The following is a 72,089-nucleotide window of genomic DNA, read 5'->3' as shown; positions in this document are numbered from 1 at the left end:
ACCGGAGGGGGAAATTTGCGTGTTTGCTATGCTAGGGATGTGTGGCGGACGAACGGGCTGCGTTCCCGGATTCGTCTCGTCGTTCTGAGCAACTTTCATGTACAAAGTATTTTCATCTGAGCTACAGATTATTTTATATTAATTTTCAAAGTTTTATTCATTTTTTGAATTTAATTTCATTCGAAGTAAATGTGAATTGCTAGGTGCACCCAGCTCTGGGTACACATAAGTGTACCAAAGGGGCTGACATGTGGGTCCAAGGGGTCCAAGTTGACCAGTCAAACTTTGACTGGTCAACAAGGGGTGGGGCCCCCTTGTCATACATTGTTTTACTAACCTAACAGATTAAATAGACTAATTAGGTTATTAGATTAACTAACACTAGTTCATTAAGTTAATTAACTCTTTAATTAAGTAATTAATTTTCTATTATATATTTTTTAACGTTCTCAGGGGCGTGGGCCCCGGCTGTCAATAGCCGAGGGCCTTAACGGGGCGCGGTTACGGGCTTCGGGGATCCGGGCGTCGCCCGTTTGGCGAAGCTGTGTGGGGCAGGGAGTCAGGGTGCGGCAGCAAGGTGCTAGCGGTAGCGGGCGGCGAGAGGCACGGCACCGGGAGCGGGACGAAGTAGCGCGGGGCATGCAGCGGCGGCGGGACGGAGTAGCGCGGGGGCGTGCGGCAGCGCGAGGGGCGAGGCACGGGCGGAGAGGTGGGGCGTTGGCCATGGCGAGTGGATGCGGGCGCAACCAACGAGGTCAGGGGCGAACACGGCGAGCGGCCAGCGTGGGCTCAGCGGCGGGTGCGCACGCCAGAGCCAGGTGGAGCAGCGGTGGCGCGGGCAGGCGCGGCCAGGAGCAGGGGAACCGGGGCGCGGCGGCGGCAGCGCATCAGCGGGGCACCGTGGGGTGCAGTCAGCGCGAGCACGCGCGCGGTGGCACGGGACGCGGCTGGTGCGTGCGGTGGAGGGCAGCACCGGCATGGCGAGCGCGTCACGGGTGCAGAGGCCATGAGGCGCGGACGTGCCGGCGAATGCGAGCGGCCAGAGCGGACGGCGAGTGCGGGGAGAGGAGGAGAGGTCGGGGCTCACAAGGGCAGCGGGGCGTGGGGAGGGCGACGGGGACGACGGCGTCGGAGACGGGGAGGCAGTGCGGCGAGGAGGCGTGCTCGAGGCGGCATGAGGAGGAGACGAGGAGGCGGCGGATCCGGCGACGAAGCTCGGCGGCGGGCCGCGGGATCCACGGGCGGCAACGGCGATGTCGGCGGGGCGCGATCAGGGTTGAGCCCCGATCCAGATCAGGGGGCGAGAGGGACGAGAGACTGGGGTGGGATCGTGCAGGGGCGGGTGGGTGCACTGGGGGTTAGGGTTTCGGGGTAGTGGGGATATGGGCGCGGCTGGTGGGCTGGCCTGGCGGCCTGGTGGCCTGCTGGGCCATGGCCCAGTAGGGGGAGGCCTTTTCTCTTTTCTATTACTTTCTTCTTCTTTTTTGTTCTATTCTTGTTTATTATACTTTTAATGTTTTTATTTTATTTCCCAATTTATTTTTGTGTGTAAAATATATAATTAACACCCAAATTCGCATTACTGAATATTCCTCTGCCACAATAACTTTGGCACCTAAAACAAATTAGTTTGTAATTGATTATTATTCTAAAAGCATTTAAATAATTGTTCTTGCTATGTTTTATTCATTTTATAATATTTAATTATTTTATAAAAGTTTGGTTCCTCCACCATAATTACCTATGCATTATTTGGCACAACCCGAACATTTTAGTTTTAATATTTGAAAACTTTTATTGTTTGTCTTTAATTTGAAGTTGAATTCCGAATCGGTTTTGAACTAACGTGAGATTATCAACACTAACCGAGGTGACGTGGCATCATTTCCAGAGGGTTACTGTACCTTAATTACCCAGGCGTCACAGCCCCTCAGAGCAACCCAATCTCTTTTTAAAGGCTTCCCACAAGATGCCAGCTTTACCTTCATGGTCTGTTATTTCAATGTGATCATCATTGAGTAGCATGGCTATTTTATTATGCCAATGGTATATGGAAGCTCTTGTGTGAAAAAACTTTGTATTCTCATCTCCAAATTTAACTGCTTTGATCTTTCCTCTCTGTTTCCAATAGATTTTTTGGTTTTTTAAAATAACCAATAACTGCTCAATAAGTAACTTTCTACAGTTCCATTCCAATGTGTCTAGTGTTCTAAATTCCTCAAAGAAATCCAGTAGGAAAATGCATTCATTTATGTCAACAATTTGTTTGTTCAGACATGTTAAGCTGTTTGCCCATATTTTCAAGCTCCTCCTTAGATTCTTGAATTTTGCATTGATCATTTTTGCAGGATCTGTAAAACCAACAGGAATGTCCCAAGCTGCATTGACCACATCCTTAAAAGAGCTATGTTTCAACCAGAAATTTTCACACCTAAAGACTTTTGATTTAGGTATTGAGGTGCCCACTTTAATCAAGCAAGGTAAATGATCAAAAATAGGCCTTGCAAGTGGAAGAGCCAAAGTGTCAGGATATGAAGTCATCCAGGAAGCAGAAGTTAAAAACCAGTCTAGTTTTTCCAACAAAGGATTTTCCTGCATATTGCTCCAACTAAAAAGTCTCCCTTTTAATGGCAATTCTAACAAACCCAGGTTAATGATTGCTTCATTGAAAAGTAGCATTTGATTCACATCTCCCCCTAGCTTATTTCTATCACTTGGAGATCTAATGAAGTTGAAATCACCCATAACTATCCAATCCACTTCATGGGGCATTTCAATGTTGCTGAACCAATCTATAAAATCTGCCTTATCTTCCTGATTACTAGGTCCATAAATATTGGTCAATATCCAGGATTGATTAGAAGTGTTGCAAGTGAGTTTCACTGAAAGAGAAAATTTGTTTTGAAACATTACTTCTCCTTGAAACAGAGAACCAATCCAAGCAATTAGTATCCCTCCAGAGGCCCCCACTGATGGCAAAAAACTCAAATTTATTAAATCTATGAGGGCAGAAATTATGTAGATAAGCCAAATCAAACACCTCTCTTTTGGTCTCTTGTAAACAGACTATCCTAGCTGCACTTTCCTCAATTTTCTGCTTTAGAGCTAAGCACTTTGCTTCTGCATTAATGCCCCTGATATTCCAGTTTAAAATGTTCCAAGTTCTGTTTCTATTCATATTGGAAAATCATATTATTTTTATTTGTATCAAGGCCCATCCCTTGACCTCCCAAATCTTGCCAAACAGAATGCTTAAAACCATACAACTTGACACACAACACATGTGCATACTCAAAATGCCCAATCCCCTTCCCACAAGTCTCCCAGCCATAGAACTGATAACAACAAAAGCAACATTGTCTGCATACATAAGTGCCATCCAGATACATAACATAGTGCAACTGACAGTGTTCATAACCAACAGTATGGAATACTAACTGAGTAACATTTCTTCTCAGGCTTGCAGCCTTACAACCAAAATATAGTAGGTTGCAACTAATCATTAGGCACTATTGTGGGGGGTGTTGTTATCTTTGGCCTTGGAATTCATGGCCTCCTCCTCAGACTCCTTGTTTTTTGCCCTCTTGGCCAGCTCCACTTGTAGCTCCTCCTCAACCACCTTGCAAAAAGATGTAGTGAGGTTTTTAACCACTTTACTATGTAAAACAGGAGGAGCAGCATTACAAGGAAGACAGACATTTCCAGAGCAGGAATTTCTTTTAAAAGCCATATTTTCTTCTCTAATCCTGCCACTTCTTCTTACCTGAGTCTCAACTAAAGGACCTTTTCCCCTCCTTTTCCTTGAAATGGCCTCACCAGCAGGCAACAGAATGATATTTCCAGGAGAGACCAATTTGAGAGGGCTGCCAGCTTCAGATGAGGAATGTGCTGTTGGGCTAAGATCATCATTCTCTTTATTAAAGCCAACAGGTGACTAAAGCCTACAGACAGGGGCCTGAGAAACAAAGCATTTATCAGGTATGCAGAATGTCATGGTTTCCACTACTTTACAGTTTTCAGTTAGAATTTGCCAGAGTGATGATTTTAGCGAATGCAGTGTCCACTTAAACTTGTCTGTGAGGAGCAGATGCATTATGAAATTAAACCAACTAACAGGAATTTCAGTTGCAAAGGAGCTAGCCACTTGAGTAGGAGAAGGTGCAAAATGTTTCCCCCAGAGCTCTATACCTTCCTCAGACATAAGATGAGAGCCATCAATAACAGAGTATGCATGTTGTGTGGCCAAATTATAGATATCTTGAGTACTAATATGATCATTACTAGAATTATCCAAAAAAATAGAGTCAATACCTGTAGATGAACAAGCATGTCCCTTGCGAGACCAGCAAGTATCTCCCCTTGGGCCTGAGCTACTGTTGACCCCTGTTGGATCATCCCTTGAGGTACAGACACAGATAAATCAGTTGCAACAACCTCCTCTACAACTACAGCAGCCATAGCCTAAGATATTGCAACATGAGCATCAGGAGCTTCCTCTTGCAAATTGGGATTTAGCTCTTGCTCATTCCCCTCTGCCAAATTCTGCTCTGGAACTATATCTAGATGAGCAATCTAGTCAGCAACACCCATCTGCTGATCCATAGGTGCAATATATTCTCCTTCTTCTATATCATGTTCATCAGAGGGGTATGCTAGTGCAATATTGTGCAAACCAACACCTAAAGGAACCTCCAAATGTCCCAAAGCAATTTGATTAACTTCCTGGTTCTGAATATTGACCCCAGCATTGTTGTGGGAAGACAAGCCTTCTGATAAAGACACTGTAGTGGTGATACTGCTATTTGGCAAGGCCTCATTACCATCAACCTGTATTTCTTCCTATTGGATCACTGCCATAGGCTGAGCTGCTGGCTGTGGGAAAGCCGAGTGCCCATTTTCCTCCCAATCTTCCCACTCATCATTGCCTACAGGAGCATTGTTGATCTGCAAATTACGGAAACCTGGGAAATCATTAGCATTTTGAGGTACTAGGTGAGGATCAACTCCAGGTGGGGGAAATGGATCTTCATCAGCTGGTCCACCCCCCTGTATTTCTTCTAGTAATATCTCCACTGAACTAGTGAGAGAACCCTCCTCAAAATTCTCTCCTTGTGACCACCTAAAGCTCTTAGGAACCTTTATTAAGTTTGTGATTCTAGCTTTAACCAGAATCTTCCCCTTCAGTGCATCTTCCTTTTCCCAGTTGATTATTCTGCCAAATTTTGCAATTGCCATAGCTATGTCTTCAGTATTGCAGTGATCAAAAGGGACCCCCGCAATAAGCAACCATGAAACTCTATTAAACTGAACCCTCCTCCAGTTCCTCCCCTCATTGTGTTTGGTGAAAGTAATGAAAACATCTCCAAATGCATGAAGGCTGTCTCTAACCATTCTATATCTGTCTCTGATATGCCTAAACTGAACATATGCCTCTCCGAATGGGCAGGGCTGTATCTCGAGAAAACCAACTTGTGCATTTGGATCATTTTGCAGAAAATCTTCGAGAACTTCATGCATGTTGGGAAAATGTACCTCATCCGGAAGCGGCTGGATGGCGGCGATGGCCCAATCCTCATGTCGATGAGGTCGAGGCGAAAGAACCACTCTGGTCACTCCAGTTCTTCCTTCCACTTGCAGAATCTGAAACCCATGGGGAACAAAAGGTTGTGGTTCAATAGGAATATTGGCCATTATTGCCTCTGATGTGGTGTGAAGCTCTGAGTCTGACAGCAATGGCAGAGAGCTCGATGGAACAGGCACAGAAGGGGAAGCAGGAGTGGAATGCGAGGTGTCTGTGTGTGGTCTCGGTTGGAAATTTTGGAAATATCCCGAAACCAGCTCCCTAAATGAGGCAACGTATCATGGAAATTTTGGAAATATCCTGAAACCAGCTCCCTAAATGAACCAATCCTCGACCACTCCATCAGCCCAAGCGCTGGCCGGTGGGCAACTGAATGTGGCAAGCGGAATGTACGGCCAAAGCCCGGTCAGTCTGGGCCTTGAGCAGAAACGTGCAATGTGGCCTAGTTCACCACATGAAAAGCATGCACCTTCAAAGGTACGTGGACTACTATTAAATTCCTACAAATGCTCCTGCCCCTCCATAACAGACTCATTAACAGCATTTTGAATATTCCCATTAACTTGCTGACTCAAATCACGTACCGCATCAACTGCACGTGAAAGACGCTGAAAGACCGACCTATTTGCTCTCGCCGGAGAAAGATTCCGGCGATCAATGGAGACAGGAACTATGGCCTTACCCTTCCGTCCAACCACAGTCCATTCAGCATCTGATTCTTTGTAAAAAAAAGAGCTTCCTCACGACGCCAATTAGGCCCTCCATTCCCCCAAAGACTAAAACTCATCTCAAAAGCCAACTCAACCACTTTGCCAACATTGTAAATGTGAAAACCCAGAGATTTTGAGGCAACTGGAAATTTAAACGAGCAATTCTTGAGAAAAGATACTCAAAAACCTTGCGGATAACCTTCAAAAGTGGCATGAAGAGCAACACTCACCGTGTGAATATCCAACTTGAATGTAGCACGATAGAATGAGACCACCAAAGTGAATTCCTTTTGGCGAAAGCCCGGAGAGAAGACCACTGGATGACCAAACTTACTCCTCATACTTGCTTGAAACATCTTGCCCCTCTCGAACTTGAGTGAAAAAGGTTCCATGACTCCTAAAGAACTAGACCAAGGTGGTGAAGAATTGGCTGCCAGGGCCAAGGTGGCCGCCAGCAGAAGGAGGGAAGTGGCCGCCGAGGCCGGAGTGGCCACCGGCAGAGAAGTGAAGGTTGAAAAATTGGGGGAGAATTTCACTTCCCCGGCCTCTGCCGGTCATGCATACTAATGATTGAAGACACCTATAGCTAGAAAGTTTTGAACCGATCCAAGTTAATACAGCCTAATATATGGATCTCCTAATCAATTTGAGAGGAAAACTATGCTTACCCAGGTGGAATCCATGAATTATCCGCCACTGATTCGACCCAATCATCTCCACGGTCGATGGGCCGGACGGGGTGCTCCCCCGACATCGCTTCCTAATCCTAGATGGGGAGAGAGGGTAGATGCGGCAGAGGCGGCACGACGGCGGCGGAGGCGGCACGACAGCGGCAGCGGTGGCGGCGCGGAAGCGACTCGATCTGATTCAGGTTACAGTGAGTGTCAGTTTCGCGGCCCCACTCGTTAGCACATAATGGTCAAATGTGGACTCGGCCCTACGCGGCCCCACTCGTCAGAGTTAACGGTCAAGCCATTGACCCACCGGCAACGTCCGCTATGACTAGTTCTGAGGGTTTCGGGCAAGGGAGTGGCGAAAAGTGAGGAAAAGTTAAGAGCGTCGGGATGAATGAGTAGAACTAAGGAACCAGGGGCACAGAAATAAAAATCCCATATTTTAAATAGGGGCAGATGTGTAACTTCCCTCAGACGTGACACAACCGCCCTACCTGTCAGCCCCGTTCATACACCATGGGCGCCAAAACACCCTCTCCTCGCCCGAAATCGCTACCGGCAAATATTGGGGAGATGCGAGATTACCGTCCTATCCCCGACCGACGTGATGTCCCAAATTTTAAACGGGGGATAAGTTTGTGACTTTCCCACATTTCAGACAAGCGTGTCCCAAAGTTTGAGATCCCCCCTCCCCCTCCATTTGCCCATTCATACACCGTTGACGCCACAACAACCTCCCCACTGCGGCCAGCCTCCTCCGTCCGCCACCCCATCCTCCACCTTGCCGGAGCTGCTACCCCTACCCCGTTGTCCACTGCAAGAGATGGACGTCTCTCATCCATGGTGCCGGACCAGGATCCTTTCATCGCGTCCTCTCGCTTCATCAGCGTCGTCGTCCACCTTGCCGTTGCCGCTCCTATGACCGCCTCGTCTATGGCAACAGGACCTATCCCCCGACCCGTCTGTCTGCCGTCTAAAGTCTTCTTCCGTGCCGCCGACAGCCATCGCACCCGCAGCACCCTCAACGTATCAGCAGGGGCCTACACAGCGTCGCAAGAGAGGTGGTACACTTTCATATCTGCTTAAGTTATTGATCTCACCCGGAAAATAGATCTAACTTGTATACTGTACTTTTCTTGTCCGTACCAAATCGTAGTGGCTAGTTGAAAGCAAACATTGGTTGCGAAGTAGCCTTTGTCCGGTTTGCACCTTTAGATCCGCCATGGCACGATCACTATACTCGTAAAGCTTATGGTTTTCCCCCTTTATATTCATTACCATCATCGTAGGTGCTTTGTGTCGTGCTAACACTGCTCCTCAAGACCTCAACCCATCAAGCGAAACAACATATGCCACTCATAATTCCAAAAAATACGAATGTGATATGATGCTCATATTACTAAAACAGAGAACGTTTAATTGGTCACTAATGTTCCTATATTCGTTTCGAAAAGCATGTGCGCCACACACCAGCGGACCTACAGTTAAAATATTGGGCGGGCCAGATGGCTTAGGCTACAGGGGATCCCAAAATTTGGTACAAATTTACCTTCACTCCTTTGTATATTAGACTAGGGCTGGGCGGGCCATTGCATTGTTTTGTTCTTATGTAGCTCTTTCTTGCCGTACCGGCAATACAAGCCCATATGGTCCAGCTAGTTCCACTTTCCTGATTTTACACTTGATGCTTAGGGTTTTCCCCTTTTATCTACTCTACTGTGATCTGCGTGCTTTCTGTCGTACTAGCAGTACTCCACCCTTCAAGCTAAACAACACAACACTCATAATTCCAAAGCTTAGTTGTTCGAATATGATTGTGATATGATACTGATATAGTTAACAGACACATTTAATTGGTTAGCTAAAGGTCCCACTTGAGTTTCCACATGCATGTCGCAACATATAGAGAGACAACAGAATTGCATTTCTTTGTCACTTATTGACTGTACTTTCTTGTCCATACCAAATCTTAGTTGTTATTTCAAAGCAAACATCGGTTGCTAACTACCCATTGCGCAGTTTGTAGCTTCAGATCTGCCATCCCACTGCCATGGTCAACACTATACTCATTATGCTTACGGTTTCCCCATTTTATGATGACCATGATCAGCCTACGTGGTTCGTGTCATAATAGCACTGCTCCACCCATCGAGCTAAACGAGCTTAGTTGTACAAATTCAAATCTGATATTATGCTGATATTAGTAAAACTGAGACATGTTTAATTAGTCAACTAAATATTCCTACTTTAGTTTCGAAATGCATGTGAGCCACATGCGGAGAGACCGGAAGGAATAGTATTTCTCTGTGCGCTCCGGTTCATCATGGGTGGGCAACAGACATTGTATAGAAAGACTTGTAATATCTTCAATCTGCTTACTCTTCTACCTTCTTTAACATGATCCTCTTCTCTTCTTTAATAAGTATGTTCCTTGTTGGGAAGAGTAGCAGAGACATTTGCGGTCGACTGGTTAGGTCGAGTTGTTCTCCCTTAGTATATTTTGAATCTGTCAGGTCAGGTCGACTTGTTCTTCTTTACTATATGTTGAAGTTGTTGTCTGCGAAGTATCATCACTTCTAGAGCTCTCATATTTTCAGTAGTAGGCCATATTATATTAATGCACACACCAAATTACAGCTTGCATGGCATCTCTCAGAAGAATTGCAGAGATAGCACAAAGGGGTTTACAGGGAGGCAGTATTGGATTAGAATCACTTCTGCATTACAAAGATAATCTCACTTGTTTTTATGTTTTCATGCATGTCAGGTATTGAACATGATCAAAATGAATATGAGAATGGGCGCACAAGAGGAATATTGCGGAACAATCCACTGGCTAACAAACTTGGCATGGTGGAGAATGGCCTATCTTATTCAAACTTGGCAAGGTTGTATTGGTCGCACATATTTTGCATATGACCTCTTGCATTATTTCTACTTGTTACACCACCATCTGCTTAGTTTAAGCATCATATATGAGTATATGCCATACCTATCCATTTTCTGTACCTATTCCATGTGTCATCATACTATGTTTTTCAGTCAAATGTTATTCTTTCGTAATAGATGTCCAAAAGGAAGAGGCTGACTGCAGATCCTCAAGGAGTACAAACTTGGTATTTGGAAAAGGTAGTGATACCTGTTAAATCAGATAGATCAGCAGCCACAGAAAACACAGGCCCAACTGTACCACACTTTACCCCTACTCCACTTGCCAAACCCCTATTAGAACTGCAGAGAGCCCAGCGTCAGGTACTATCTATGATATCAATTCAAAAATTGAACTCCTAAATTTCTGCATGTGCCTTACCTTCTCTCTTGTATGAAAACTAATTTCAGATGAATCTCCTTTCTCAAAGGATCATAGGATCTCACAACAATACTAGGCACTGCATTGCTCTTGTCTGTACCTCTTGCCCTTTGTCAGCATACTTACACTCATTGCTGTTTGATTATGTAGCATCACTGTAAATGTTCACTTCTTTATTCTCCCTTTGCTCGAAATTATAAGATCTATATTTACTCTTAGATAGATGTAGAATTAACACAATGGTTATGAAGTTTTGGATTGCTCATGTATGTACCTATTGTCATGTACTCCCTCTGTATCGAATTAACTGTTGATAAATTGGATGTATTTAGAACTTAATAGTGCTAGATACATCCATTTGAGCGACAAGTAATAACGGACGGTGGTGGTATTACTATACTTGCATCACGAGATAGTTAATTGTCTAGCATTACTCTGCATCTTATCTGCCCTGCCCTCCACTTTCTCCAAATTATCAGATCTACATTTACTCTTACCAAAATGTTGAATAAATCCAATGCCACTGCACACGTTGATGTCTGCATTCCTCTTGCCAGTACCTTTTGCCTTGTAACGTTGTACTTAATTAATTGATATTTTATTATGTATCATCAGTCTGCACCTGAGCTTCATTATCCTTTATTTCTTCCAATATTATTTGATCTATATTTACTCTTTGCAAAATGTAGAATAATGTCAACGCTTATAAAGAAGTTTCTTTGGGGAATTTATTGAATTATCCTTCCATCGACATGGAGAAGGGCTTTGTCCAACCCGTGTTAACATGTAATGTAAGTTCATCCTTCTCAAGCCTTCAAACTTTGTTCTAGTATAGATTTGGATAGGCATCATTTCCTCCACTGCTATTTACTTTGCTGTTTACATCTGATTGGATGTTTGCAACAACTACCAGTTTTAAATTGTAGTTGTAAAAACATGTTCCTTATGCAGAACAGATCCATTTATTTTCTTATATAATTGTGAAACCTGTTACGTGTCTCCTTGTTTCTCTTTCAGAGTCGTATCTCTTATGCCAGGCAGAACTTTAGGGAAGATAGTGAGCCAAACCATCTTGAAGAGAGCGAGATGACCCCAAGGTCCTGTCTTGATGAAGACAGTGAGTTGAAGCTACTCGCCAGCAGCAGTGAGACAACCTCTGTGCAGTCGCTGCCTCAATCAGTTCGACTTCTTCAGTCTCAACTTAAAGCGGAAAGGCTTGCTTCAGCTCAGCTCCGACTTGATGTCAATGATGCAATGAAGATCTCAGAGGACTGCCTTGCGCGTTTTGGTGCTATACAGCTAGGTATGGAGCATCTATCGTTGACACAACTGAGGTCTCATCAGCTTGTTCGGCTTCTTGCGGTGCCCATCCTAGCCAGGCCTAATGCCTTCTGAAGTGCTCTTAGTTTTGTATATTCTTTTGTCGGCGCGTTTATATGCACAGGTGGCGACCTTTGATGCCCAGTGTATGTAATTCGCGGTCATGTTGCGCTTTATTATCACCGGTGACAAACTTTGATTCCCAGTGGATGTAATATGCCGTAATTTCTTTATTGTATATTCTAGGTTTATTCTTGGTCGGTATGCTGTAATTTAGGCCGGAAGGTTCAATGGATCTCAATGTTGTCGGTCTTCAGGCCGGCCCGTTACTCATATGGGCCAAAACGTGGGCCTATAATCATCATGGGCCATTAGCAGGTCTAAACGTATAGTAGGTTTCCGCCTTTAACAGGCCGAGTAAAGTTCTGGCCAGCTCGGTCAAAGAATACCATGGGCTTTTAACAGGCTAAAAACTAGATTGGGCAAGCATTGAGCCGAAAAATTCACGGGCCAATACAGGCTGAAACTTCCTAAGGCCCATGTTTGGCCCAAATAGGATGAGCCGTTAACAGGCCAAAATATATCTCGGGCCTTGTTTGGCCCAATAAAATTATGGGCTTTAAGCAGGCCGGTATCAACGTGGGCCGTAGGCCAACAGTGTCACGTGCCATTATCAGATGGGCTGTAAGCAGGCCGGATTCAACGCGGGTTGTAATTAGGCCCACCTATTACACGGGCCATTAACAGGCCGATAGGCCAGTTGGGCTGAAATTTATCCACGAAGACTACGGGCCGTTAAGAGGCCTAAAGTTACTTCGGACAAGAAATAGCCCAGTTTCTGCATGGGCCGTTAAATGGCCTAAAGTTAAACCGGGCCGACAACATCCCAGATGCACCACGGGCCGCTAACAGGCCGAAACTATTATCGGGCCAAACTGGTAAACGGGCATTTAACAGGCTGAAATACAAACCTGGCTTAGAATGGGCCCAAAAGAATAGTGGCCTGTTAACGGGCCTGATTTGATATGGGCCGTAATTTGGCCCAAAACACGGCAGGCTCTGAACGGGCCTGATCTGATAAGGGCCTCAATTTGACCCAAAACATGGCAGGCTGTTAACAGGCCAGCCCACTAGTGTTTGAAAAAATATGGTGGGCCTTTAGCTGGGCTGGCCTTTTTACCTTAAATGGGCCACTGTTGGGCCGTGCCACGTTTCGACATATCATAGGCGTCTTACATCCATTGTAGGGATGACATCTGTCCCAACGATGAGCTGACACGTGTATTATCCGGCGAATGAGAATTTACACGTGGAAAATCCCCATTGGTCGGGGCTGTTAACGGGTTATCGGATCCGAACCGGAACCCGATAGCTTAACGGTGACCCGTTACGGTGGATGCCACATGTCGGTCACCCTTGACGAAAGCACTTCTATGACGCGCGATTTATCGTCATGGAAGTGGACACTTCCATGATGATAATTTTGGTAATGTCATGGAATACTTCTATGACAGCACAGGTATGACTATCTTGATTCTGTCATAAAATCGTCATGGATGTACATGCATGACAGAAAACGTGACCTACTGTGACAAACACGTATCATCACGGAAGTGTATTTTTTTGTAGTGGCAGCCTCGACCTTTTCCCCTTCCGTCGCCGATGGCCATCCGCGGGCGCCCAGCCAGCCCAGCCGGCCGAACGGCCGGATCTCGTGCCCTTAGCCTCTCCTCTTCCCGATCTACTCCCTCCCTGCGTGGCTCCTCTCGGAGTTCGCCCATCCATCCCCTACCTCGCTCCTCTGACCCGGAGCGTCACCATGGTGGTCGGGCGCGAAGGAGGCGGCCGGCACTTCAAGAGGACGTCCAAGGGCCCCTCTTGTGGTACTCAATCTGCGTCCCTTCTCTATTTTCCATTTATCTGTAGTCATTTGTCCATCTAGGGTTCGTATTCATCCCGTGGCTATGTACTGTCCATGTGCGCAGACGCACGTCGTCATGCCTCAACGGACTCCGAGGACTCTACTCGTCCTCTCAAGAAGGTGCAAGGCCGTGCTCATCCTTCCTATGCGGGGCAGGAGGACCCTGACTATGAGGCCGAACTCCATGAGGAGGAATTAGTGCATGTTTGTTCCACGACCAAACCAAAGAAGAAGAAGGCGTCCACTACGTTGAGCTCTCAGGCTACCTCAACTACTGGCCTGGTTCTATCCATGGCCAACCCCACCAACCGTGGCCGCCGTTTTGTTGACTATCAACACATCGAGCCAACTGAATATGCTACATTAAGGAGGGATGTCAATCAATTTGTTGCTCCTGCAAATGCAACCGATCCTCCTTTTCGCACATTGGTATAGCAGGACATCTATCAGTCAGTGATTGCACACCTCGGTTTCTCTCCTCAACATCATGTGAACTTGGCCTACATCGAGGCTAACCCTACCAAGTTTGAAGGTGTTTTGAAGAAAAATGATGGCATGGGGTTGCGTCATGCTATGACTCTTCATTGTGACTGAAATGAGGCTGCCATCCGGCAATTCTATGCCACTTGTTTCTTTCATCCTGATCGCTCCACCACTTGGATGCTTCACCATTCTCGGTTTACTGTCACCTTTGAGGAGTTTGTTGTTGCCTTGGGCATGCCTGGCCCTAAAGCTAGTCTCTATAGGACCCATGAGGTGAATCCAAAGTTTGAAGCCATGCCCATTGGCGCATGTGGTTGTCTTGCCATGCCCACCTCACAGCTGACCACAGAGCAGAAAGGGAAGGAGCTAAATGATATCTCTATCTTTCGTCCCAAATACCGGTGGCTTTTCTAGTGTGTCCTTAACTCCATTGCTCCTAAGAAAGGAGATCATGGGATGGTTCGGGCCTACAACATTGACTTGATCTACTATTCTCGGAAGGCTCCCACCCGTCCCATTGACATGGTTGACTTTCTGTGGCACGAGATTCGCATGGCTTGCTTTCATAAGCTTCGGACCCTTCCCTATGCTCCCTTCATTCAGGCGGCCGTTGACTCTGTCTACCCATGTCCCATCGCCAAGACGTCCACTCACTCCATGTGGACTCCGTGCGATGACTCTTCCAGGGGGTAGGCTCCTATTCCTCCGTGTGCCAAGAGCTCTTCGAGCCACACTAAACCATTCATGAAGCCCTTTGACCGCCTGGCTCGCTTTATTAGGAAGTTCCATAAAGCAATCTTTGACACCTGCCGCTACACCGCTACTCACATTGCTACCGAGGAGGTTCATCTTATCTCTGAGGCGAACGCCCTTAGGGCTCGCCTTCGTGCACGCCCTGGGAGTCCTGTGGAGCCTGATGAGCCTCTTCCTGAGCGGCTTCCTCTTCCGGATGTCGACTTTCCTTCCGCCACAGATTTCCCCGAGTTCCTCCTAGACACTGCTGATCAGAGTGATGGTGATGGTGATGAGGATGTTGTGTGATCCACTTGGTGCTCAGGTTGTTTCCCTTTTCGGTACTTGCTGCCAAGGGGAAGATGTATATCTTAGGATTGTGTTGTTATGTTATGATGTTCAGAGTGCTCTTGTCTTGGTATACCTTAATATTTGATGTTGGTCGAGCACTAGTTATATGTCTTATTGATGTAATGAACATATGGTCATGTCATATGTTACTTTGAAAGGGTTTATGATTATGCTACTTTGTAAGGGCTTAAGTATGAAACTTTTGTCACTCCAGTCGATGTTTATAATTTGCTTATGTCACTTCATTGGTGTTATGACTGATACAACATCTGCCATTACAACATATTTGCAATTGAGCGAATCCACTCTATGTGTTCATCGTTTCCGTATCACTCTATTCTTTTTGCACACATTGAGGGGAAGCTCTCCCTCAACTCATACCGAATCACTCTCAAAATATAAAACATATATCTTTTGTTGAGAGCAATATGTATTTTGTCATAAACTACAAAAAAGGGGGAGATTGAAAGTGCGATCTTGCCTTTAATTATATTTTGATGTTGATGACAAACTACATATAGGGGACTAATTATGTTTGCTGAGTATATACACATGTCATTAGTTCCCTTGGCATAACTATGTGGATCATGGACACATCAAATGAGATATTGCTCAAATAGATGACCAACGAGAAAAGAAGCGTTTGTTTCTTTTATACATTTCTTGAGTACTAGGGATCCCGCACTATTAAGAGGGGATCTGAGGGTTATGTTAAAGTTTTGCTCGAGTATCATCATTTGGTCACTATCTCCTGGCACATAGGTTATTTCATGAGATGTTTCATAAAGACCAAATATCCCTAGGAAAACTACTTAGCCAAAACCTACTCCTCATACTCTCCACATACGGGTTCCTAGCTGGATCATCTGGACCGGGTCCCGAATCGTCCGGGCGAAGCCCGAATCGTCCTGACCTAGTCCCGGATCATCCGGCTAGGCGCTCTCCTAGCACTAGCAACCCTCTCGCTGAAGCCGGATCATCCAGACTGGGTTTTGGATCATCCAAGCAGAGCCCAGATTGTCTGAACCTTGGCACGGATCATCCGGACCTCGTCCTGGATCATCCGGGTAATTGGTCACTTGGCCACAGCAGGCCTCTAGGTGAAGCCGGATCATCCGGACGGTCTTCCAGAGCATCCGGGCTTTGCCCAGATCATCCAGACGTTCTCCCGAATCGTCCGGCCACCTCGCAGCACTTTTCCCACGACCGTCGTCCGGACTCTTATCCAGATCATCCGGTTGGCGATCCGAATCATCCGGGCAGGTCAACTTCTGATCTAAACGGCTGCAATCTGTTGGTGGTATATGTAGTTCCTTACCCATTCAGGATAAGGCTGACCACTACACTCAAAGACACCCGAAGAACACAAGTGCTCCCTCTCTCTTGCTCCCCACAAAATCCTAGATCCCAAGCTGATCTTTTTGTGTCCGAGAGAGTTGTTCCAATCAAAAGAAAGATCCACTCCCTCTCCTTCTTGTCACCGAAGCAAATCGTGATTTGAGCAAGTCTTTAGTTTTTTACCCTTGGATCTTATTACTCTTGGAGGTTGGAGACTCCTAGGCAGTAGGAGTACTGCGACAAGGAATCGTTCATTGTGATTACCCCCGGAAAGTTTGTGATGGTTTGAAGACCACCGTCTACCACTAGTGGTTGAGAATCGCCTTCGTGGTGAAATCTCAAAGAGGGAATAGGGTGAGCCTTCGTGGTAACATCCACCTCTCTAAACGGTGACGTAGCTTCCCTCCAAGGAAGTGAATATTGGCATACATCCTCGTATCTCGAAGTTGTGGTTATTCCTAACCCTAGCTCCCTACTTGTGGTTACTTGTCTCTTAGTCTTTACATGTCTTGTATTGTGCTTGCTTATTAATATACTTATAGTACTTGGTCACCCTGCTTAGCTCATTGTATCATTTTTGCAAATTATTGCCTAAAAAATGCTAAGAAAAAATGAAAATTTGTATGTACCTATTCACCCCCCCTGTAGGTCCATCTCGATCATTTTCAGTCACGCCGACTTCCAGCCAGACCGACCTCTCAGATCGCATCGACCGAGCCAACGAACTCACTACCCTTGAAACACCAGGTCACCACCCATGCCATGCAAAGCCACGTCCCCACCCCATTGGGCCGCAACTGCATTATCGTCCGAGGCCGCACCTCGACGTACATCCATCGTCCAGAGTCACCGCTCCGGCATCCACCACCTCAGCATCCCATATGTTAAGAATCAAACGACGTGTCCCTACTGAACCGTCATAGCGAGCCGTCATTAGGATTAGCGTAAATACAGTTATTAGTGTCCAAAGCGTCGTACGGACGCGATCGTCCGTACGGACGCCTTCTCGATGCTGGACAGGCACCTCCTGTAACAGATGCCTCAAATTGAGGCGCTAATCCTTGTATATAAAGGGCTTTACCCAACTATCATTGACACAAGTTTTCTCTCGAATTCTTACACGTTATCAGCCACGCTAGCCTCAAGCAACAGAGCACGAACAGGACGAGACGAGAAGGTGAGATGGCAGGGATGAACCTGCATAGAATCGCCTCTGCCCTTGTTCGATTCATTGGATGGGAGATTCGTCGATCTGCCAGACGCCACAATGCTGGTGTTCCTCGCCATTGGGGCCCAGGCAACGGCCGCCGTGGTCGCCGTGGTCGTCAGGATCACCCTGGCCCCGCTGCCGCAGAGCAGGCAGGACCAAGCAACCCATCTGCCGCCGTCCAACACGCCTACCAGGAACCCCCGATGCCGGCCTTCGTCGCTCCACCAATGGACTGGGCTCCTGCCGAGGCTGCAGCGCTGTTCCTAGGCGAGGAGGAGTTCTTCGACGCCGCCTAGGCCCCACCACTGCCGGGGATCTTCTTCAGCAATGGCATGGACGCAGGCGTGGCCTTCTGTCCGGTGCACGGATATGACCCTTGCCCTGCCCGCGATTTCTGCCCCGTGCACGGGTATGGGTCGTGCCCTCCACAGCCGGCCACTCCACCACCGAAACCGGAGGTCATCGACGAGCCGCTCGCCTACCCAGACCTCCCAATGCCGATGCCCGCCGACGAAGACGAGGAGCACTTCGCCCCTCCAGGCTATGGCCATGTGCCCGCCATGATGGAGTGGGAGGCGACGCCGAACAAAGAGGAGGAGCAGTGGCTCAACTCCGTTGTGAAGCAGGAGCCAACCACACCGGCGGAGACCAATGAACCCGGCGCCACCGTCCCCGACCTCAACAGTGCCACCAGCGTGAAGATCGAGGATGAGGCATTGTCTTCCACGGCCCCCGCATCTCCGCCGCCTCCGCCCCCGGCAAGCCCACGAACGCCACCACTGGCGGCTCATCGGATCCTTCGCCGTTTCGCGGCGGCGCTGGAGCAGCACCGCCCCGGCCTCCGCTCCGGCTCCTGGGCCCCTGCAGGCCTCCACCTCCCCGGCTACACTACGGGGGGCGTCCTCCTCCTGAAGATCGCCGGTGATGGGCGCCATCGGCGGCGGCCGGCGGGATCCCGTGGAGGTGGCGGAGGAATGGGGGGAATTGACCCTAATCGCCCCACCTCCCAGTCCCCCTTATCCGCTCATACAGTGGCGACGCCATGGGCCTGGGCCGAAAGGCCTCGTGGGCTGTGGCCCATGTTGCAACGACCAGCAAGAAGAAGAAGAAAAATCAGCGGGTGATAGGCTAGATTGCAGAAAAATCCTCATATTATCGGAATTTCGTGCATTAGTCCAACTACTAGTACTAATTTAGTGCTTGTCATGTTTTAGCCCCGTAAATTTTGGAATTCGCAGATAGGTTCAACTATTAGTGCTGTAATTAAGTACTTGTCATGTTTTAGACCTTGTATCTCGGTGTGATTAGTACTCAATTAAATTGTGTATTGATGTTTAGACCATATCATGTCTATAAATCATTATATGTTCAATGTGTTTGCAATTCGCAATCCCTATAACATGTACAAATGGTATAATAATAATATTTTGCAATTGAAAATCATGTATTTTTGCAACTCAAATATTAATTTGCCATCAATTAAGTCCAAAAAATGCCTATGTAGCACAAAGTAGACTTAATTCGAATAGAATTAATATGCAAAAAAATATAAACTAAATAAAGTTCAATAAAATGTGTGTGTTCTATATATCCAATAAAGTGTTTTTCATTAAACCGAAAATTCCACATTTTAATATATAGATTTCTATGGGAGTCAATCCAATGGAGGAGGAAATGTGCCTTGTGGACAGTGGCATCACAAACTCTATACTTAGGGAAATAAAGTATTTCCAAACTCTTACAAAATTGAATGGAGATATTTTAACAATCGCTGGACGCGATGCGGTAATTGTTGGCAAAGGACGTGCCATATTTACCCTCCCTATGGGTACACAAATTGTAATTGAGGATGCTTTATTGTATCCCGATTCAACTCGTACCCTCATAGGTTATAGAGATATCCGCAAAAATGGTTTCCACGTTGAAACTTATGAAGATAACAAAGAGGAATATCTCCTCTTTACCAAAGACAACGGATATGGCAAACATATATTTGAGAAAATTCCCTCTTTATCATCAGGATTGTACTACATGTACATAAAACTCGTAGAGCACGTTGCGTATAAGGTAATTTTTCATAATGTAAATGCATTCCAAACTTGGCATGATCGCCTTGGTCATCCTGGTATAGGGATGATGAGGAAAATTGTCTGCAATTCCAATGGTCATGACTTAAATGAAGCTAAATTCCCACAATCTTCAGATTTTATGTGCACTGCATGTGCTACTGGGAAACTCATTTTAAGACCCTCATATCTTAAAATTCAAGCAGAACCACTATAATTCCTTGAACGAATTCAAGGCGATATCTTAAAACTCATTTTATGTGGACTGCATGTCTGGACCTTTTAGGCATTGCATGGTTCTAATAGATGCATCTACACGATGGTCTCACGTGTGTTTACTATCTACACAAAACCATGCATTTTCCAGAATAATGAGACAAGTTATCAAATTGCAAGCTCATTATCCTGAGAATCGAATTAAATCAATTCGAATGGACAACGCTACTGAATTCTCTTCACATGCTTTCAATGATTATTGCATGGCATTAGGCATTGAAGTTCAGCACTCTTTCTCATATGTCCACACTCAAAATGGATTGGCCGAATCTCTAATTAAGAGAATTAAGCTCATTGCACGACCCTTACTAATGAATTGCAATTTACCAACTTTTGTTGGGGTCACGCAGTTTTACACGTTGCTGACGTAATCCAATTGCGACCAACTGCATATCACAGCACTTCCCCTCTGCAATTAGTACGTGGAAACCTACAAAATATTTCCCATCTGCGTAAATTCGGATGCGCCACATATGTGCCAATCTCACCACCGCAGCGTACATCCATGGGCGCACACAGAAAATCGGGGGTCTATGTGGGGTACAAATCACCGTCGATAATCAAGTACCTTGAACCCCTCACGGGGGATCTGTTCACAGCCCGTCACGCTGACTACATCTTCAATGAGGACCATTTCCCGAAGCAAACCAAAAATACCGGTTTTACGAGGAGAATGGCCACCCACCCACCCACCCGCCTGCCGCCACCCTTAAACCCTAGCCCACTCACCGCTGGTGATCTCCACGTCTGACCGTGGGATAACTCATCGAATCCGGCCATCGTGTTCGGCGTCGTCTGCTCCCTCTTTTGGTTGTCATCTCAATGGCGGTACATGCTTCCATCTCCCTAGGTTTGGATTTCTCTGCGGGGATGAGCATGGTGCATGAGATCGGCCGCTGGTTTCACCGCACGGTCCATCCTACGGATCGATCTGGCCACTTTGTCCTGGTGGCTTCATTTGCACGGCACTCTTTCCGTTTGGACGAGGACAATGTGGGCTTGGCACTTGAATCAGCCATTGGTGGATATTGTTCTGCTCTCAAGGTATCTCAACTGCATGATCGTGTTTTCTCTTTCAATGTTTCGTGCAAAGAAGTTGGGTTTTTTATCTTGCATCAAAGGAGTTTTGTCTGCCCGCAATTCAAATGTTACTTTCATCTTTGGGGTCATGGTGGCCCAGATTGGGAAAAAGAATTTAGGTTATGGCAATCTGAATGTGATCAGGAGTGGACTTTGATTAGTCCCTCTAAGAGGAGAGCTAGGTTAGGATTGGAAGCCATGCAACATGCCCCAAGGAAATCTTCTCTCCGTACTCAATCAGCTAGATCTAAGCATTCCAAGCATATTCAATTTCCCACGTTCATGCAATACCCGGCTAGAAAAGGTTATAATTATGGGCCTACGTCTGATGAGGTCACAACTGTCCGGGAGGCAGGCTATGTGGTCTCTGGGCATGAAGCTGCTTCTTCTACGTCGTCGGCATCTTCGCCGGTAGCTGTTTCTTCTTCGTCATCGGCATCTTCGCCGCCGGCGTGCCCAGTCATTCAGTTTGGAACGTTGCCGCCATCCCCACAGGGTTTATCCCATGCATGCGACAAGTCCGGATTTTCGGGCGGTCTATTGTTACCTGCCACGGCAAGTTTAGACTCGCCCGTATTGCCTTCTGTTGCATCTTTGGACCTTGTCACGGTCCTGGGCTCTAGTGCCCAGCCCATCTGCCTATCGGATGATGAAGTTGAAAGCCCATCTTCACCGGCGATTCAGTTTCCCTCTCCAAAAGATATTGTTGATGATCTGCAAAGTTTTGATGAGATGATTGAGGATTTAGCTGCAAGCTATTGGGACTGCTAGAATTGTTTGGGCATGCGCCACACGTTAGAGACCTGCACAAACCCGATACGGTGCAGAAATTGTTTTCGTTCTGGTCATATTAAAAAAGATTGCACCGGTCACGCTCCTGACTTATCCCTTTGGGTGCCCAAAGTCCCATCACCTAGCTTTGGAAATCGTGAGAGGAAGTAAATTTACTCTGCTTCCCTTGCCTCTTCGGTTTCCCAAGAACAAACGCCTCCCCAGCAGAAAACCCCACCTCCTGCTACTCCGCCGTCATCGCCATTGCCACGCCCGCCGCCGCAAACCACATATCACCAAGCAGCATCAAGCTCTAATCCTTGCCCGCCTCCCCCAATGGCGGTGTATGAGATCGATCCGTTTCGCTTCATCCCTGCTGGCTTCGACATTGTGGATGGTGGTGCGGATCGTCTTCCGCGCACCTACTACACTCCGACGATCCCTCCCTCCCCCCCCCCCCCGAGCGCACGAGCAGTACATGGTGGCAATCATTGAGCCCATCCCCCGGCTCATCTGGTTGGTGCTCGTCGGCAGCAGGTGCTTAACTTCTTAGTTCAGACCATGCATGTTCCTGTCCTCTCTGCTCAAACTTGGTTTCAAGGAGTTGGTTTATTCGAGATGGAAGAACCTGTGGTCCGTGCCTCTTTCACTTCGCATCCGCCTTTTCCTTTGGGTTTAGATGAGGATGTCCAGGAGTTCTTCGTCAGTTTTATTTTGCATAACCAGGGAGAGGGTTTCAGAGCTCTACATGGACACAGACAGGGTTGGTTGATGTTTATTGGCATACCTCTAGATTACCATAATACACAGTGCATTGCGGATATGGTTAGTACCTTTGGTCAGTTCCACTACTGGAATACTACAGATCGTCAGAAAGTCAGATCATTGGTTCGAGCTTCGTTCCCTGACAATGCGCTGGTTCCACGCTCGGTTGCTTTTAGGGAATTTGCTAATTGGGGCGGTACTCTAGTTTCTTGGACGGCTGGCTGCTATATCCTGGATGGTGACTTTGCTGAGGCTATGATTCCAGCGGATGAGGACCCTATGCCCCTAGATGGCAACCCACATCCCATGCCAGGCGCTAATGCTCCCCCTCAGCCATTCTGGGCTATGCCGCTGTACCCTGCTTTGGGTTGGAATGCGATGTCCCCTGGTCATGATCAAGGACACAATGCCGCTCAAGGATGGGGACAGAACTTGAACAATGAAGGTGATTGGGGGCCTTGGGAGGAAGCCAACCAGCCCGCCCATGAACCTGTACAGGACCCAATCGTACAGGACCAAAACTCCATGATCCTCAATCCATCCATGAATTCTGATGATGATGCTGACATGGAAGAGGTTCAGCAGCCTTTGGTCCATGTTCATCCAGCGGGGCCGCTCGATCCTATCAACCTGGGTATTGTCATGGTGTTTTATGGGCCGGTGCTACCGCCATCAATGATTTGGGAAAGATCTTTCAAGTCCTTGATGCCAGAGTTCTTAATCAAGAATATTCCAGCCTTTCTGCCAGGCCTTTGCTTGCCGCCCTTGCCTTTTAAGTTGAGCTCGCCTCTTTTGGAGCAACGCTGGCACTCCCTGGCTTTCTACAAGATTGATTTCTGCACTCAGCCACATTCCTCTATTGTACTTCAAGAGATACCAGATGATTCGCATGACCATGCCTCTCAAGCAATGGATCATTCCCAGGATGAGTTCCTGTTCACATCTGTCACCCCCTCGCCCTTGGGGAAGAGACCACGGCAAGCTCGTCGCTCCAAGTGTGATGTTCAGATCGTTCAAGAGTTGACTGATTTTTCTGTCAGACGGATGACACGCAGCTATGCAAAAAGGACTGGCATGGAGCCCACCTCTGCAATTCTTGTGAAGCCTACTCCTCTCCGTCGCCCCAAGGCCAAGAAGCTCAAGCTCGACGCGGATGCAGGCCAAGATACTCCTCTGCCACCTCCGACGCCGATCGCTACAATGCAGGCAATCGGTGCTTCACTTGGCATCGCTCCGGACGATTTATCGGTGGAGAAGCTTATGGCTCCTCCTAAACAAGCTCCACAAGACGAGGGTTCTCATGATGAGTGATTTACAGAGTTATTTGCTGGGACCAGGGAAACATCTGGTCGTTTGTTATTTTGGTTTTCTTTTGTCTTATGTCGCTCTGAACTTGTCTGATGTGGCTGTGTGTTACTCTGCGGAAGTTATACCTGAACTGTTAAGCAGCTCAGTAGGATTCTATTATCTTATGTTAGTTATTTATGGAGACTATATCGTTTCGTAATTGGAATGTGCTGTGTTGGAATGTACGTGGTCTGAATTCTGATGCTCGCCAGCGTGATATTAGAGCTAAGATCGAGGAGAGCCACTGCTCCATAATTTGTTTACAGGAAACTAAGTGTGAGCAGTTTGACATTAGGAAGATTCGGTCCTTCTGCCCTAGGCGTTTTGATCAGTTTGCTTTCTCTCCTTCTGTGGGTGCCTCTGGTGGAATTTTGGTCATTTGGAATTCTTCTGTCTTTGAGGGGCAGCTAGTGGAGGTCCAACGCTTCAGTGTTGTTGTTTCTTTCAAGTCTGTTCATAACTCAGAACGATGGACTCTGGTTTCAGTGTATGGGCCATGTGAGGGTCAACCTAGAGACGATTTTGTGAGTTGGTTATATCATCTAACTATCCCTCTGGATGAGAATTGGTTGCTCCTTGGTGATTTTAACTTCATTCGCTCTCTAGATAACAGAAATCTGCCAGGAGGTGATATAAATGACATCTTTCTCTTTAATGAAATTATTGGTCATCTTGGGCTTCTGGAACTGCCAATAAAGGGTAGAAGCTTTACTTGGTCCAATATGCATCAAATCCCTCTCCTGGAACAGCTCGATTGGTTCTTCACAACCTCCGACTGGATCTCTCACTACCCTAATACAGTTGTCTTTCCTTTGGCTAAAACTGCATCGGATCACATGCCATGTGTGGTTCAATTGACACTAAAATCCCCAAGTCCAAGGTTTTTAGGTTTGAAAATTTCTGGGTGGAAATGCCAGGGTTTATGGAGTGTGTCAAGAAATCTTGGGAGGCCCCTGTGTTTTCTGACCTCTCTGCATCTGCAGTTTTAACCAGGAAATTTAAACGCCTCAGGTATGATTTGAGAGTTTGGAGTAAAAACCTCTCTTACCTTAAGAAGTTAACTGTGGATTGCAGCAAGGTTATTCTCTATTTTGATAAGATGGAGGAGTTAAGACCACTCGTTAGAACTGAGTTCAATTTCAGAAAAAATCGGCAAGCTTCATTATGAGCATTTGTTGAAACTCCACTATATTTATTGGAAGCAGAGGTGTACGATCAGGTATATCAAGGTGCGTGAGGAAAACTCCAAATTTTTCCATGCCATGGCATCTGAGCGCATGAGGAAAAACTCTATAGCTAGTCTGAAAACCCCGGGGATGGATGATCCCGTTTCAGATCATGATCAAATGGCGGGAATCCTCTGGGCTTCCTTCAAAAACCGAATGGGCCAGGCCCAGGACATCTCAATGGGCTACGATTTGGGAACACTCATTCAGTCTGTCCCTGGTTTGGAGGAATTGTCGCTTCCCTTCTCTGATGCTGAGATTCAAAAGGTTTTGCAGGAGCTGCCAACCGATCGGGCACCAGGGCCTGATGGTTTTAATGGCACGTTTGTCAAGCGTTGTTGGCCGATCGTCGAGAAAGATTTCTTGAGTTTGATCAAAGACTTTTATGAAGGGAAAGTTTCTCTGGAAAATATTAATGGATCTCTCATTACCCTCATCCCTAAGATGATATCTCCTGAGGGGCCAGATGATTTTAGGCCTATTTCTCTTACCAACACCTGCTTGAAGTTTCTAACCAAGTTGTTGGCTAATAGGTTGCAAAGGGTGATTTTGAATTGCATCCATAAAAACCAGTATGGCTTTCTCAAGGGTAGATCAATCCAGGACTGTCTGGCTTGGAGTTTTGAGTATATACATCAATGTAAACAGTCTAAGAGGCCTATTGTTATTCTGAAATTGGATTTTGCCAAGGCTTTTGATACAGTTAATCATGAGGTTATTTTGCTGATGCTCAAACACAAAGGTTTTGATGATAAATGGATTGGTTGGGTCAAAGAGATCCTTTCTATAGGGTCTTCTTCTGTGTTGCTCAATGGCATCCTTGGCAAGCAGTTCAAGTGCAAATGTGGGGTCAGACAAGGGGATCCTTTATCACCTCTTCTATTTGTAATAGCAGCTGACCTTTTACAATCTGTGGTTAATCAAATGCTGGCCCAGGGTATCTTATCACTCCCAATCCCCACACATGACCAGGAGTTCCCTATTATATAGTATGCTGATGATACTGTTATCTTTCTGTCAGCCAGAGATGAGGAGCTGGTTGCACTCAAGAACATGCTGCTTACCTTTCAGCAATCTACTGGTCTCAAGGTCAATTTTGCAAAGTCTTCAATGATCCCACTCAACCTTGAGGAAGGTGAAGCAATTAGGTTAGCTGCTGTGTTGGGCTGCAGGATTGGCCAACTCCCTTTTACTTATTTAGGGTTGCCCCTTGGAACCACTAGGCCCAGGATTGTTGATCTCATGCCTTTAGTGGACACTTTGGAGAGGCGTCTGACTGCTAGCTCATGTATGCTCAACCAAGGATCTCGTTTGCAGCTCCTAACTTCAGTCCTGACTTCTATGCCAATCTACTTTCTTTGTAGTTTGCAAATCCCACCTGGTATTATCAAGCAGTTGGACAGAATCTTCAGACAGTGCCTCTGGAGGGGGAGTACTGATGCTCCCAAGCAATCTTTGGCCGCTTGGGATTTAGTCTGTCGGCCAAAAGACAAAGGTGGTCTTGGGGTCATCAACTTAAACATTCAAAACAAGGGTCTTCTGCTCAAGCATTTGCATAAATTTTATAATAAGGCTGACATACCCTGGGTGTCCCTCATCTGGAACAGTTATTATGCTAATGGTGTTCCACACGCTACAACCCCAGTGGGCTCCTTTTGGTGGAGAGATATCCTCAAGCTCCATGATGCATACACAGCTAATGCCTCAGTGCACATCAACATGGGTGACTCTGCTCTGTTTTGGACTGATGCTTGGTTTATTGGTGGCTCTTCTAGACCTTTATGTTGGAGATTGCCAAGGTTATTTTCCTTTGTTAACAATGACAAGGTTTCAGTGCATGAATTCCTCATATCGCAGGATATTTTTACCATGTTATTCTTGCCATTGTCTCATGAGGCTGCTCAGGAGTTGCAAGTGCTAGAAGATTGGATCATGGCCTTGAACAGGGACACCAACATACCATATGTTTGGGTTTGGCCGGGCAGATCTGGTAGTTTCTCAGCCAAGAGTTTCTACACCTTGATGCACTCACATTTGCCCACAATTCAACCATGTAAATGGTTGTGGAAAAGCAGATGCACCATGAAGATCAAAGTCTTTGGATGGTTACTTTTCTTTGACAGGCTTAACACCAAGGACCTTCTGATCCGCAAGCACTGGAGATCCCCCCTGGATGATAATCTTTGTGTTATCTGTCATGAATTTTCATATGAGGATAGGCTGCATTTGTTCTTCAACTGTAATTTCAGTCAGAGGGTTTGGAACTACCTTTCTATTGACTGGTCAAGAGGGCCGGATATTCAGCAATGTATCCAACATGCTAGCTCAAGCTTCAGGCATCCTTTCTTCTTCGAAGTAATGTTGACGGCAGCATGGAATATTTGGATCCTCAGGAATGGCAGAACTTTTAGAGGGGAGAGAGCTACTTTTGCTGCTTAGTGGTCTAACTTTGTACATGATCTTTCACTCCTAACTCATAGGCTCAAAGATGATACCAGCATCAAGCTTAAAGCTTGGATAAATGCTTTAGTCTAATTAGTCCAGGTAGGTAGTTCTAGTCTTGTACCTTAGCTTTGTAGGCTAGTTTCTTAGCTCCTGTATATACTCCTACTATTCTTTTTTGTACAGTTGTTCGATTTCAATAAAGGGTTGTGGGGCTTTGCCTCACAGTAAATATTCAAAAAAAATGAGGACCATTTCCCAGAATTAGGGGGAGACATCAAGTACCAAAAAGAATGCCCGGAAATCGATTGGAATGCCCAAGGCATTTCCTCCTCTGATCCACGTACTCAAGAAACTGAACTTCAAGTTCGGAAAATAATTAATTTGCAACACATTGCAAATAACATGCCAGATTCATTTACTGACTATAAAGGTGTTACCAAATCCTACAATCCTGCTAAAAACGCGCCCGAAAGAGTGGAGGTACCAACAAAAACTAATCAACCCCCTGTTCAAAGGAAGAGGGGGAGAAATACGGCCACAGAACAGGATTCAGCTCCTCACAAGCAACAAAGGAAACAGAGAAAGAAACCCTCTAAACCAGTAAATGTAAACCAACCTAGCGTTGATAATCATCAAATGGGTAATATACACCCAGTGGGAGAACAACCTCCACAACCCAGCTCAGTTGTGCACAAACTGACTGGGACATCGGAACACCCAGACTCAATCATATTGGGAAATCACGAAGAGTCACTAGGGGTCCAAGAAATTTCCATCAACTATGTTGATTCTGGAGAATCATTTGACCGTAAGACTAAGATTGTCGACATATATTTTGCTGAAAAGATTGCAGATACCCTTCTCACTGATCATGATCCAAAGACCATGGCAGAGTGCAAGAAATGCTCCGACTGGCCTAAATGGAAGGATGCAATCCAAGCAGAATTAGCCTCGCTCAATAAACGAAAGGTATTCACTGAAGCAATACCTACACCTCCTAGAGTTTTCCCCGTGGGATTCAAATGGGTTTTTCTCCGGAAACGGAATGAGAACAATGAGGTGGTGAGATATAAAGCAAGGCTCGTAGCACAAGGTTTCACGGAGAAACCCGGCATTGATTTCACTGAAACATATTCTCCAGTAATGAGTGCAACCACTTTCCAATATCTTATATCTTTGGCAGTGCAAAATCGTCTATCTATGCAGTTGATGGACGTAGTGACCGCTTACCTTTACGGTTCACTTGATTCGGACATATACATGAAGGTTCCTGATGGATTCCCAATCCCGAATCCAAACGCAGAACGCAACGCATATTGTGTAAAACTAAATAAGTCTTTATACGACTTAAAACAGTCGGGTCGCATGTGATACAACCGACTTAGTGAGTTCTTTTTGAAAAAAGTATACTCCAATAATGATGATTGCCCATGTGTTTTCATAAAAAAAAGTCCGCAACTGGATTTTGCATTATTTCTGTGTATGTTGATGATCTGAACATCATTGGAACCACACAAGATATTGATGAAGCACGCAATCACCTAAAGACGGAATTTGAGATGAAGGATTTGGGTAAAACCAAATTTTGCTTAGGATTACAACTTGAGCACCTTCCCTCGGGTATTTTGGTTCATCAAACCACCTATATCCAGAAAATATTAGAGAAATTCAATATGGACAAATCCTATCCATCCAAAACTCCTATGGTAGTTCGATCTCTAGACGTAGAGAGAGATCAATTTAGACCAATGGATAATGGAGAAGAGATATTGGGACCTGAAATTCCATATCTCAGTGCCGTTGGAGCGCTCATGTATCTTGCAAATTACACCAGGCCTGATATTGCATTTGCAGTGAATTTACTAGCTAGACATAGCGCAGCTCCTACTAAACGCCATTGGACGGGAGTTAAGAATATCTTTCGATATCTCCAAGGCACAAAGGATCTTGGCCTATTCTTTCAATTTCAGAGAAACTTGGACATTGATATGATTGGGTATGCTGATGCTGGCTACTTATCTGACCCCCACAATGCCAGATCACAAACCGGTTTTGTGTTCCTACATGGTGGGACAACCATATCATGGAAGTCTTCCAAACAGACTCTAGTGGCTACATCCACCAACCATTCTGAAATAATATCTTTATTTGAGGCAACACGTGAATGTGTATGGCTTCGCAAAATGATAAACCACATACAAAAATCATGTGGTAAAGGTTCTATCGAATCTCCAACCATTATCTACGAAGATAATGCAGCTTGTGTTGCTCAAATGCAAACAGGTTACATAAAGAGCAATATCACTAAGCATATTTCTCCTAAATTATTTTTCCCCATCAATTACAAAAGAAAGGGAAGATAAACATTTTGCAAGTCAAATCATGCGATAATCTAGCTGATCTATTCACAAAGTCACTCCCAGCTTCAACATTTGAAAAATATGTTCATGGGATTGGTATGCGACGACTTCGAGATTTTCAAAGATTAGGGGGAGAGTCTCTCTGAATCATAATCTGTTCAAACATTATATTGCACTCTTTTTCCCTTTATGAGTTTACTCTCATGGTTCTCATCAAGGTTTTTAATGAGGTAATATCAACATAAGAATATATGTCATACATCCTACTTTTCCCCACCGGGGTTTTTAATGAGTGTATACAAGACATATTAATTGTCCTCTAAACTTACCAATGAGTTTTATCCTCAAGGTTTTCTCATATAAGTTATCAAAGAGATGATAACATATGTTGTAACATTTTCTCCTTATTTTTCCTACTGGGTTTTGACGGAGTTTTAACAACATATCAAATACTATTCTCCTCATATTTTTCCCACAGGGTTTTTGGAGGAGTTATTCTGGATAATATATACTTGTGATCAAGTCAAAGATTCTCAAGATTATACAAGGAGTTCAAGGTCATAAAAGACATACGAGAAGCAGCTTTGTACAAGGGGGAGTGTTAAGAATCAAACGATGTGTCCCTACTGAACCGTCATAGTGAGCCGTCATTAGGATTAGCGTAAATACAGTTATTAGTGTCCAAAGCGCCGTACGGACGCGATCGTCCATACGGACGCCTTCTCGATGCCGGACAGGCACCTCCCGTAACAGACGCCTCAATTTGAGGCGCTAATCCATGTATATAAAGGGCTTTGCCCAACTATCAATGACACAAGTTTTCTCTCGAATTTTTACACCATAGGAAATAACGAAAGCCACAAGCGCCAACCTGACCTCGTCACCTAAAATGGCGCCTCCAAGGAGGATACACGACATTAATAAAATGTCGCCGCCATCTGATCCAGCAAAGTAAATCTGGATTTTCACCTGGAAGACGAGGACCCATTGGTTGGAGGTGGGTCGGGGCTCCTCGATGACACCATCAAGATGGAAACGACTCGACAAAGCGTTGTCGTCACCGGCACCGACCAAATCGGGCAAATTCTTGTCCAGAGCACCACAAAAACCACCGTCACCAGACTAAGGGGAACTATTGGAGTTGCTCTAAGAAGAAAAACTAGAGATACGTCTCAACAACATCGAAAGGAATTTGTTTAGAGACAGAAGTAAAGAACAAGGGCAAGAATGAACCGTTGTTCTCTTCATTGATTAAAAACTGCTCTTTATACAAAGGGAAGAGACGCTTGTAGAAAGACGTCTGTTCGGAGGAGATGCCTGTCCGGCAGTGAACCGATGCGGCAGTTCGCCACTGCCCACGGTTAGGATAAGCAGGGATTATCCCTTCATTAACACTCGTTAATTAATCCTAACACTCCCCTTAATCACTGCTTCTCCTTGTTATAATGCAGCATCTTGTTTAAAGTCTCCTCCAAAAACCCTACCGGAAAAATATGAGGAGATATATGTAATATGTCATGAAAAACTCCTTCCGAAAACCCAGTGGGAAAATAAGGAGAAAATGACATGTCACAATGTTTGTATTAGAATTGCCTTATCAAAAACCTTTTATGAGAAACCATATAGAAAAACTCATAAAGGAAAAAAGAGTGCAATATCTAAGATCCAAAGATCTTGAACAGGTTATCATATGGGAGTACACTCCCCCTGAATCTTGCAAAATATAAAGTCATCTCGTACCAGTTCCATTAACATGATAATCGAGATTATCACTTGACTTTGTTTGCAAAATATTTATCTTCCCACCTCCTTTTAACTTATGGGGAAGAAAATACTTTCAAAGTAATATGCTTTGTGATATTGCTCTTTATAACCTGTCTGCATCTAGTAATACAAACAACATTATCTTCGTAGATAATGGTGGGTGATTCCTACCAATCAACCCTACTTGAACTTTCAACAAAGTTAATCATTCTGAGAAGTCACATACATCTATGTGATGCTTCATACAAATCAATGATTTCAGAATGACTAGTGGATGCAGCCACTAAAGCTTGTCTTCTCGACTTCCAAGAGAAGGTCACACCTTCATTCGAGGAGACAAAAACCAGTCTGTGATCTAGGATTATGGGGATGAAATATATACCCAGCATCACAATATCCAACCATTGTCATATCTTGATATTTTTATAGAACAAACCAAGATCTATGGTGTCCAGAAGATATCTAAAAATATTCTTCACACCAGCCCAATGCCTTTTAATCAGTGATGCATTGTATCTAGCCAATAAAGTCACTGCTAATGACATACCAGGCCTGGTGCAGTTTGCTAGATACACCAGTGCTCTCATTGCACCGTGATATGGAAACTCACGCCCGAATATCTCTTCATCACTATCGTTAGGTCTTAATGGGTCCTTATCTCTAGTAATCCAAAGATCTCAAAACCATAGTTCTTTAATGGATATGACTTATCCATGTTGAACTTTCAACATTCTTTTGGATAAATGTGGACAGATGAACAAGTATTCCCGAAGGAATACACTCAAGTTCCAAACTCAAGCAATGTTTGGTCTCAACCAAATCTTGCATCTTACACTCCGTCTTAAAATGATATGATTGTATCATGTATCTCTCATGTAGCTCCAATGATACTCAGATCATGAACATACACAGAAATTGTACAAAATCCCTCTTTGGATTTCTTGATGAACATACATGAACAATCATTAAAGTTTGAGTAACCTTCTAATAAAGGAACTCACTCGGTCGGTTCTACCACATCATTGCTGACTACTTCAAGTCATAAGGACTTCTGAAGCTTTAACAACACATGTTGCGATTAAATTCAGAATTTCCATTCCTTTGGAATTATCATAGAGATATCTGAATCAAGTGACTCATATAGTTATTCAGTCACAACATCCATCAGTTGGATATACAAATTCATCATTCACTGCCAGTGATATGAAATATTGGAACGTTAATCCACTCATAACTGGAGAACATGTTTCATCTTAAACGATGAAGGGTCTCTGCGTGAACCCATGTGCTACAAGCCTCGCTTCATGTCTCACCACCTCATTGTTTTCATTCCTCTCATGAACAAAAACTCACTGTGATCCCCCAGGGAACACATTCAGAGGAGTGGCTACTACTGATCAGGTCAATACCCCTCTTCTTGAGAGCGAGCGCGTCCTCAATTGCTGCCTTCCTTTGGATCAACTAGAGCGGTTTAGACACTCGGCCATGCATGGACTTAGGTTCTAGATCCAATCCAAGGTCTTTTGCAATTCATGAGGATAAATAAATGTTGACATAATGTAGTCTTTATTATATGATTCTCCCGAACCGATATCCATAGTGGAGATTTGATCATTACCTTTTGACTCTATGATTTCCCACAACAGTTGAGTCAAGGTCTTCAGATGTCCGAGCACAAAAATTTGTGTGCGCACTCGTGCTGGGTCATGGATGTGTCCAACATCCTTCAGGTGTCCTTGAACCCTTGGTTAAATATCAACATGATGTTGACCTGCATTTACTATTTGAGGATTCCTCATTCCCCTTGGACGCTTCCATGAAGCCTTGTCCTCGTGTCCAGATTCCTCCCCCTCATCGGTGGCCGAGTGGACCTATAGGTCACATCCACTCTCTCTGACACATTCACTATGGGAACATTTTACGTTGTGACACCTTTATACTCAGTAAATGCAACTGGCAGATTATTTGCGATACTTTGCAAATTTAGAAACTTCTGAATCTCTAGTTCAGATTCATTCATGCGTGGACAAAAGGACTAGATGTCTATTAACATCTCATTCTATTTCCCGGCATTCATTGTGGTTCTTATCTCCCCCTAATGCCGGAAAAATGTCCTCATCAAAATACAAACAGCGTACCGGGCCATAAACAAGTCTCATTTAAGAGACTTTAGGTACTTTATGATTGACGGAGAATTGTACCTCACATAGATCCCCATTTATCTATGAGGGCCCATATATGTACATTGCGGTGGTGAAATCGGTGCGTATCCAATGCAACCGAATTATCGCAGATGGGAAATACTTGCTGATTTCCACGTACTAACTGCAAGGGGAGACCATATAATATGCAGTTGGTCGAATTTGTATGAACTATGCAGTATGTCAAACTACATGTCCCCAACTAAATGTTGGGAGATTACAATTCAGTAGGAGCTATCTTGCCATCAACTTAATCCTCTTGATAAGTGATTCTGCAAGATCATTCTTGGTATGTACACAAAGTACCAATATGCTCCACGGTTATGCCTAAATCTAGGCAGTAACCATCAAATTCTCATGAACTAACTTCCATAGTATTATCCATTCTGATGGATTTATCCCATGTCTGGGATGATTTGCTCTCAAATTAATGATCTGAGAAATCATCTTTGTAAAAGCATGGTTCCATATAAAAGTAAGACACACATTGGACCATCTAAGTAATGCATCCAAAAGCACTATGAAATATGTGAATATTCCATATAACAGTTGAATTGGATCACATATATATCTCCTATCCAAGGAAATCTAGTGACTCGTCCTTTTTCATGAGATAAGATGGCCTAGCGATCAGTTTCCCAATTTGCACACATTGTACATACACAATTCAATGAATTTGGAAAATTCACACTGTTAGACTGTGTCCAATTGGACCATCAATAATTTTCACATCCTCCGAATAATAGGATGACCCAGGCGACCATGCCATATCTTGAACTTATCAAGATTCTAGAAAATTATTTTATTTTGTACGCCCAAAGCGTAAGTGATTTAATGTATGTACGCTACAACCCAAAATACAGAGAAGACATTTACTCTAGGATTTCATTCAAATCCTTTTTGCTGAGTCATGAGTAGACTTCCGACCTCACTCACTATATGGGTTTCAACATAGAAACCAATGCGGATATCCTTAAAACTCAGCAAGGTAGGAGTAGAATCTAGATACATCAATGCATCTAAGATTACTATGTAGTACCCAAAGGGAGTGCAATTGTGGTTTGATCAGAACCAACAATTACCGTATCATGACCACACTTGTCATGAATCTTCCACAACTCTTCTCAAGAGTTCGAAAATACTCAATCTCCCTTAATCTTGTGTTAGTAGACCCAGTTTCCACTTACCACATTTCCTTCTCAACTGGATTATTCATAGGTTTCTATAGAGTTCAATATACACATAAACTCATATGGAAATACGTGCATTGTAAAGTCACCAGGAGCCAAATCCACTAGCATGTCATCGACACTAAGTAGTGGTCCTTCCTTTTGCTGAGCGTGCTCCTGGTTACCCGCATTCTGAGGAACATCTCGAAAACTTTAAACCATAGGGAAATAACCATTATGTTCAGTAAGCTTAATACTGATTCCCATGAGCCTTTTGCCCTTGTCAATTGGTTACATTTCTGGATCCACATTTCCTTTCAATGCGAGTCTTAAAACCACACCTATAGCAACCTTCAAAGTTTGCTAGCCTTGTCATTCTTCTAAAAATGACGTTTGCCCTTTTCAGATCCACTCTTATTTTGCCACTCATCACAACTCAACTTTCCTTTGTTGCTGACGTTTATTGTTCAGCCCAAATCCTCATAGAAGGATTGAAAGTAAAGAGGATTTCTCGATGAGATTGGCATCTAAAACTACACAATTGCAGAATCTCAAACTTTGAGTCGATTTGATGCCCATCAGGGTTGCATGGTGTCACAAACTCAAAGTCATGGAATCGAGCCAATTCCCATTACCTATGCGCTCCAGTTATCATCACCACTCTCTCTTGATCCCAAAAGATCAGGGTGTAGGTGATGTGAGATGAAGTGCGATGCAACATAGTATGCTATATATATCAGCTATAGCAAGAGCCCCGTGAGCATGTGCGGTTATGTTAGAACTGAGATTCAGGCAAACTCAACAAATCCATTCTGGATATGTTCAACATATCCCGCATGAAATCTTCATGCCCATAAATTTACTCTCTAGTAAATTTATTTTCAAGAATCGTCAACATATAGCAACCATCAAATTGCCTAATCTATGATACAGTAATATACATGAAATTATTGTAAACACACATACATACAAAAACTACACAGCCAAAAGCTAAAGCAAAAAAGGAAAACTAAAAAAATAGTTTTGGGTTGAATCTGCACAACCCAAACCAGTGGGCACAGCCCACAACTCTTTTTTTTCTTTCTCTAGACCGAGATGGGTCTTTGGCCGGTCCACGGGTCCGCACCGACCCAGATCGGATAAGGAAGAGGCGACGGGACGGCTTCCGTCCCCATTGACCAACTGACCCCAATTCCGATCCAAACGGCGGCCTTGGTCGTCTCCCGGCCATCCGCCGTTGTCACCTCAACGGCGAGGGACAAAGGGCCCCGGCACGCCGTCCTCCTCCTCTGAAGGAGAATTTACTCCTGCCACTACGCAAGCCAGCCTGTCGCTTGTCTCGACGACGCGCCATCGCGTGCGGACGCCGATGCCATGCGCCATCGCGCCATTCGACATCTGTTGGCTGCTGCCGAAGCCACGCCTCACCGGCCCCAAGCGGTCATGGCCGAGGGCCACCGCGCGGGCAAGGCGCTGTTGCGCACACTACGTATGTGGTGCCGCCAGCAGTCGGGAGGACCAGTGCGCCACGGTCAAGGACGCTGAGAGATGTGATGCGCCGTCGCGTCCCAGCAGCCGCGCGCACCGTCGACATGGCTTCCACGCCGATCCCAGACCTCGCACCGAGCAGTCGAACGTGTGGGTGAGCAACGCAGTTGCCCCTCCGCCAACCATTGCAGTGACGCCGTGCCGCCATGACCTGCGTATGGTAAATACTTCTTGCTGCCGTCTCCGGAAATTTGGGGGCCCGGGACGAAAATCAAAATAGGACCCTATTTTTTAAACCATATAACTGGAGAACTAATGCAAGTAAAGCATACACTCACTTAATTATTTAACTTCAAATATATCTTATTTGTTACAATATTTAGGAAATATATCAAATACTAACAGTAAAATAGTAAAGATTGTACTAAGTGAATACACTTATAAACTGACCTCATTTTCTACCGAAAAGCGGCATTCTTCTAGTATTTCTTGATATGAAATCTTCGATCAAATCTTCATAATTAATCTTCTCCAAGACATCAATTTCAAGTGCTATTCTTGCCAATCCATTCAGTCTTTATCAAGAGCGCCATTTTGTGTTCGAGCATCTTCTTCTAGTTTTTGTTTCTTCCTTGTTTTGAAGCACCAGAATCATACTTCCTTCCCGGATGCATGATTCTTTCTGTTTAATAAGATAAACATAATCTGAATAACTCAAACTCTGGGAATTATAGCTATAAGAAATAGAAAAGGACTTCAACCAGATGTAAGATTTTGAATTTTTCGTTTACGAAAAGTCTAACGCCCACACGTGTGGGCATTTGCATCTCGCCCACACGCGTGGATCCACGTCCGTTTGTTAGCGTACGAATCTTGGCATGTTTTTAGTACCATGTAGGACTGGGCTGGTGTGTGGGCATTCACCCGGTCGCCACACGGCCGTTTCACCACACGGGAGGGGCTGGTGTGTGGGCGTTCAACAGTTCGCCCACACGCCACTTTCCACTCACGCACAAGGGCTGATGTGTGGGCATTTGCCATCTCGCCCACACACCCGTCTCATCTCCCACACCCAAGTTGCCACTTGCCATGTGTTTTGCACTGTACATGGCAACTGCCCTAGTGTGCTTTATAAGTAGGTGGCAACTCTCTCTTTTTTTTTACCCGAACATGTCAGTTGCCATGTATTTTTGCAGGGTACACGGCAACTGCCCTAGTGTGCTTGTAAGCAGATGGCAACTCTCTCTTTTTTACTCGAACATGTTGTTTTGCCATGTCTTTTTATAGCACTACACGGCAACTGCCTAGTGTTAGTAGGTGGCAACTCCTAAGGTTTTCAAATCATGGCAACTGTAGTAAACTAGACCATACATGGCAACTGCCTAGTGGTAAACCAAACCATACATGGCAACAGCCGCATTTGCCCAAAAATGGCATCTTAAACTTTTGACATTAAATGGCAACTGCAGTTGAGCAACCATGGCAACTGTAGTTGTCCGACATGGCAACCGAAGCGACATGGCAACTGCAGTTAAACGAACATGGACGAGGGTCTGGACCATAGCAACTGCGGGACGCGCGGTGACTGTCACGCGAGGCGTGCGGGACCACGAGGTACAAGGCCTGACGTACAGGGCGTGTGGGCGTTATCTATTTCGCCCACACACACGCGTGTGAGAGCGACCGGGAGGGAAAAAAGAGGTGTGTGGGCATTACTTGTTTTGCCCACACGTAGGTGTGTGGACTGTTTCTTCTCCATGCCACACGAGGCGTGCGGCACAACCACCCGATACACCACACGTGTGGCAGTTATCGGTATCCTTTGTTTAACAAAAAAGTAGCCTACTGCCTACTGCCTACACTAGCAAAATAAAGTAGGGTTTGAACGCTTTGTCTACAAGAACCAAGGCCTGAGAAGAACTTACCATGCCAAGGGAAGGGATGATGTGCGCTGGGGCGTGGCCGGTCGGCGACCGCGTAGTTGCGTACACGGCGTCACCCTGCCTGCTTGATGCCTCTGTGGCTCTGTCGCCGTCGACCAGGCACTCAGCCGGCGTCGACCCCTGCTGCCCTTTTGACTGCATGCCATCGAATCGGGACGGGAGTTACGGAAGCAAAACCGGCTGTAGGAGGCACGTGCGTTCGTGCCTGGGATGGCTAGAATGGGCTGCGTGAGATTGCGTTTTTGACTGGGCCTCTTTTTCCACATATTATGTATACATATTACTTGCTGGACTGGGGCCCTCAAAATTTTGGGCCCTGTGCGATCGGCCAATTTGGCCTTCCTCATCAACGGGCCTTGGATTACTCCACGCTCGATCCAAGCAATTCAATTTTAGTTGAGGGCTTCGTTCCTTTTTTCCATAGATGACAACGCCTCTGTTCTTCTTAGCTTCCTGTTCCAGTGATGCGTGTTGTGGCCGGAGCCAGGAGTTGCTTTTCTCGTTGTTCGTTGCCTGGTGTAGAGGTCACGCCGCAGGGCATCTCGCCGTTACGTGGCCGCACGTTGTCGATGCCTCGCCGTGCTCACGTTGCCGCTGACCCGCCTCCTTAGAGCGTCGCTCCGCCACTCAGCCACGCCTTGCCATGGTGGCCCATTCTCAGCGGAGAACGAAAGGGCTGATAACGTGTTTAGAGACAGAAGTAAGAATGAATCGCTGTTCTCTGCATTGATTGAAAACTGCTCTTTATACAAAGGGAAGAGACGCTTGTAGAAAGACGTCTGTTCGGAGGAGATGCCTGGCCGGCAGTGAACCTACACGGCAGTTCGCCACTGCCCACAGTTAGGATAAGCAGGGATTATCCCTTCATTAACACTCGTTAATTAATCCTAACAGAATTCTTGCTCCTTGCATGTCCCAAAGTTGAACTTCGTCTGGGACCGAACGAAAACGCCTTTGGGCTTCGTGAACGAGCAGGAATACTCTCTCGCCCATTCAGGCTGTTAAAATTAGGTTTGCTTGCCTGGACTTGGTCTTGGTACCAATCCATAACAATCAAAGTCGAAACGTGAGCCTATTAATGAAACAAATTCAATGAAACAACAAATGGTACCGTATCCCACTAACTGCATGCGAAACAAGAACACTTCTGAACCTTGCGAACGAATCCCACCGCGTTCCAAAGTTGAATTTCGTCTCTCACTCACTCAATTTTTTTCACTTACCGACATTGCAAATATGACCACTTAAAGGTCCGCGGACACGCACATACAATGACCGGGCGTGTCCTTTTGAGCCCTCATTTATCCATCCGCACAGCCACACTGCTCATTTTTCTCCCCATATATACAGTCACTTTGGAACATGATTGGCTGAGACAAAAAGAAAGAAATAAAAGAATGAGTAATGAAAGAAAAAATATGGTCCGAGATAGGGCCACGTCCTACGTGGCATACAGCCCAGGCACGCCCTGAGCGTATAGAGATGAAGAATCTGGGGATCTGGTTGGGTCATGTTTTTCCTTCTATCTTCTGTCCGATCACTGACGTCCAGCCGATGCTCTTATGCCTTTCCATCAAGAGGTAGTGAACGTGCATGCTTTCTTCTCGACTGATGTTGCTTCACAGATCCTACGGATTCCCATTTCTGAACATGGAGGTGAGGACTTTGCTAGGAGGTCCAAAATTTGGTGACTATTGTTCGCTAGGCTTACAAGCTGGCCTATCTGCAATTTTTTTGCTTGCTCAAAGTAGCAGTGGCCATGGACATTTGAAGACTCTTTGTCTGTTTGTGTTCGTGGTGTGGCCATGGAGAGAGCTCAGACACAGGCAAAGAAGAGAAACATTGGAAGACTCTTTAGTCTGTGTTCGTGCAGTGGCCATGGGCAGAGCTCAGACACAGGCAAAGAAGAGAAACATTGGAAGACTCTTTGGTCTGTTTGTGTTCGTGATGTGTGGCCATGGACAGATCTCAGGCAGAGGCTAAGAAGAGAAACAGTGGAAGACTCTTTTGTCTGTTCGTGTCATGCTCATCATGTGTGGGATGAAGTCAAACTTGATTTTCAACATTAAACTTACCTTGTTCAGAATTTAGAGCTCAGGCAGAGGCCAAGAAGAGAAACAGTGGAAGACTCTTTTGTCTGTTCGTGTTCATGCTCATCATGTGTGGAGCTTTCACACACGAACTGGTTGAGGAGTTGGCAGTCCAACATGCAGCCGTATTATGATCAGACATGTAGGAAGATTGGTAAGACTAGCCACAATGGGTAGTAACATAGACTAGTAACATGCCCATGTTACTAGTTTATGTTACTACCTCTATAGTGGGGAGTAACATATGTGTGGTAACATAGAGCACTTCATTTATTAGGTTATAGACACATCTTGCCTTAATATGTATGATGTTACTCATACTAGTAGTAACTAACTATGTTACCACTTTCATCTCTTTCTTCATTTATTGCATGTCACGTCATCTATTTAACCTAGATATGTGTGATGTTACTACCTACATTACCCCCATTGTGGGTAGTCTAAGCGGGTTGCCCATTGAAGCGGGCAGGCCGACCAGATTTCCTTCCATGTTGGTTTGACTACAGCCAAATCTGGCAAGCAAAACAAGGGTACAAAGAACCCTAGCCTTGGTACAATGCAGCCTAGATAAACATGAGTTAATACATACTAGTACAAATGGTGATGGATGGGTGAGCAGACTGACTATGGTTTCTAGGCAAATGCATCTCCATCAGATTACAGAAATGTTAATTACTCAGAACCCTACATACTAGTACTTGGGTAAAATGGTGATGGATTGGTGAGCTTACTGACGATGGTTTCTAGGCAAATGTAAGCTACTCAGAACCCAGTGCATCTCTTTATCTATGAGAAGAAGGAAAGACACAATACTGATTGAAACTACAACGCTAAAAAGGTGTTCAATTTGGCCTCAGAATTGCAGAATGACAGCATGGACACATAGCGACCAATCAGTCCCGAAAGATGGTATGATTAAAAGTTTTTTCATCACCGGCCAAGCATGAACAATATTAGGTCTCTAAAGTTTAACACAGATCAGGTCTGAACCAGCACAAAACATCTATTTTGTGACCTTATTGCATTTTAAGAATGAGAGCAAAATGATTGTTGGCAAAAGAGATTATCAAGCTCAGCCCAACTGCCCACTTTCCTCAAATTAATATAGCAGGAAAAACTTTCAGCAAGAAATGCACAACAAAAGGCATTTAACCGATACACACTTATCCTGCAAAGGAAACAAAGAATAAAAAAGCATACAAATTCATATGCAGAGCAGATAGAATCAGACGCAATGCACAGAACAATGCTGCAAAAACAAAAATTTAGGTAAGATGCAAGTAAAATGATACAGCCCACTTTCACCATATTGTTAAGCAGATACACACCATACTTCAGAATGATGCATAATTTAGAAGAACAAAGATATAACTGGCAAATTAAGTTAGATCAAAGAGCATCACCATAGATAAATATTGGTTACTGATGCTTGCGACTTAAAAGGTGAAGCTCTTTTCTACTGTTAATAGAGACTACAATTATGTATAAATAAAATAACTACATAATCAGTAAACCAAGCATCAGTACACCTAAACTCAATTACAACTACAGAGCTGTCACCTGAGGATTAACCACTAACAACAACCTAGAATGACGAACTTATCAGTAGCTGTGCTACATTGCCAGGAATCAAAACCAGACAAGCCATTGCTTCAGTATTCTCTCACCCCTTTGATACATCCAGACAAGGGAGTAAATATCTGTGTCTGCCATATTGGACGAGGCCGAATTTTTGCGCAGTTCCTCCTCAAATATTATGCAACAAGAAAAAAAGAACGAAAACAAGTAAACAAATCTGACATGGCACACAAGCAAAAAAAACTAATGGATCAGATTTCTGGCTTGGAACCCTCTGATAAGGATTACATATGCGCATAGTATAATCATAGTCGATCATTTGGGGAAAGGATCCTCATGTCCATTGAACTTCTGATAAATGAAACAAACACAAATCTGAAAGATAAAATAAAGAAATTAAGGAAGATGGATCAGACTTCTGGCTTGGAATCCTCTGATAAAGGATTACAGATGCGCATAGTATAATCATAGTCGATCATTTGGGGAAAGGGTCCTCACATCCATTTAAATTTCAGACCAGTTCATCCGATGTAGATAAAACGGCGCACATTGTCTTATTTTTATGTCCACCGTGTATAATTGCAAAAGCGTTACAGTTGTAAGGAACGAGCGAGGAATTGCGGAAACAATTAACGATTATAATTCATTGCTCAGTCATATGATATGTCATCTCATGGACGCCAGAGGCGTCTCTGAAGTCTGACATGCGAAAATTCATAATTCATCATCGCATTGACATGGATCTTAGAAATAAAATAGAAAAAGGAAGAAGAAAAACGAGGGATCAGAAGTCTATTAAGGATGGTAATCAGTCACTGGAAATCAGAAACACGGACCAACTTTTCTTCATCACATGCCAGTTATGCAGAAACGAAAAAAAAATAGAGAGAAATCGCAATGGCAGAGAGATCATCAGAGACTTAAATACTAAGAATCAGATCATGGATCATATTGTTGCAGTATTTGCTCATCCTTTGATACATAGGCCATGGCGACAGTGCAAAAAAACGAGATGCGCAAAGCAGAATCGAAACAGCGGAGAAATTCTACAGAAGCAATCAACCAATCAAGACGTAGACTAGAAAATAGCGAAGAACCAACACCGCGAACCCGATTGGAATTGGAAGACGAGGAGAGATGGCGGCCACTGCAGTCGACGGCCGACGCCGCCAGTTGTGCCTGGCCTGCAACTCTCGCCGGTCTCCTCTTTATAAAGGCGTGCCGCGAGGAAACCCTAAGAGGCCGTGACTGTCCAATATGGGCCGGACCGCTCTATTAGAACAATGGGCCGGCCCAATTTATGGTACGAGGTCAAGAAGTTTCCAGAATTCCCTATGTTTCCAGAATCGATGATGAACTCAAAAAAAACAATCGATGATGAAGGAGTCTGAATTTTAAAAGTTATGAAATTCTGGCCTTTTTACTAGTATATACTAGCACAAATACCCGTGCATTGCAACGGGATAAAATTTTACGGGTTTATCCTTAAAAAAATATGCCTTTATGCTCTATGGATTTAATTTCAAAACCAAAAGAATTTTGACAGAGCAAATGTTTTTGTGATGGATGAACTTTATTTGAAATTGCAGAATTATGGCACACAGAGTTGCGTGAGAGATGGTAAAACAGAGTGGAGTGCCCCCCCCCCCCCCTCCCAGCTTGCGTGCGGGGGAGAAACAGAGCAAGATGCTCTCTCTTCATCCCTCCCTCTCCCCTCCATATCTCACCAGCGACATCGGTGACATCCAGAGTTGAGGAATATTTTAATTGTCAGCAAATCCTAGTGAGCTCCAATTATCTTCTTTGTTAAAAAAATTAGAATATAGAAAAAAGTAAATAATGAATATAAAAACATATCCATTTTTTTGCAATCGATAGTACACATAGCAACATCCAGCAGCTTCTGGTAGGTGCAACCATTTAACCATTAAAAAAACAAATAGACCAAAAATCCCCGCCTAGAGAGCTCCCTTATCCAATTGCGATCGGTAGCACATAGCAGATCCAGCAGCGGTGCAACCATTAAAAAAAGTGAATAGACCAAAAATCACCGAGAGAGCTCCCTTATCACACATCGCTACTCGTCATCAACCCACCACCGCCAGCAGAGCTTCTCCGCCCCGCCCCCAGTTCCCTCCGTGCTCTCTCCAGCCACACACGCGCCCGTGCTCCATCCACACCCACCACGGCGCCACGTACTCCCCTCTCTATTCCCTCCTCCACTTCACATGCAACCCCCAAGGACCATGGCGCCAGATCGAGCGAGCAAGGATGCGCGCGGTAAGGATCCCCCCTCCCTCCCCTGATTCCCCCCTTGGCGACCTCACACCTCTCTGCGCTGACGATGCACTACGCCTCCTGGAGTGCGCCGGGGCCGGCGAGGGGCGGGGTCGGGCCGGTGTGGGGAAGGGGGGCCACGCCGAGATCCAGCCGGTGTGTCCGTCGAGTGCACGTCGTACGCTCCCGGCTTTGCTCTGCTCCGACGCCCGGCCTTGTGTCATCGCTTTGCTTTGGTCCTTACACCCGCAACGGCCGTTTGCCGTGACTGACTTGGACGCGCCACGCCGATGGCGACGGCCTCGTGGCTCTTGGTGACGCCAAGGCACGCCTGGCCCTCTCCTCCAGCCTTCTCTCGCGCCCGCCAAGCCAGGCCTGGCCCTCTCCTCCAGCCTCCTCTCGCGCCCGAGTGGATCTCCCGAGCCAGCCCCATCCGCCTCCGGCCGCTCAGACCGCCGCCTCCTCTGCTTGGCCACATCAGCCGCCCCTCTGAACTTCCACGTCGGTCTTCGCCTCCTACACGAGCCCTCGTCGTCCGTGCGCTCCGGCCAGTTCCCCGTCGCCCCCGAGACCGCCTCGAGTCTTCCTGCCGAGGCCTCCCCTGCGACCAGCCTTTAGCATGGTCTCCTGCCCGCCTCGGCGCTGACGCCCGCGGCAAGCGGCGGCACGTGCCCGGAGGAGACGCGCGGTGGTGAGCCAGTCCAATAAGAGATAAGGGCCGCGGTCATAATTTATAACAAATGCAGTGGCTTTTACGCAAAAACTAAACGTTTTTCCAGAGTGCCACTTAAATAGGGACTGCGGGTTGATTTCAAAGAAACAGAGGGGCTTTTTCGCAAAAACACCAACGACGGACGACCACAAACCCAATTTTCTTTATTATTTGGTAATAAAGATTAAAGAATAGTGTGGGGAAAAGAGCCCCTCCACGTTGGCAAGATGAAATCCTGGCCTAATACGATGTGGTCTATAGAGTCTAAGAGCAACTCCAACGGGCCACCAAACGGATGGCGCTTTTGTCTGTTTTTTGTTCGTTTGGGTCGGCCGCCCGACCGGCGTCCGCCCTGTTTTATATTTGGGTCGGCAGTGCGTCCAACGCGCCGACTCATTTCATGTTCGCACGCAATTTTTTTTAAAAAGCCATGCGGCCATGTCTCATGTCGGCATCATGCCAGCGCCGGCATATAATGTCGGCTTCAAAATAACACCACACAGTTCATGCTGGCGCACTCGCCAGCGGCCGACACACATGCCAGCACACAAAAAAGGGGTGGGACTTGAGTTCGACCACGCCATCGCGGTCCCGTGGTCATGCCAGCACACCTGCCGGCATACAAAAAAAGGATGGCGCTTGCCTCCATAGATCACTCATCGTCAAACTTGAGCATGTCGGCCTGCATCTTATCGAACCACGGCCTCTTCCTTGGCGACACGGTGTTGAGATCCACCTTCATGATCTCCACCCCGGTCATCATGCTCGCGAGAGCCACTTCTTTCGCCTTGGTCTTGGCGTTGGCGACCTCGATCTCTAGAATATTGGCTTGCTTCTTCGCGTCCATCTCAAGCATCTTGGCTTGCTTCTCTGCGTCCATCTCAAGCCTCTTCCTTTGGATCTCCATGAAGACGTTCATTTGCTCTTTTTTGTAACGTCGGCGCTCCTCCTCCCTTGAGTCCTTCTTGCTCATCACGCCCTCCACGCTTGCGATCAAGGCGTTCGACGCCGCATCCCGCTTGTCTTCCTTCTTGGAGTTGGTCTTCCCCCGCGGTCATGCCTTCTCGCCGTTCCCAGCCTCCTCCACGGCTTGCTTCCCCCCACGCGACTTGAGGGTGGCATATTGTGCCTTGAACTTCTTCTCGTCTTTGATGACCCTAAAGCAATGGGAGAGGTTGAAACACTTGCGATTGTGTTGGACCTTGAATGCCTCCAAAGCTTGAAATGCCTACAAATGTATTTCATGCAAGCATATTGGCAAATGGTATGCAAATGAACACGCAAGCATAAACTTGATGACACAAAAGAGGGCGGCTTGCTATCATACCATGTCTTGCATGCCGATGCTGCTCACTAGGCGGGCCTTGACGCTCTCAAGAGTGGCACAAAACTTGTTGCACTCTTGTTGGATCACCCTCCATCGCTTCGAAATGGACACCCACCCGCGCGTGCTTACTATTTTATACGGCAGAAACTTCTTGTGCTCATGGAACTCACGGTGGACACGAATCCAAAAAGTTGAATGCTTTTGTTCGGCGTCCGTCTTGGGGTCTTGCCCAATGTCTCTCCAACACTCACAAAGAAGCTTGTCCTCGACTGCCGTGTATGCCTTGATCCCTTGCTCTTGCGCTTCGGCTTCGCCCCGGGGGTTTGGTTGGCGAGCTCGTCCTCGAACAATGGCTCCTCTTCGATGTCGCACTCGTCCTCTTCCTCTTGCCCGTAGTCCTTTGGAAACTCGTGGTCGAGTGGGAAGCCGTCCAGGTCCAGGCCGACCTGATCATACATGAAGGCCGCCTGATCTTGATCAAAGGTGGACGGCGTGAACGCCCCTCGGCCATCCTGGCTTTGTGTCTCGTCGGGATCGTAGCTAGCGGCCGGCACACCACCCTCGAAGATGATGTTCTGCATGTAGTCGTCGTCGCCGGAGGTCGACATTCCGTCGAACAAGTTGCGTGCTCCCGGCAGCACGTCGGCTGGCATCTGCCGCGCGCGTTTCCTCGAGCCTCCGGATGGCGAGCCACCGGCCACCGGCGTGGCGTTGAGGTCGATGGGCGCGGGCGTGGAAGGCGCCACCACGCTCACCTCGGGCGAGCACTCCCCGGAGAGGCGGGAGGCATGTGAAGGAAATATGCCCTAGAGGCAATAATAAAGTTATTATTTATTTTCTTACATCATGATAAATGTTTATTATTCATACTAGAATTGTATTAACCGGAAACTTAGTACATGTGTGAATACATAGACAAAACAGAGTGTTCCTAGTATGCCTCTACTTGACTAGCTTGTTTATGAAAGATGGTCATGTTTCCTGACTATAGACATGTGTTGTCATTTGATGAACGGGATCACATCATTAGGAGAATGATGTGATGGACACGACCCATTTGTTAGCTTGGCATAAATGATCGTTTAGTTTTATTGCTACTGCTTTCTTCATGACTTATACATGTTTCTATAACTATGAGATTATGCAACTCCCGGATACCGGAGGAACACTTAGTGTGCTATCAAACGTCACAACGTAACTGGGTGATTATAAAGATGCTCTACAGGTGTCTCCGATGGTGTCTGTTGAGTTGGCATAGATCGAGATTAGGATTTGTCACTCCGAATGTCAGAGAGGTATCTCTGGGCCCTCTCGGTAATGCACATCACTATAAGCCTTGCAAGCAATGTGACTAATGAGTTAGTTGTGGGATGATGCATTAAGGAACAAGTAAAGAGACTTGCCGGTAATGAGATTGAACTAGGTATGATGATACCGACGATCGAATCTCGGGCAAGTAACATACCGATGACAAAGGGAACAACGTATGTTGTTATGCGGTTTGACCGATAAAGATCTTCGTAGAACATGTAGGAGCCAATATGAGCATCCAGGTTACGCTATTGGTTATTGACCGGAGATGTGTCTCGGTCATGTCTACATAGTTCTCGAACCCGTAGGGTCCGCACGGTTAACGTTCGATGACGATTTGTATTATGAGTTTATGTGATTTGATGACCGAAGGTTGTTCGGAGTCCCGGATGAGATCACGGACATGACGAGGAGTCTCGAAATGGTCAAGAGGTAAAGATCGATATATTGGAACGCTATATTCGGACATCGGAAAGGTTCCGAGTGATTCGGGTATTTTTCGGGGTACCGGAGAGTTACGGGAATTCACCGGGGGAAGTAGTGGGCCTTAATGGGCCATACGGGAAAGGAGAGAAGGAGCTCAAGGGGTGCCCCCCATGTCAAGTCCGAATTGGACTAGGGAGGGGGCGCCCCCCTCTCTTTCCTTCTCCCTCTCCTACTCCTTCCCTCTCCCCCCTCTTGGAAAAGGAAGGGGACTCCAACTAGGATTGGGAATCCTAGTTGGACTCCCTCTATAGGCGTGCCCCTCCTAGGCCGGCCTCCTCCTCCTCCCTCCTTTATATACGTGGCCAAGGGGGCACCCCAAAGCACAACAGACAATCTCTTAGTCGTGTGCGCTGCCCCCTCCACAGTTATACACCTCGGTCATATTGTCGTAGTGCTTAGGTGAAGCCCTGCGCCGGTAACTTTATCATCACCGTCGCCATGCTGTCGTGCTGACGAAACTCTCCCTCGGCCTCAACTGGATCAAGAGTACGAGGGACGTCATCGAGCTGAACGTGTGCTGAACACGGAGGTGCCATACGTTTGGTGCTAGGATCGGTCGGATCGTGAAGACGTACGACTACATCAACATCGTTGATAAAACGCTTCTGCTTTCGGTCTATCAGGGTACATAGACACACTCTCTGTCGGCGTCCTAGGAACGGGGGTCCCCAGACTTGCCTGCCTGCGGCCCGCGGCGTGGCTCCACTAGCGGCCTGGTACGGCCCATCTTCATCAGCAAACACTCAAGACCCTCGCGAGGGGCCGAGCCTCGCGAGGCGGACGACACAAGACCTCCTCAGGGGTAGCCTCACTAGGCTGGCTCGCGAGGAGCCGAGAGATCAAGGCAAGGGGACCTCGTGAGGTTTCCATGACATGAGTCATGACGACCAAGGCCAGGCGGGCGCCAGCGGGCGCAGAGTACCGGTTGCCTCTTTGGTGCTAAAGGGGCAGGTGCAGGCGAGGAGTCACGAGGCATCAGGCAAAGATTTCCATATCGCTGTAACGAGACCAAGACCAGCAGGACGGCAGGACGGAGGTCATCGCGGAGCCCACGACGGCGTCACCACAAAAGCCTTTGGCAGGCGAAGACCACCTTTTGTCAGGATAGCTTGTACTAGTTGTCCCCCTTCAAATTGGCCGTTGTGGGATCCCTTCTGAAAGGATCGATATAGTTGACTAGAGGGGGGTGAATAGGCAACTAACAATTTTTAGCTTTTCTTTACCAAATTAAAGTTTGCATCAAAGTAGGTTGTCTAGATATGCAACTAGGTGAGCAACCTATATGATGCAACAACAAGCACACAAGCAAGCAAGGGATTTAACATAAGTAAGCTTGCAAAAGTAAAGGGACGAGATAACCAAGAGTGGAGCCGGTGAAGACGAGGATGTGTTACCGAAGTTCCTTCATTTTGAACGGAAGTACGTCTCCGTTGGAGCGGTGTGGAGGCACAATGCTCCCCAAGAAGCCACTAGGGCCACCGTATTCTCCTCACGCCCTCATACAATGCGAGATGCCGTGATTCCACTATTGGTGCCCTTGAAGGCGGCGACCGGACCTTTACAAACAAGGTTGGGGCAATCTCCACAACTTAATTGGAGGCTCCCAACGACACCACGAAGCTTCATCACAATGAACTATGGCTCCGCGGTGACCTCAACCGTCTAGGGTGCTCAAGCACCCAAGAGTAACAAGATCTGCTAGGGATTAGTGGGGGAATCAAATTTCTCTTGGTGAAAGTGTAGATCGGGGCCTTCTTAACCAATCCCGAGCAAATCAACAAGTTTGATTGGCTAAGGAGAGAGATCGGGCGAAAATGGAGCTTGGAGCAACAATGGAGCTTTTGGGGGAAGAGGTGGGTCAACTTTGGGAAAGAAGACCCCCTTATATAGTGGGGGGAACAATCCAACCGTTACCCCCCAAAACAGCCCCGCAAAGGGCGGTACTACCGCAGGAGGCAACGGTACTACCGCTATGCACAGCGGTACTACCGCTCCCCCAGGCGGTACTGCCGTGCAGTCTGGAGGGCAGGAGAGAGAGAGAGAGCAGGAGAGGGACCTAGTGCGGTACTGCCGCGGTGGTAGGGCGGTACTACCGCTCTACTGCCGCTGCTTAGTGCCGCACAATCCGACATGAGAAGTGACCCCCTCGAATCGACGCGGTAGGAGCCTGGTACCGCAGCGGTACTACGGCTGAGGACCCACCGGCGGTACTACCGCTGCGGAGCGGTACTGCCGCCTGTGACTCCTAAGCGGTACTACCGCTGGGACCAGACGAAGCACAAAGAAAGGGGAAAGAGCTCTCCATTGAAGCGGAAAGGCACAAAGGGTGTGAAAAGGATGTGTACGTGTTGATTCCACCCTAGCCTTACCAAAGCGGGCCCCCTCTTGATAGTACAGTGACTCCTACGGAACTAGTTCACCAAAATAGAAGCGAAAGAGCTACACCGTCTTGAATAACACTCCGAGGGGAAAGAAATCATCTCGTGCCAAAGGATGAATCTCTGGAATGCTCAAAGCACACGATTAGTCCGCAAACATGTTGTCATCAATCACCAAAACTACATCTAGAGAGATATTGAAGGAAGAGAGATTTCACATATAAATATACTATCTTGGACATCTTCTATGATTGTGAGCCCCATTTATTATTTTCAAACCTGAGCAAATTAGTTGAAATTGGACAAGGAAGACAACATAATGAGTTATGCTTGGGTATATTTGTATAGAAGTTATATTGTTATGGATCCTCTAACATGTGGTGCTTGCTATTTAGAATCCTTTGCTAGCCAAAATATCTGTACTAAGCGGAAATACAGCTTGTGCATCCAAATTCCTTGAACCAAGTTTCTTCCATGAGTGTCCACCATATCTACCTATATGCGGTATTTACCTGCCGTTCCAAGTAAATTTGCATGTGCCAAACTCTAAACCTTCAAATAATAATCTGCTTTGTATGCCCGAATCGCTCATGTAGCGACTAGGGGCTGTCAGTATCTTCCATGCTAGGTGGGTTATTCTCACGATGAGTGGACTCCGCTCATCATTCATGAGAAAATGGCTGGTAACTGGGATGCCCAGTCCTATGATCAAAAGATCAAAAACAAAATCGCAAGTAATTTAAACAAAACTCCCCCAGGATTGTTGATAGTTGGACGGCACCCGTTGTTTCGGACAAGCCGTGGAGTGTGATTGTTGGTGGAGGGGGAGTAAAATCTTTACCTTTCTGTTTGGGAACCGCCTATAATGTATCTAGTATGGAAGATATTGGGAACTCTTGGTCGTTATGTTGACAATGAAAGCATACCTCTCAAAATTATTTTCATCTCTGTTTTAGCTTCGAGCTCTGGCACCTCTGCAAATCCCTGCTTCCCTCTACGAAGGGCCTATCTTTTACTTTTATGCAAGAGTCAGTAGTATTCCTTCTCATTCCAACCTACTTTTTAGTTGGCGAGCATCATGTGGTGGAGAAAGATCTAAGCATATATGGCCATTCAAATATATTTGATCATGAATTATTATTGTTGACAATTATCTATATGATAAATAAGTTGGGAGGCGAAACATTAAGCCCCTATCTTTCTCCATGTTCGATGGATGCTATTTGTTCTAAAAATATGCTTTGAGTGGTAGCAATCATGGAAGACTATATGATAGTTGAGTATGTGGGATTTGCTAAATCAAAGCTCTTACATAGACCCTTCCTGAAAATAAGATGAATTGCAATTGTTTGATGACTGAGAACGGTTTGTTAGTTTTCAAGAAAGTATATGATCTATACTTTAACATGTGAACAGTTTGTTACTTGATCATGAGAAGCTTTATGATATGAGCTACTGTTATGATATATAATGATGGTAGAAAAAGTGATTGGAACTATAATTGATCAAACTTATGCACTTTCTAGCATTCACACTTCATAAATTATTTATTTTATCATTTACCTACTCGAGGACGAGCAGGAATTAAGCTTGGGGATGCTGACACGTCTCCAACGTATCTATAATTTATGAAGTATTCATGCTATTATATTATCCTTCTAGGATGTTTTGTATGCATTTATATGATATTTTATATGATTTTTGGGACTAACCTATTAACCTAGAGCCCAGTGCCAGTTTCTGTTTTTTCCTTTTTGGAGTACCGCAGAAAAGGAAAACCAAACGGAGTCCAATTGACCTGAAACTTGACGGAGCTTATTTTTGGACCAGAAGAAGGCCATGGAGTAAAAGAGTTGGGCCAGAAGAGTGCTGGGCTGCCCACGAGGGTGGGAGGCGCGCCCACCCCCCTGGGCGCGCCCCTACCTCGTGGACAGCCCGGAGACCCCCCTGACTTGTTCCCGATGCCAAAACCTCTTATATATACAGAAACCTCCAGAAAATAACCTAGATCGGGAGTTCCGCCGCCGCAAGCGTCTATAGCCACCGAAAACCAATCTAGACCCGTTCCGGCACCCTACCGGAGGGGGATCCCTCACCGGTGGCCATTTTCATCATCCCGGCGCTCTCCATGACGAGGAGGGAGTAGTTCAACCTCGGGGCTGAGGGTATGTACCAGTAGCTATGTGTTTGATCTCTCTCTCACTCGTGTTCTTGATTTGGCACGATTTTGATGTATCGCGAGCTTTGCTATTATAGTTGGATCTTATGATGTTTCTCCCCCTCTACTCTCTTGTAATGGATTGAGTTTTCCCTTTGAAGTGATCTTATCGGATTGACTCTTTAATGATTTGAGAACACTTTATGTATGTCTTGCATGTGCTTATCTGTGGTGACAATGGGATATTCACGTGATCTACTTGATGTATGTTTTGGTGATCAACTTGCGGGTTCTGTAACATTGTGAACTTATGCATAGGGGTTGGCACACGTTTTTGTATTGACTCTCCGGTAGAAACTTTGGGGCACTCTTTGAAGTACTTTGTGTTGGTTTGAATAGATGAATCTGCGATTGTGTGATGCATATCGTATAATCATACCCACGGATACTTGAGGTGACATTGGAGTATCTAGGTGACATTAGGGTTTTGGTTGATATGTGTCTTAAGGTGTTATTCTAGTACGAACTCTTGAATAGATCGATCCGAAAGAATAACTTTGAGGTGGTTTCGTTCCCTGCAATAATCTCTTCGTTTGTTCTCCGCTATTAGTGACTTTGGAGTGACTCTTTATTGCATGTTGAGGGATAGTTATATGATCCAATTATGTTATTATTGTTGAGAGAACTTGCACTAGTGAAAGTATGAACCCTAGGCCTTGTTTCCTAGCATTGCAATACTGTTTGCCTCACTTTTATCAATAGTTACCTTGCAGTTTTCATATTTTCAGATTACAAAAACCTATATCTACCATCCATATTGCACTTGTATCATCATCTCTTCGCCGAACTAGTGCACCTATACAATTTACCATTGTATTGGGTGTGTTGGGGACACAAGAGACTCTTTGTTATTTGGTTGCAAGGTTGCTTCAGAGAGACCATCTTCATCCTATGCCTCCCACGGATTGATAAACCTTAGGTCATCCACTTGAGGGAAATTTGCTACTGTCCTACAAACCTCTGCACTTGGAGGCCCAACAACGTCTATAATAAGAAGGTTGCGTAGTATACATCAATATCTGACTCATAAAGAGTCCATTTTGGCTCCACAAGTAGTCAAAACGTTTGTGACGACCATATAGTTCAAAGGATTCTTTCATAGGGAACTTTTGGAGAACTTTTCTTAAGAAGTTCGTTCAGAAACTTGTATAGAAACTTTCTTAATGAGCACTCAACAAACGCATTTCGAGAACATACACAAAGTCCCAGCTATGGACTTAGTGCATCATCATAACCGAGGTCTCTTGCATTTCCCTACAAGTAATTGGATCTCATATGGAGATGTTTAGTGAAGTAGAATGGAAAAAATCGAATGCAACTACGCAAGAACTAGTCTGTAACTGTCGTTCGGAATCAGTTTTGCGCAATGTTAACTGAAACATGGATATCTGACTCATACGGAGTCCGTTTTGGCTCCACAAGTAGTCAAAACGTTTGTGACGACCAGATGCTTCAAAGGATTCCTTAATAGGGAACTTTTGGTGAACTTTTCTTAAGGAGTTTGTTCAGAAACTTGTATAGAAACTTTCTAAATGAGCACTCGACAAACGCATTTCGCGAACATACACAAAGTCCCAGCTATGGACCTAGTGCATCATCATAACCGAGGTCTCTTGCATTTCCCTACAAGTAATTGGATCTCATATGGAGATGTTTAGTGAAGTAGAATGGAAAAAATCGAATGCAACTACACAAGAACTAGTCTGTAACTATCGTTCAGAATCAGTTTTGCGCAGTGTTAACTGAAACATGGATATCTGACTCATACGGAGTCCGTTTAGGCTCCGCAAGTAGTCAAAATGTTTGTGACGACCATATGCTTCAAAGAATTCTTTCATAGGGAACTTTTGGAGAACTTTTCTTAAGGAGTTCGTTCAGAAACTTGTATAGAAACTTTCTTAATGAGCACTCGACAAACGCATTTCGAGAACATACACAAAGTCCCAGCTGTGAACCTAATGCATCATCATAACCGAGTGTAACACCCCGGATGTAACTTTCCATATTTGTAACTCCAACTCTTGCCATTTTCGGCTATGTGTTATGATATTCCCTCCGTGGTCGGGTTTTGTTTTTCGTTTTGCATTTTGTTCATGTCATGCATCTCATATCATATCATCATGTGCATCTCATTTGCATACGTGTTCGTCTCATGCATCCGAGCATTTTTCCCGTTGTCCGTTTTGCAATCCGACACTTACACATGCACCGGCGCGTCCCTCTTGTTTCTTTTCGTGAGTGGGTGTTAAACGTTCTCGGAATGGACCGAGGTTTGCCAAGTGGCCTTGGTATACCACCGGTAGACCACCTGTCAAGTTTCGTTCCATTTGGAGGTCGTTTGATACTCCAACGGTTAACCGGGTAACCGCAAAGTCCTTTTGTGTGTTGCATCAAAACCCACCTCCAAACAGTCCAAAACCCCTCTAAGCCACCTCCATGCTCTCGGTCGTTCGATCACGATCGTGTGGGCGAAAACCGTGCTCCATTTGGAGTCTCCTAGCTCCCTCCACTTATAAAAACACCTCCCCCTCCGAAATCCGGGTCGAAACCCTAACAAAAATCGCCCCCGCCGCCGCCGGACGCTTCAGCCACCGCCGCCGCCCAGGGCCCGCTCGGCCCGCGCGTGCCCCCCCAAGCCCGCGTCCCCGCCGCCAGCTCCCGCGCCTCCCGTCGCCGCGCCGCCGCCACCGCGGGTGCCCGAGCCCGTGAGCGGCCCGCGCCGCCGCCGGCGAGCTCGCCGCCCGCGTCCCCGCGGCGCCCCGCCGCCTCGCCGCCTCGCCGCCCATCTCCGCCGGCGCCTCCTCCCCGACCCGCAGCGCCTCTCCCTCCTCTCCACGCCGGCCACCGCCTCTTCTCCGGCGAGGAGCTCCGGCCAGCGCGCCTCGAGCCGGCCCGGAGGTTGACTTTCTTCCCCCCCCCCCCCGAAATCCTCCAAGTCCCGAGAATTTTACAATATATGGCTATGTTCATTGCATCATAACTCTCTGTATACTGCTCCGTTTTGTGTACATTATATACCGAAATGTTCGTCTCGAGATGCTCTTCATTTTGTTCCATTATGCCATGTTCATTTGAGTCCATCTTGATGCCCAAATCTCTGATGCAAGAGTGCTATATGCTGTTATCTGCTGTTACTTATCAGAACTTGGTGTTTTGTTATTTTTGTTGCAATTGATGTGTGCATCTTATGGGCATGATCTCTACATGTGTTTTGATCTATGCCATGCCATCTTTACAGAAGTGTATGCCATGTATTTTTGTGATCTATGTGGTGACTAGCATAAGCATGCAAACTAGGCTTCATGATGTTTCTGTTTTCAGGGACTCATAATTTTGCTAAGTCTGTGACTGCTGTTATTTTGTTGCCATGTATCCATGTGCCTACAGAAAGATCCATGCTCCTTTTGGTGATGTTCAGTAAGGATATTTTGTAGATATAGTTGTGCTCTATCCATCCATTCCCATGTTTGCAATTATGGAGTGCCATAGCACGTCTTAATCTTGCTCTACTTTTGCTATAAAATGTTCCTGGCAGATTTTTTACGTGTTATTCAATTTTGCTAAGCTTGTTGTAGTTGATCCTTTCATGTAATGTATTTGCTCTTACCATGGTTAGCTTCATAAACATGCCATTTTGCTTTAGTTATGCTTTTTTTGTCATGCATTGCTTTGTGGTGAGTGAATCAAGCTCACCAAGATGCCTTCAAAATACTGTTTCTGCCATGCTCTGTTTTCTGCTAAGTCTGAAACCTGTTAACGAAACTTGCTATGTTTACATGGGTGCCATCATACCTTCTGATCCTTTTTGGCTCATGGTCAGTAAGGGACTTTTGTTCTGTGCATTTAGTAGATTCATTCCATGCCTTGTTTTGCTATGTTAAGTTCCTGTAGCATGTTGGTTGCTTGCTCTGAACATCGCTACCTGATGCTGTTTCAGCCATGTCCAGTATTTTCTCTAAGTCTGTTAACCTGATATCTTTTGCACTTTTGCCATGCTTGTTCGAACCTGTTGTTTTGTGATCTATCCGTAGCTCAGTGTTCATCTTTTGTCAAGCATCTCCTGTAGATTACTGTCATATGCTTTGTTGATATGTTGGAATGCTGTAGCATAGTTACTTGTTGCATTCTAAGTGCTATCATGCTGTTAATCGTAGATTCGTGTCATTCTTGTTTTGCTTGCTATTTGCAAACCGTGCATCCGTTTCCGGTGATCTTTATATCGATTTCGACCGAAATCATCTCATCTTTCCAGTGGCATACTTGGTTTGCCAAGTTACTTCTTTGTTCATCCTTTTTCTTCCGGAGCACGCATACGCATCGTATATCATATCTCGCATATCATTCATGTATTGCATCATGTTGCTTGTGCATTTCCCGTGATTGATTGTGGTTCCATTGTTTGTGTTCTTGATGTGGGTAGAGCTGGGAGACGAGTTCGTGAACGAGGAACCTGTTGAGTACGCTTACGAGGATCAAGCTTTCGACAACTCTGAGAACCTTGCAGGCAAGATGACCATACCCTCGAAATCACTTCTATCTTTGCTTTGCTAGTTGTTCGCTCTATTGCCATGCTGCGCTACCTACCACTTGCTATATCATGCCTCCCATATTGCCATGTCAAGCCTCTAACCATCCTTTCCTAGCAAACCGTTGTTTGGCTAAGTTACCGCTTTTGCTCAGCCCTTCTTATAGCGTTGCTAGTTGCAGGTGAAGTTAAAGTTGGTTCCATGTTGGAACATGGATATTTTTGGCATATCACAATATCTCATACTTAATTAATGCATCTATATATTTGGTAAAGGGTGGAAGGCTCGGCCTTATGCCTGGTGTTTTGTTCCACTCTTGCCGCCTTAGTTTCCGTCATACCGGTGTTATGTTCCTTGAGTTTGCGTTCCTTACGCGGTTGGGTGATTTATGGGACCCCCTTGACAGTTCGCCTTGAATAAAACTCCTCCAGCAAGGCCCAACCTTGGTTTTACCATTTGACCACCTACCACCTACACTTCCCTTGGGTTTTCGCGAGCCCGAGGGTCATCTTTATTTTAGACCCCCACGGGCCAGTGCTCCTTCGAGTGTTGGTTCGAATCGAGCTGCCTGCGGGGCCACCTTGGGGAAACTTGAGGGCTGGTTTTACTCGTAGCTAGTCTTATCCGGTGTTGCCCTGAGAACGAGATATGTGCAGCTCCTATCGGGATTTGTCGGCACATCGGGCGGCTTTGCTGGTCTTGTTTTACCATTGTCGAAATGTCTTGTAAACCAGGATTCCGAGACTGATCGGGTCTTTTCGGGAGAAGGTTTATCCTTCGTTAACCGTGAGAGCTTATAATGGGCTAAGTTGGGACACCCCTGCAGGGTATTATCTTTCGAAAGCCGTGCCCGCGGTTATGAGGCAGATGGGAATTTGTTAATGTCCGGTTGTAGAGAACTTGTCACTTGACCCAATTAAAATACATCAACTGTGTGTGTAGCTGTGATGGTCTCTTCTCGGCGGAGTCCGGGAAGTGAACACGGTTTGAGTTATGCATGAGCGTAAGTAGTTTCAGGATCACTTCTTGATCACTTCTAGTTTCGCGACCGTTGCGTTGCTTCTCTTCTCGCTCTCATTTGCGTATGTTAGCCACCATATAGGCTTAGTGCCTGCTGTAGCTCCACCTCATAACACCATCCTTTCCTATAAGCTTAAATAGTCTTGATCTCGCGGGTGTGAGATTGCTGAGTCCTCGTGACTCACAGATTCTACCAAAACAGTTGCAGGTGCCGACGATGCCAGCGCCGGTGACGCAACCGAGCTCAAGTGGGAGTTCGACGAGGAACGTGGTCGTTACTATGTTTCTTTTCCTGATGATCAGTAGTGGAGCCCAGTTGGGACGATCGGGGATCTAGCATTTGGGGTTATCTTATTTTCATTTGGATCTTGACCGTAGTCGGTCTATGTGTGGATTTTTGGATGATGTATGATTATATTTATGTATTGTGTGAAGTGGCGATTGTAAGCCAACTCTCGTTATCCCATTCTTGTTCATTACATGGGATTGTGTGAAGATGACCCTTCTTGCGACAAAACCACAATGTGGTTATGCCTCTAAGTCGTGCCTCGACACGTGGGAGATATAGCCGCATCGTGGGCGTTACAAGTTGGTAATCAGAGCCATCCCCGACTTAGGAGCCCCCTGCTTGATCGAATCGCTGGCGTTGTTGAGTCTAGAACAAAAATGTTTTGAGTCTTAGGATTATATATATCGGAGAGTAGGATTCTTTTTACTCCTCAGTCCCTTCGTCGCTCTGGTGAGGCCTCCTGACGTAGAAGTTTTGACTTTCCTCTCCTCAAATTTCACTAAATTTTTTTAGGATCACGCGGGTATCTTGGAATCGTTCCGATGGTTTTGTGACGAGAACATTGTTCTTGGTGCCTCCTGACATTTAGGGGTTGTGTCAGTGTCCTGGGGAGTTGAGCTCCGAGGTGTTGTCGTCACAATTTTATCGTTGCAGTTCTGGAATACCTGAGTTTCGCCGACATCAAAAATCTCTTTTATGCAGTTGTTGGTGAGATCACCTCGACGCCACCCAGTACTGGGGCGGGAGTTCGAGAGTATTGCCATAACTCGTATAATGGATGCTTTTCGAAGGTTGAGGTACACGATTTCCGAAGGTTTCTTGGTTATGTGTTGACGGATGGATACAGCTGGATCTAGGGATTGCTAGTTTGGGTGATATATTTTGTGTCCCCTGTATCCCCAACACCAGATTGCATAACCAGAAAGTTTTGGGAGTTTATAGGTGGGATTAGAGTTGCTCTTAGCATTTCTTTCCGCAGATATTTGGTTTGTGATTGGGTAATCCTTACCACTTATTTGTTCCACTCGTACCTTGTTATTTTATTCATCAATCTCTTATCAAGTGACTTCTCACCTTATGGAAGTGTGATGATTTACTATGGAATTCATTCGTTCATCCTTGTTCGAATGTTTATTTTTAAGACTATATGTTGCAATTTCTATCCGTTGATTCAACTTGTCTATTTGTCTATCAAGATGCTAACGGATGTCACCCTCTTCAGGATGGCTCCGCCAACGCGTCAGAATCCGGAACGCAATGAAGGGAGTCAGGCGAACCCTCCGCACCACCTCCGCCTCCGGAGGCATGGCAAGCTATCATGGCAGCCACCAACGCCAATGCTCAGATGATTTTGCAACTCTTGCAAGAACGCACCCAAGGGCAAGGCAATCAAGGAAATCAAGGCCAAGGCAACAATCAGCCTCACTTCGCTACCCTCAACCAGTTACTCGCAAATCAGCCCAAGTCTTTCCGCTACTGTGCCGAGGCCACAGACGTCGATGATTGGCTCGTGGACATCAACAAGCATTTTGAATGTAGCAATGTCAGGCCTGAGGACTTTGTCAAGTTCGCTTCTTTTCAACTCAAGGATCAAGCTGCCGAGTGGTATCAACAATACAAAGATTCCAGAGGAGGTCGTGTGATTACCTGGGATGATTTCCGCCGAGACTTCAAAGCTCACCACATTCCACAAAGTGTTGTTGAGAGCAAGCATGAGGAGTTCCGCAATCTCAAGCAAGGCAGCATGTCCGTGTATCAATACAATACTCAGTTTTAGAAACTCGCTCGCTTCGCTAAGCAAGACGTTCCTGATGAAAAGAGCATGATCTATCAATTCAGTGGTGGCCTCAGAGAAGATCTGCAATTACCTCTCGTGCTTTTTGAGCCGACCAAGTATGATGATTTCTACAACATGGCACTGAAACAAGAGGCTGCTCAGTGTTGGAAATATGCCCTAGAGGCAATAATAAAATGGTTATTATTGTATTTCCTTGTTCATGATAATTGTCTATTGTTCATGCTATAATTGTATTAACTGGAAACCGTAATACATGTGTGAATACATAGACCACAACATGTCCCTAGTAAGCCTCTAGTTGACTAGCTCGTTGATCAATAGATGGTTATGGTTTCCTGACCATGGACATTGGATGCCATTGATAATGGGATCACATCATTAGGAGAATGATGTGATGGACAAGACCCAATCCTAAGCATAGCACAAGATCGTGTAGTTCGTTTGCTAGAGCTTTTCTAATGTCAAGTATCATTTCCTTAGACCATGAGATTGTGCAACTCCCGGATACCGTAGGAATGCTTTGGGTGTACCAAACGTCACAACGTAACTGGGTGGCTATAAAGGTACACTACAGGTATCTCCGAAAGTGTCTGTTGGGTTGGTACGAATCGAGACTGGGATTTGTCACTCCGTATGACGGAGAGGTATCTCTGGGCCCACTCGGTAATGCATCATCATAATGAGCTCAATGTGACTAATGAGTTAGCCACGGGATCATGCATTACAGAACAAGTAAAGAGACTTGCCGGTAACAAGATTGAACGAGGTATTGGGATACCGACGATCGAATCTCGGGCAAGTAACATACCGATAGACAAAGGGAATTGTATACGGGATTGATTGAATCCCCGACATCGTGGTTCATCCGATGAGATCATCGTGGAACATGTGGGAGCCAATATGGGTATCCAGATCCCGCTATTGGTTATTGGCCGGAGAGGTGTCTCGGTCATGTCTGCATGGTTCCCGAACCCGTAGGGTCTACACACTTAAGGTTCGGTGACGCTAGAGTTGTTATGGGAAATAGTATGTGGTTACCGAAGGTTGTTCGGAGTCCCGGATGAGATCCCGGACATCATGAGGAGTTCCGGAATGGTCTGGCGGTGAAGATCGATATATTGGACGAAGGGTATTGGAGTCCGGAAGTGTTCCGAGGGTACCAGGCTATGGCCAGCATGACCGAAAGGTGTTTCGGGAGCCCCGACAAGTGTTGGAGGGCCTCATGGGCCAAAGGGGAAGGGGCAAACCAGCCCACTAAGGGGTGGTGTGCCCCCCACACCCTTTCCCACGTTACTTGGGGAGGTGGGGCGCCTCCACCTGGCTTGGGAGGCAAGCCTCCACCTGCTTGGCTTGGGGGGCAAGTCTCCCTAGGATTTTCCCTAGGGAGATCCAATCTGCTTGGCCGCCGCCCCCTAGGGGAAACCCTAGGGCGCCTCCCCCTTGCCCCTATATATAGTGGAGGGGTGGGAGGGCAGCCGCACCTCTTCCCTGGCGCAGCCCTCCCTCCTCATACACCTCCTCCTCCTCCTCCGTAGTGCTTAGCGAAGCTCTGCCGGAGAACCACGAGCTCCATTTCCACCATGCCGTCGTGCTGCTGGAGTTCTCCCTCAACTTCTCCTCTCCCCTTGCTGGATCAAGAAGGAGGAGACGTCCCCGGGCTGTACGTGTGTTGAACGCGGAGGCGCCGTCCGTTCGGCGCTATATCGGATCTTCCGCGATTTGAATCGCTGCGAGTACGACTCCATCAACCGCGTTCTTGTAACGCTTCTGCTTAGCGATCTTCAAGGGTATGAAGATGCACTCCATCTCTCTCGTTGCTAGCATCTCCTAGATTGATCTTGGTGACACGTAGGAAAATTTTGAATTATTGCTACGTTCCCCAACAGTGGCATCATGAGCTAGGTCTATGCGTAGATTCTATGCACGAGTAGAACACAAAGTAGTTGTGGGTGATGATTTGTTCAATTTGCTTACCGTTACTAGTCTTATCTTGATTCGGCGGCATTGTGGGATGAAGCGGCCCGGACCGACCTTACACGTACACTTACGTGAGACAGGTTCCACCGACTGACATGCACTTGATGCATAAGGTGGCTAGCGGGTGTGTGTCTCTCCCACTTTAGTCGGATCAGATTCGATGAAGAGGGTCCTTATGAAGGGTAAATAGCAATTGGCATATCACCGTTGTGGCTTTTGTGTAGGTAAGAAACGTTCTTGCTAGAAACCCATAGCAGCCACGTAAAACATGCAACAACAATTAGAGGACGTCTAACTTGTTTTTGCAGGGTATGCTATGTGATGTGATATGGCCAAAAGGATGTGATGAATTATATATGTGATGTATGAGATTGATCGTGTTCTTGTAATAGGAATCACGACTTGCATGTCGATGATTATGACAACCGGCAGGAGCCATAGGAGTTGTCTTAATTTATTGTATGACCTCCGTGTCAATGAAAAACGCCATGTAATTACTTTACTTTATTGCTAACCGTTAGCCATAGTAGTAGAAGTAATAGTTGGCGAGACAACTTCATGAAGACACGATGATGGAGATCATGATGATGTAGATCATGGTGTCATGCGGTGACGAAGGTGATCATGCCGCGCCTCGAAGATGGAGATCAAAGGCGCAAGATGATATTGGCCATATCATGTCACTTTATGATTTGCATGTGATGTTTGTCATGTTTACATCTTATTTGCTTAGAACGACGGTAGCATAAATAAGATGATCCCTCACTAAAATTTCAAGAGACGTGTTCCCCCTAACTGTGCACCGTTGCGAAGGTTCGTTGTTTCGAAGCACCACGTGATGATCGGGTGTGATAGATTCTAACGTTCGCATACAACGGGTGTAAGCCAGATTTACACATGCGAAACACTTAGGTTGACTTGACGAGCCTAGCATGTACAGACATGGCCTCGGAACACAAGAGACCGAAAGGTCGAACATGAGTCGTATAGTAGATACGATCAACATGGAGATGTTCACCGATGATGACTAGTCCGTCTCACGTGATGATCGGACATGACCTAGTTGACTCGGATCATGTATCACTTAGATGACTAGAGGGATGTCTATCTGAGTGGGAGTTCATTAAATAATCAGATGAACTTAATTGTCATGAACATAGTCAAAAGGTCTTTGCAAATTATGTCATAGCTTACGCTTTAGTTCTACTGTTTAAGATATGTTCCTAGAGAAAATTTAGTTGAAAGTTGACAGTAGCAATTATGCGGACTGGGTCCGTATACTGAGGATTGTCCTCATTGCTGCACAGAAGGCTTATGTCCTTAATGCACCGCTCGGTGTGCTGAACCTCGAGCATCGTCTGTAGATGTTGCGAAACATCTGACAAACACGTTTTGATGACTACGTGATAGTTCAGTGCGTAATGCTAACGGTTTAGAATTGAGGCGCCAAAGACGTTTTTGAAACGTCTCGGAACATATGAGATGTTCCAAGAGCTGAAATTGGGATTTTAGGCTCGTGCCCACGTCAAGAGGTATGAGACCTCTGACAAGTTTCTTAAGCCTGCAAACTAAGGGAGAAAAGCTCAACCGTTGAGCATGTGCTCAGATTGTCTGAGTACTACAATCGCTTGAATCGAGTGGGAGTTAATCTTCCAGATGAGATAGTGATGGTTCTCCAAAGTCACTGCCACCAAGCTACTAGAGCTTCGTGATGAACTATAACAAATCAGGGATAGATATGATGATCCTTGAGCTATTCGTGATGTTTGACACCACGAAAGTAGAAATCAAGTAGGAGCATCAATTGTTGATGGTTAGTAAAACACTAGTTTCAAGAAGGGCAAGGGAAAGAAGGGATACTTCATGAAACGGCAAATCAGTTGCTGCTCTAGTGAAGAAACCCAAGGTTGAACCCAAACCCGAGACTAAGTTTTTCTGTAATGAGGGGAACGGTCACTGAAGCAGAACTACCCTAGATACTTGGTAGATGAGAAGGTAGGCAAGGTCGACAGAAGTATATTGGATATACATTATATTAATGTGTACTTTACTAGTACTCCTAGTAGCACTAGGGTATTAGATACCGGTTCGGTTGCTAAGTGTTGGTAACTCGAAATAAAAGGCTACGGAATAAACGGAGACTAGCTAAAGGTGAGATGACGATATGTGTTGGAAGTGTTTCCAAGGTTGATGTGATCAAGCATCGCATGCTCCCTCTACCATCGAGATTGGTGTTAAACCTAAATAATTGTTATTTGGTGTTTGCGTTGAGCATAGACATGATTGGATTATGTTTATCGCAATACGGTTATTCATTTAAGGAGAATAATTGTTACTCTGTCTATTTGAATAATACCTTCAATGGTCTTGCACCTAAAATGAATGGTTTATTGAATCTTGATCGTAGTGATACACATGTTCATGCCAAAAGATATAAGATAGTAATGATAGTACCACATACTTGTGGCACTGCCACTTGAGTCATATTGGTATAAAATGCATGAAGAAGCTCCATGTTGATGGATCTTTGGACTCACTCATTTTTGAAAAGATTGAGACATGCGAACCATGTCTATTAGTATATATGCATGAAGAAAGTACATACAGATGGATCGTTTGGACTCACTTGATTTTGAATCACTTGAGACATGCAAATCATACCACATGGGCAAGATGACTGAAAGGCCTCGTTTTCAGTAAGATGGAACAAGAAAGCAACTTGTTGGAAGTAATACATTTTGATGTGCGCAGTCCAATGAGTGCTGAGGCATGCAGTGGATATCGTTATGTTCTTACTTCACAGATGATTTGAGTAGGTGCTGAGTATATTTACTTGATGAAACACAAGTCTGAATTATTGAAAGGTTCAAGTAATTTCAGAGTGAAGTTGAAGATCGTCGTGACAAGAGGATAAAATGTCTGTGATATGATCACAAAGATGAATATCTGAGTTACGAGTTTGGCACACAATTAAGAAATTGTGGAAATTGTTTCACGACTAATACCGCCTGGAACACTATAGTGTGATGGTGTGTCCGAACATCATAACTGCACCCTATTGGATATAGTGCATACCATGATGTCTCTTATCGAATTACACTATCGTTTATGGGTTAGGCATTAGAGACAACCGCATTCACTTTAAATAGGGCACCACGCAATTCCGTTGAGACGACACCATATGAACTATGGTTTAGAGAAACCTAAGCTGTCGTTTCTTAAAAGTTTGGGGCTGCGACGCTTATGTGAAAAAGTTTCAGGCTGATAAGCTCGAACCCAAAGCGGATAAATGCATCTTCATAGAATACCCAAAACAGTTGGGTATACCTCCTATTTCAGATCTGGAAGCAAAAGTGATTGTTTCTAGAAATGGGTCCTTTCTCGAGGAAAAGTTTCTCTCGAAAGAATTGAGTGGGAGGATGGTGGAGACTTGATGAGGTTATTGAACCATGACTTCAACTAGTGTGTAGCAGGGCACAGGAAGTTGTTCCTGTGGCACCTACACCAATTGAAGTGGAAGCTTATGACAGTGATCATGAAACTTCGGATCAAGTCACTGCCAAACCTCGTAGGACGACAAGGATGCGTACTACTTCAGAGTGGTACGTAATCATGTCTTGGAAGTCATGTTGCTAGACAACAATGAACCTACGAGCTATGGAGAAGTGATGGTGGGCCCGGATTCCGACGAATGGCTCGAGGCCATAAAATCCGAGAGAGGATCCATGTATAAAAACAAAGTGTAGACTTTGGAAGAACTACTTGATGGTCGTAAGGCTGTTGGGTGCAGATGGATTTTAAAAGGAAGACAGACAATGATGGTAAGTGTCACCATTAAGAAAGCTCGACTTGTCATTAAGATGTTTTCCGGCAAGTTCAAGGAGTTGACTGCGATGAGACTTTCTCACTCGTAGTGATGCTAAGAGTCTGTTGGAATTATATTAGCAGTTACTGCATTATTTATGAAATCTTGCAGATAGGATGTCAAAACATTGTTTCCTCGACGATTTTCTTAAGGAAAGGTTGTATGTGATACAACCAGAAGGTTTTGTCAATCCTGAAAGATGCTAACAAGTATGCAAAGCTCCAGCAATCCTTCTAAGGATTGGAGTAAGCATCTCGGAGTTGGAATGTACGCTTTGATGAGATGATCAAAGATTTTGGGTTTTTACAAAGTTTATGAGAAACTTGTATTTCCAAAGAAGTGAGTGGGAGCACTATAGAATTTCTGATGAGTATATGTTGTTGACATATTGTTGATCAGAAATGATGTAGAATTTCTGGAAAGCATACAGGGTTATTTGAAAAGTGTTTTTCAATGGAAAACCTGGATTAAGCTACTTGAACATTGAGCATCAAGATCTATAAGGATAGATCAAAAACGCTTAATAGTACTTTCAAATGAATACATACCGTGACAAGATTTTGAAGGAGTTCAAAATAGATCAGCAAAGAAGGAGTTCTTGGCTGTGTTACAAGGTGTGAGTATTGAGTAAGACTCAAGACCTGACCACGGCAGAAGAGAGAGAAAGGATGAAGGTCGTCCCCTATGCTTTAGACGTAGGCTCTATAGTATGCTATGTTGTGTACCGCACCTGAAGTGTGCCTTGCCATGAGTTAGTCAAGGGGTACAATAGTGATCCAGGAATGGATCACATGACAGCAGTCGAACTTATCCTTAGTAACTAGTGGACTAAGGAATTTTCTCGATTATGGAGGTGGTAAAAGAGTTCGTCGTAAAGGGTTACGTCGATGCAAACTTTGACACTAATCCGGATGACTCTGAGTAGTGAACCGGATTCGTATAGTAGAGCAGTTATTTGGAACAGCTCCAAGTAGTATGTGGTAGCCGCATCTACAAGATGACATAGGGATTTGTAAAGCACACACGGATCTGAATGTTGCAGACTCGTTGACTAAAACCTCTCTCGTAAGCATAACATGATCAAACCCTAGAACTCATTGAGTGTTAATCACATGGTGATGTGAACTAGATTATTGACTCTAGTAACTCTTGGGTATTAGTCACATGGCGATGTGAACTTTGAGTGTTAATCACATGGTGATGTGAACTAGATTATTGACTCTAGTGCAACTGGGAGACTGTTGGAAATATGCCCTAGAGGCAATAATAAAATGGTTATTATTGTATTTCCTTGTTCATGATAATTGTCTATTGTTCATGCTATAATTGTATTAACTGGAAACCGTAATACATGTGTGAATACATAGACCACAACATGTCCCTAGTAAGCCTCTAGTTGACTAGCTCGTTGATCAATAGATGGTTATGGTTTCCTGACCATGGACATTGGATGTCATTGATAATGGGATCACATCATTAGGAGAATGATGTGATGGACAAGACCCAATCCTAAGCATAGCACAAGATCGTGTAGTTCGTTTGCTAGAGCTTTTCTAATGTCAAGTATCATTTCCTTAGACCATGAGATTGTGCAACTCCCGGATACCGTAGGAATGCTTTGGGTGTACCAAACGTCACAACGTAACTGGGTGGCTATAAAGGTACACTACAGGTATCTCCGAAAGTGTCTGTTGGGTTGGTACGAATCGAGACTGGGATTTGTCACTCCGTATGACGGAGAGGTATCTCTGGGCCCACTCGGTAATGCATCATCATAATGAGCTCAATGTGACTAATGAGTTAGCCACGGGATCATGCATTACAGAACAAGTAAAGAGACTTGCCGGTAACAAGATTGAACGAGGTATTGGGATACCGACGATCGAATCTCGGGCAAGTAACATACCGATAGACAAAGGGAATTGTATACGGGATTGATTGAATCCCCGACATCGTGGTTCATCCGATGAGATCATCGTGGAACATGTGGGAGCCAATATGGGTATCCAGATCCCGCTATTGGTTATTGGCCGGAGAGGTGTCTCGGTCATGTCTGCATGGTTCCCGAACCCGTAGGGTCTACACACTTAAGGTTCGGTGACGCTAGAGTTGTTATGGGAAATAGTATGTGGTTACCGAAGGTTGTTCGGAGTCTCGGATGAGATCCCGGACATCATGAGGAGTTCCGGAATGGTCCGGCGGTGAAGATCGATATATTGGACGAAGGGTATTGGAGTCCGGAAGTGTTCCGAGGGTACCAGGCTATGGCCAGCATGACCGAAAGGTGTTTCGGGAGCCCCGGCAAGTGTTGGAGGGCCTCATGGGCCAAAGGGGAAGGGGCAAACCAGCCCACTAAGGGGTGGTGTGCCCCCCACACCCTTTCCCACGTTACTTGGGGAGGTGGGGCGCCTCCACCTGGCTTGGGAGGCAAGCCTCCACCTGCTTGGCTTGGGGGGCAAGTCTCCCTAGGATTTTCCCTAGGGAGATCCAATCTGCTTGGCCGCTGCCCCCTAGGGGAAACCCTAGGGCGCCTCCCCCTTGCCCCTATATATAGTGGAGGGGTGGGAGGGCAGCTGCACCTCTTCCCTGGCGCAGCCCTCCCTCCTCATACACCTCCTCCTCCTCCTCCGTAGTGCTTAGCGAAGCTCTGCCGGAGAACCACGAGCTCCATTGCCACCACGCCGTCGTGCTGCTGGAGTTCTCCCTCAACTTCTCCTCTCCCCTTGCTGGATCAAGAAGGAGGAGACGTCCCCGGGCTGTACGTGTGTTGAACGCGGAGGCGCCGTTCGTTCGGCGCTAGATCGGATCTTCCGCGATTTGAATCGCTGCGAGTACGACTCCATCAACCGCGTTCTTGTAACGCTTCCGCTTAGCGATCTTCAAGGGTATGAAGATGCACTCCCTCTCTCTCGTTGCTAGCATCTCCTAGATTGATCTTGGTGACACGTAGGAAAATTTTGAATTATTGCTACGTTCCCCAACACTCAGCTCAAGTGTGAGGCTTCTAAGAAGAGAGTCAGGGGCGCAGTTAAGTCTTCTTCTTCCTCACTAGTGGCTGCTAATCAACAGAAGTTCTGGTTGCCTCCTCCTCCTCCGTTTCGTCAGCCTTTCCAGCAGAAGAACAAAGGTGGCCATGGATCTTCCCACTCATCCAACCCTGGTTATCAGAACAAGTCTCAGAATCAAGCTCCAAAGTCGAATGCTCCTTATCATCGTCCACTCTCAGAGGTGACTTGCAACAAGTGTCAGCAGAAAGGTCACTATGCTAACAAGTGCTTCAATCAAAGGCGCCTTCCGCCTCCTCCTCCTGTGAGATCTTCCAGCAATGCAGTGGTCAAGCATAATCCCAAGTCTGCAAAGGTGAACATGATGAATGCAGCTCAAGCGGAGGAATCTACTGATGTGATAATGGGTAATCTCTCAGTTAACGATATTCCTGCAAAAGTTTTATTTGATACTGGTGCATCGCATTCTTTCATGTCATACCCATTTGCATCGAAGCACAATTTTTACACAGAGGAATTATCTAGAGGAATGCAAGTTATTTCTTTGGCTAAGCGTTTGAGCTCTAGCATGATGGTTCCGGATGTTTCCATCAAGATGGGGAACAATAAATTTCTGGCCAAATCAATTGTCCTTGGTGACTCGGATATTGATCTAATTCTCGGGATAGACTGGCTTTCTAAGCACAAGGCTCAACTTGATTGTGCTGCCAGGGAAATTCAATTGGCACACTCTTCTGAGGATGTTATCATCTATGCCGCTCGTGATGAAACCATTCGGTTGTTTTCTCTCAATGAGAAGGGCGAATTGGATGCTATTTCTCAAATTCCAGTCATTTGTGAGTATCAAGTGTTGGGGAACGTAGTAATTTCAAAAAAATTCCTACGCACACGCAAGATCACGATGAAGCATAAAACGAGAGGGGAGAGTGTTGTCCACGTACCCTCATAGACCGAAAGCGGAAGCGTTAACACAACGCGGTTGATGTAGTCGTACGTCTTCACGATCCGACCGATCAAGTACCGAACGCACGGCACCTCCGAGTTCAGAACACGTTCAGCTCGATGACGTCCCTCGAACTCCGATCCAGCCGAGTGTTGAGGGAGAGTTTCGTCAGCACGACGGCGTGGTGACAATGATGATGTTCTACCGACGCAGGGCTTCGCCTAAGCACCGCTACGATATTATCAAGGTGTAATATGGTGGAGGGGGGCACCGCACACGGCTAAGAGATCAAATCAATTGTTGTGTCTATGGGGTGCCCCCTGCCCCCGTATATAAAGGAGCAAGGGGGAGGCCGCCGGCCAAGAAGGAGGGCGCGCCAAGGGGGGAGTCCTACTCCCACCGGGAGTAGGACTCCTCCTTTCCTTGTTGGAGTAGGAAAAGGGAAGGGAGAAGGAGAAAGAAGGAAGGGGGCGCCCCCCTCCCTAGTCCAATTCGGACTAGTCCATGGGGAGGGGCGCGGCCACCCTTTGGGGCCTTTCTCTCCTTTCCCGTATGACCCATTAAGGCCCAATACGAATTCCCGTAACTCTCCGGTACTCCGATAAATACCCGAATCACTCGGAAGCTTTCCGATGTCCGAATATAGTCGTCCAATATATCGATCTTTACGTCTCGACCATTTCGAGACTCCTCGTCAAGTCCCTGATCTCATCCGGGACTCCAAACTCCTTCGGTACATCAAAACATATAAACTCATAATATAACTGTCATCGTAACGTTAAGCGTGCGGTCCCTACGGGTTCGAGAACTATGTAGACATGACCGAGACACCTCTCCGGTCAATAACCAATAGCGGAACCTGGATGCTCATATTGGCTCCCACATATTCTACGAAGATCTTTATCGGTCAGACCGCATAACAACATACGTTGTTCCCTTTGTCATCGGTATGTTACTTGCCCGAGATTCGATCGTCGGTATCTCAATACCTAGTTCAATCTCATTACCGGCAAGTCTCTTTACTCGTTCCGTAATACATCATCTCGCAACAAACTCATTAGTTGCAATGCTTGCAAGGCTTAAGTGATGTGCATTACCGAGAGGGCCCAGAGATACCTCTCCGACAATCGGAGTGACAAATCCTAATCTCAAAATACGCCAACCCAACAAGTACCTTTGAAGACACCTGTAGAGCACCTTTATAATCACCCAGTTACGTTGTGACGTTTGGTAGCACACAAAGTGTTCCTCCGGTAAACGGGAGTTGCATAATCTCATAGTCATAGGAACATGTATAAGTCATGAAGAAAGCAATAGCAACATACTAAACGATCGAGTGCTAAGCTAACGGAATGGGTCAAGTCAATCACATCATTCTCCTAATGATGTGATCTCGTTAATCAAATGACAACCCATGTCAATGGCTAGGAAACTTAACCATCTTTGATCAACGAGCTAGTCAAGTAGAGGCATACTAGTGACACTCTGTTTGTCTATGTATTCACACATGTATTATGTCTCCGGTTAATACAATTTTAGCATGAATAATAAACATTTATCATGATATAAGGAAATAAATAATAACTTTATTATTGCCTCTAGGGCATATTTCATTCAGTCTCCCACTTGCACTAGAGTCAATAATCTAGTTCACATCTCCATGTGATGTAACATCAATAGTTCACATCACCATGTGATTAACACCCATAGTTCACATCGTCATGTGACCAACACCCAAAAGGGTTTACTAGAGTCAGT

At 45.7% G+C, this 72,089-nt stretch overlaps 1 long non-coding RNA gene, 5 other non-coding genes and 1 pseudogene across 6 annotated transcripts; all 7 read right to left on the bottom strand.

Annotated features, from left to right (window-relative positions):
• Positions 1-36,846: 36,846 nt before the first annotated feature.
• LOC141041745 (uncharacterized) lies at positions 36,847-40,387 on the bottom strand. Its single transcript, XR_012203170.1, has 3 exons — positions 40,360-40,387; positions 38,514-40,250; positions 36,847-37,270 (listed from the first exon to the last, which is right to left on the bottom strand). It is a non-coding gene; the product is annotated as an uncharacterized lncRNA (long non-coding RNA).
• A 1,082-nt stretch (positions 40,388-41,469) lies between these two features.
• LOC120975064 (small nucleolar RNA SNORD96 family) lies at positions 41,470-41,561 on the bottom strand. The gene has a single exon (XR_005770907.1). It is a non-coding gene; the product is annotated as a small nucleolar RNA SNORD96 family (small nucleolar RNA).
• A 90-nt stretch (positions 41,562-41,651) lies between these two features.
• Positions 41,652-41,796, bottom strand: LOC120975180 (small nucleolar RNA snoR135). The gene has a single exon (XR_005771008.1). It is a non-coding gene; the product is annotated as a small nucleolar RNA snoR135 (small nucleolar RNA).
• A 649-nt stretch (positions 41,797-42,445) lies between these two features.
• LOC120975080 (small nucleolar RNA Z103) lies at positions 42,446-42,543 on the bottom strand. Its single transcript, XR_005770922.1, has one exon. It is a non-coding gene; the product is annotated as a small nucleolar RNA Z103 (small nucleolar RNA).
• A 61-nt stretch (positions 42,544-42,604) lies between these two features.
• Positions 42,605-42,703, bottom strand: LOC120975079 (small nucleolar RNA Z103). The gene has a single exon (XR_005770921.1). It is a non-coding gene; the product is annotated as a small nucleolar RNA Z103 (small nucleolar RNA).
• A 139-nt stretch (positions 42,704-42,842) lies between these two features.
• LOC120975094 (small nucleolar RNA R64/Z200 family) lies at positions 42,843-42,935 on the bottom strand. The gene has a single exon (XR_005770932.1). It is a non-coding gene; the product is annotated as a small nucleolar RNA R64/Z200 family (small nucleolar RNA).
• Positions 42,936-43,106: 171 nt separating this feature from the next.
• Positions 43,107-43,180, bottom strand: LOC120975084 (small nucleolar RNA Z199; annotated as a pseudogene).
• Between the last annotated feature and the right edge of the window lie 28,909 nt (positions 43,181-72,089).

This window comes from Aegilops tauschii, chromosome 2, assembly GCF_002575655.3.
Source record: "Aegilops tauschii subsp. strangulata cultivar AL8/78 chromosome 2, Aet v6.0, whole genome shotgun sequence".
In the NCBI taxonomy this organism is placed as follows: Eukaryota; Viridiplantae; Streptophyta; class Magnoliopsida; order Poales; family Poaceae; genus Aegilops; species Aegilops tauschii.
The sequence above is the reverse complement of the archived record's forward strand: the minus strand, read 5'-3'. Positions and strand labels throughout refer to the sequence as shown.